The sequence below is a fragment of the Epinephelus fuscoguttatus genome, linkage group LG20 (assembly GCF_011397635.1).
Source record: "Epinephelus fuscoguttatus linkage group LG20, E.fuscoguttatus.final_Chr_v1".
Classification (NCBI taxonomy): Eukaryota; Metazoa; Chordata; class Actinopteri; order Perciformes; family Serranidae; genus Epinephelus; species Epinephelus fuscoguttatus.
The window spans coordinates 22623151-22695239 of record NC_064771.1 but is presented as its reverse complement, the minus strand read 5'-3'; the positions used below and the strand labels follow the sequence as shown (position 1 = coordinate 22695239).

General features: G+C 42.0%; 3 protein-coding genes across 4 annotated transcripts in view; 2 read left to right on the top strand and 1 right to left on the bottom strand.

The window, feature by feature from the left end:
• LOC125880422 (protein phosphatase 1 regulatory subunit 1B-like) overlaps window positions 1–6575 on the bottom strand; it is a 21797-nt gene extending 15222 nt beyond the window's left edge. The window contains exon 1 of one of the 2 annotated variants that reach the window (XM_049562855.1): window positions 6192–6575. In XM_049562855.1, the coding sequence (XP_049418812.1) occupies window positions 6192–6332 (141 nt within the window). In that variant the 5' untranslated portion in view covers window positions 6333–6575. The remainder of the gene's footprint in view (window positions 1–6191) is intronic. The other variant, XM_049562857.1, reaches the window with a different exon arrangement.
• Window positions 6576–17714: 11139 nt separating this feature from the next.
• Window positions 17715–21547, top strand: LOC125880421 (neurogenic differentiation factor 2-like). Its single transcript, XM_049562854.1, has 3 exons — window positions 17715–17792; window positions 18105–18530; window positions 20223–21547. Exon 3 carries the CDS (start codon window positions 20236–20238, stop codon window positions 21307–21309), a length of 1074 nt encoding a protein of 357 aa, XP_049418811.1. The 5' UTR covers window positions 17715–17792; window positions 18105–18530; window positions 20223–20235; the 3' UTR covers window positions 21310–21547.
• A 31299-nt stretch (window positions 21548–52846) lies between these two features.
• On the top strand, window positions 52847–68121 carry med1 (mediator complex subunit 1). The gene is made up of 16 exons (XM_049562853.1): window positions 52847–53006; window positions 54606–54712; window positions 55624–55702; window positions 56006–56060; window positions 57004–57136; window positions 57232–57260; window positions 57417–57488; window positions 57649–57723; window positions 58766–58929; window positions 59440–59551; window positions 59794–59918; window positions 60014–60141; window positions 60365–60566; window positions 60661–60756; window positions 60922–61027; window positions 61538–68121. Exons 1-16 carry the CDS (start codon window positions 52886–52888, stop codon window positions 65436–65438), a joined length of 5505 nt encoding a protein of 1834 aa, XP_049418810.1. The 5' UTR covers window positions 52847–52885; the 3' UTR covers window positions 65439–68121.
• Window positions 68122–72089: the final 3968 nt, after the last annotated feature.

The following is a 72089-nucleotide window of genomic DNA, read 5'->3' as shown; positions in this document are numbered from 1 at the left end:
GAAACATGGTGCCCTCTACCAACCCTGCAGTCTCCACTGGTTAGCTAGCCACTGTGCACTGTCAGGAGCTAGCTAGCTGTGCCAATCATTGTGCTTTAACCGCTGGTAATGCTGTCCTGAGCCATAGTGGCGGGATTGCAATGCTTCAGAAACATGGTGGCCACCCTCCAGCCTCCCCTCAGGTTGCCCCATTAGGTAAGTGGCATAATTTTGAGCCACAAATCCAATTTAGCATTCTTAACTAAGGAAGCACCACTCGCCGCATTGATGCCGTTAACAGTGCTAACAGAACTACGAGTGATAACATAGTTAACAATGCTAAAGGGCTTATGTGGCTTAAAATTAAGATGCTTAGTTAACGGGGCGACCTTGGGGAAGAAAGGAGGCTTGGCACAATCTTTCCGCAGCAATACCGCCATGGTTCAGGGCAGCGTTACCAAGAGTAATCACCGAAATGAGCTGCGCCACTAGTTAGCGTTGGTGCTCTAATGTCCAAGAGGAAAGAAAACCTGTTTCAGGTCTATTTTATGGTTCAGACAATGCCAATAATTACATTCTCCTAAAAATGCTGTTCTGCGGTCTTCTGCTAAAAACTTTTATCATGTCATGATAGCCTACAACATACTGTCCTCACCTGTCTTACTGTATCTTACTGTTTAATGATGTCCAATAATGTTTTATTTATTTCATTCTATTGTCAGTTATTTTGTTGTTGTGATGTACGCCTTAATTTCCTTGCTTTGGGGATCAAGTAAGTACCTGCTCTTACTGTAACCTCCTCTAATTCCCTGTCACTCATCTTTCCTCTACTCCGCCACCAACTCACTTCTGCTGCTCAATGTTTTCTTCACCTTACTTTCACTCTTATCTCATCCTACATCGGCCTAATCAAGATCATGATCCTGGGTTTTTGTTAATATTATGTTATCCTATGGACTTTGTTTTGGGGTTTTCTGTTTGTGTTCTTCCTTGTTTTGTTATTCATTTATGTTCAATCTGTTTTAACCTGCTTCATTTTGTAGATTCTCTCCTCATGTGTCGTGACTGTCTTTTACTTCCTGTCTTTGTGTGTTTTCCCGCCTGTTTTATGTCACACCTGTCTCGTTGGTCCTTCCCTGTTCCTGTTTGTCCTTCCCTTCACACCTGTTATTAGTCTGCTCCACCCTAGTGTTCCCCTCCACACTCTTATTGTTAGCCAGTCCCCATTTCCCTCCTTTTGCCCGTGTCCTCTTACTCCAGCTGTGTCTCGTTCATGTGATTCGTTTTCTGTGTACCTGTGTGTTTCCCTTTGTCCTTTGTGAGTTCTCCTGTGTCAATTCCTGTGCTCATCCCTGTATTCTTGGTCTCGTTCCCTGCCCCGTTTCCTGCCTGGTGTCCTGTTGGTTTTTTTTGGTTCTTATGGCATTAAGACTTCTTGTTACCTGCCTGTTCTGGATGGTTTTATCGGCTTCATTAAAGCTCACTTTTTTAACCTCAAACTTGCCTGATGCTCTGCATTTGGATCCTGCACAATACTTACATGTTTCTCTCATGATCAGCACTAATCATAGGTCTTTTCAGATCCACTCAGTGTTACACATAATGATTAACAAACCCAGGACCAACAGTACTAGAATGGGACCCAACCCAACCCTGGTTGACCATAATATACCATGGACCTGAACCTATATGGGTTTCTGGGTCAGGTTTCGGGTACCCGTCCTACTTTAAGCCAGAGTTAAGTTTGTTCATTCAGAGCTGCGCCCTATGTAGCTATTAAAGGCTCATTCTAAGCTACTGAAAACACAATGACTCTTAGTTTCAGGTGATTATACACTAATCAAAACAGAATTATAAACATAATATTCAATTTCTGCCAATAGATCCCTCTAAATCCTACACACTGGTCCCTTAAAGTAGCCTTGATGAAAAGCAACTATGCAGACTCGAGCAGTCAAGCTTGAGTAAATAATTAATCAACCAAATCCTCAGAATGTTGGCCCAGCGGCGGTAGATTACAGGACAGGTGGCAGGTGACAAGTGCATGTGTTAAAGTTTAACATCTCTAGTGTGGTTTGGGGGGAAAAGTGAACAAAAAAAGGCTCCAGATCAGCTACTGTCAAAGTCCTTTGAATGAGAACCATTTCCCAGAAGCAAATGCAACACGCTGGGGTCAGTTATCAAGGAGAGAAGTGGCTTGCAGCACTCAGACACATCTCGAATACAGTTGAGGCTCATTCGACATGACATCACCATTAGGCCATTTTTCTAATCAGCAGAGTGGCAGCCTGTACTGCAATGGTGGACTGGGAAATAAGAAAGAGAAATAATAAAGGGAGGATGCCTACATTATGCATTATAGAACTTATTTGCAGCTGAATTACAGTTTATCCCCCTCAGCTGGATTGCTGCTGGTATGTTAAGCTTTGAGGAAATTCCCCATATTCACAGCTGATTTTCCTCCAGTGGGAATGTCAGCAACAGGTGATCCTATAAGGAGAACCAGAGTTGCTTTGGTGGCTTTATGAAGACGTATTATGACATAAGACCCCTCTGCGTGCTATACCAGTGAATGCTGCTGCTTTTGCTCCCATTAGATCCATGGCAGAAGATTTGCGGTAATCTCACTAGGTCCTGAGACGGCAAACTGCCAAAGCGTCTTATAGGAGAAACTGACTCAGCTCACATGATGCTGTCAAAGAGCACTGGTTGAAATGTATGTCGGCAGGGTCTTAATAATTGAAGACTATGGATGGAATGAGCAGCACCGGTAATGTGAACCTTTCCTGGATAGTTTGTTTCAGTACAGTAACAAATTACCATAAGAAAGTAATTAAATTAACATATCAGTACGAGTTGGTTCAACCCAAATAGTGTTCAGAAGTGACACATGGGAGTTCTTAAAAAAAACAAATAAAGGAATAAAGGGGGAAAGAAAGTAGTCCAAAGCCTGAGAGACTGCGCGTTGGGCTGCAAACAGCAGATGTGTGAGAAATATTTGAGTGCCTAGTTGCTATTATTGATTTATTCGTTTAATTTTACATTCCAGCCTGAATCGAGCTCTCCAAGCAGATGCCCCATGAAATCTCAAAATCTTGTACTGGCAGGAAATGATGATTTTGCACCTGGTTTACAATGAGATCTCCCTCTAGGGAGCCCTCAGTCATTCAGACGTGAACCTCTTTTAGACGCTCTATATGATGTTCCGAGTTTAACTATGATTCAGAGATTGTCTACACACAGCTCTCAACATGGAGGTGTGCGGTGTCCATTTTAGGACATCCTTGGGTGTCAGAGTTTGGTGTCAGACCTTAGATGAAAAAGCATCAGGTCTCAGGAAAACTTATCGTGGACTTCAGATGAAGCGACCTCAGATGGAACGGCCTCAAAAAAAAAAAAAAAAAAATCGGTCTCACAAAAAACAGCTTCAGAAGGGCAAACAATGACGTCATCATGTTGCGACCTCAACGATCCTGGCAGGCGCCTGGCAGCAAGCAAACACGATAGTAACTTTTAGACGTTCTTTTTCTTTTCCCTTTGTTACTCCTGCAACTCTCATGATATATTAATTCATGGTTAGATTTGTAACTGTAGATTATGAGGAATTGTAGGACGAGAGCTATCTTTATTCTATGTTTTTAAAAATTACGTAACTGATGTTTCCAGCATTATGTTACCAATATTTTCTTGTCCTTAATTGATAACCATTTAGTTCAAACTATGAGTTCATCAAAGCATTTTAAAAGTGTCTCCACTGTGCTGTAAACTGTATTAAATTTAATTTTATTTTGGATTTTCGTTTGATATTCAACCAGTCAAACAGTCTATCTGTAACTTATAACTCACAAACTAATCTGTGGGTGATATGCTTAGGTGAATGACGCCATCCTGATATCAGCAGTAACAGCTGTAAGAGTGCAGTGCAGAGCAGCGGCCATTAGCTAAACAATGTAGAGCTTTGATCTGGTCCAAAAAAATCAGGTCCGACCCTACATGAACCCACACAGTTTCTGTCCAAGCACAACCTGATCCCAAACCATGGCAGCAGTTTTGGGCCCGAGTCCAATTAAAAAACCTTAATTTCTACTGTAAAAAAAATAAATCACCATGTTCTACAGTAGCCCAGAATGGACAAACCAGTCACAGGCTCCAGATAGGGCCATTTGCATTTTCATGTCGGTAACCATAGTTAAAAGCCCAATTGCACAAGTAGCATTGGAAAAACACCAATTTGTAACTTTAAACTGCTTTATTCAGTGTTTTTACTGGTTTAGCAAGGGTCTAATTTATAAAAATTGCGTATGCACGAAACAAGGCTTGAGAGAGGCGTTCGCCACTTCCCATGGAAAAGTGTTGTATAAAAACAAACTTGATGGAAGAAACTTTGACTTATGCTTACGAACATTTTGCGACGCAAATGGTGAGATGGAAGCCTGATTGTAGACATTGTTGAATATTTTTGGAGCACGCCATTTTTGCTTTTGTTTGTCCTTACATTTTCAGTATGGATCCTATGCACTGTTTTATAAATGAGACCCCTGGTCTGTTTGTTTAGGAAAGGAAAAGACCTCTGTGGATGATTCAGCCCCTGGTAAAAACCTCCTGAACGTCTGGATCAGATAAATGGTAAGCACTCATTAGCATGTGGTGGGCAAGCTTCCCATCTCCCAAGGACAGTCTCACTCCAAAGTCATCGAAATCCGGTGCTTGGGCAGTGACTTGCAGCATCAGAAACCAACCAAAAAAGCCTTCCTTTAATGTCAGGATGATATGTGACAGGTTGCTGTTATAGTTTAATGGTGCCCAGCAGCGTCAGGAAGAAACGCAGCAAGACAAGGATGAAAGTTAAGGTGGCAAAAGTTCGAGTGAGGCGGGCAGGAGGGGTGGTGGATGGGTCCAACAAACACCGACTATCACCCGAGAGAGCGGTGTTGGCGTCCTGTAAGATTCTAAAGCCAATCCCTGTTCTTTTTTCCTAAACCTAACCAGGTTCTTTTGTTTTTGAAGGAAAAAAAACAGGAAATGTCTGGTTTACATCTCTCACTCCTGCCCGCTATGTCCACGAACATCGACAACCAACGCACCCAGGGAACCTTGCACGTCGTATGTGGAGGTGAATGTCCATGACCAAAACATCAATATGTGACGAGGTCAGCGTTGATATGTTTCAACTGGCTTTAATCACCTAATCTGTGTGTTTTGGAGAGGAAGAGACCTCTTTGGGTAAGCTCCCGGTAAAAACCTCCTGAACAATGAATATTGAAGGAATTCTAACCAGGAGAAGTTTCAGCTTGTTGCAATCTGAAATCCTCACCACAAGCTGACCCCCTAAATCTCACACACCCGACCTTTAAAAGCAGCATAAATCAATTGTTAGACCTAATGCATCATTTGGCTGTAATTTGCTGGAGGAATTGTATCCTCACTGACCTTTATGGGCTGTCATTGCCAGACTAAGTGCTGGTCTGCATCCATACTGCACAGGCCAACATTATTCCTGTTCACACTGCACTATTTCACCAACATAATTTCTGTCTGACCATGTCAGCACGTTTCACCTGCGACTGCTTTATTTATCTTTACATAATGCACTCACCACCTCCTTCTAATGCATGACTAACAAAGTGACCTTCTATATTTTGTTTCACAGATGTGAGTAGAGGCATTATTACTCAGGGACATAATCTGGCGCTTTATCCCTCACTTCCTCCTCCTCCTCTTCCTCCTCCACTCCTTTTGAAGGGCAGCGATGCCTCATCACTTTTAAGGGCTCCAAAAACTGTGGCTGCACAGCTCAGCTTAATCCCAGTGCTGTCCATACCCTGCTGCCCACAGAGTAATACCCAACATCAAAATACAGAGTTCTGCAAAGTCGTGCTAGACTGGTTATGTAACTGTCTGTCAGCGCCAAGGCCGGATGCTTTAGATGCTACAGAAGAGCGCGACACTCACTTTTGTGTACTTAGAAGTCAGGATGAAAGTTAGGAGCAAGCATGTTTAAGGTTTCTTTTACCAGTTTTCCAGGGTAACTTGAACGCAACACTCTAAAAGTGGCTCATGTTTTATGATTTTATATTTTAAGCTGCACAAAAATGACACAAATAAACTGAAACAGGTTTTATATGACCCGGGTTTGACCTCATTGTTGCACACACACCACAACAACCGCTATCATCATTATATATGTAGGCACACACACAGTCTCTACACACCCTCGCGCTCACCATCTCCACCTGTCGCGGGTCCAGCTGGGTGGGCACGGAGGAAGGCACGGAGAACTGGATCTTCCTCCTCGCATCCTTGTCCGCATCTCGCTCCATCACCTCGGTGTCCACGGGCAGCAGCGGGTCCATGGCAACCAGCCCGTCAGGTGTCCCCCCAAAAAAATGTCCACTTCAGATAAAACTGTCTCCCAAAATGTCAAAACTGTCCCACCAGTCGTGTTTTGGACTCTGGAGTTGCGTCTGCCTGCGTCCTCCTCTCTCGCGCGCCTCTTTCTGTCTCCCTCCCTGTCCCTCCCTACATACACACATACACTCACACACACACAGTCTGTTTACGTCTCTCGCTCTCACCGTGTGTGTGCGAACCTGACTGTGTCGTGTGCTGAGGAGAGGAGAGGAGAGGAGAGGAGTGAGGGCGCGTGCAGCAGAGCGTGCTCAAGCGTTATGATGCTTTCAGATGCCGTCGGAAAAAAAATCAAAAATGGCCCAGAAATCACGTTCCCTGGAGACTGGCTGAAAATAAGACATTTCTAAAAACAGCAGGGATGCCTTCAATGTCAAGTTCAAAACCTCTTGTTTCACAATTTATTTTAAAGTGAATGTTAAAAAATGTAAAACAAAGTCCACAAGGGTCTGCCATGTAAAATAAATAAACTAAATAATACTTAAAGTAAGTGCAACACATTGTCACTCCGACTTTGTCAGATTTTGATGTTTGTTCATGAACCCTCTACATCCAGATATGATGGGAAAGGTACGCTGGGTGCTTTGGTTGAAGTTCTGGGACATCGTGTCAAGTTCTGCCTGTTACTTGCATTTTCTTCTTTCAGAATACACTTCCGTTTTCACAGGAAATGTAACATTTACACACTGTCTCTTTCAAAATAAACGCACTAGGTCAGTACAAGAATGCAAATTAAGGTTTTTTGGTTCTTACACTAACTTTCCCATGTAATCAATCTACTATTTTTTCCCCCAGTAATAAGTAGCTAGTTCCTAAAATGTTGAGGCAGAGTGTACTTGCTGTAGCTCTGGTTGAGGGTGAGAGGCTGTCAGTAAATAGTTTCTTTGGCACAGGGAAATGGAGATCTGTGTGGGCACATGAGACCCTAAAACAGATGGTGGATCATGGGGAGTACCACCAGTTGGTCCAGGAGCTTCTCCTCCATGAAGGCTGTTTCCAGGCATATTTTAGGATGACTCAGGGGCAGTTTGACAACCTGCTGTCTATCGTTGGGACGTATAGCTCTGGGTATGCAGCAACGGCTACCACCGGTTTCTCCTCCATTGTTTACCAACTGTAAACTTGTTGTTGTGACCATGACAACAACTTTTTTTTTTCAACTTGAGGGCAAAAATGCCAGGCGTCTAGAGTGTAGAAATGCCAGGTGTATTGCAACACAGAAACTGCTATCAAAAAGCTTCATTCTCATTAAAATCGATTACAAAAAGGTGTCTCCAGCTGCTAAAAAGCCTCCTGTGTGATCGGGGCCTTAACTTTCGTTCTTGTCCTGCTGCTTTTTCCCCTTACGCTGCCAAGCACCATTTAACTATAACCGGGACTGGCTGCGTATCATGTCGACATTTAAGTATGGCTTTTTTGTCAGTGTCGGACTCCACAAGTCACTGCCCAAGCACTGGATTTCAACGATTTTGGAGTGACACCGGGCTGAAAATAAGTGTTAGCAATAGCATTGACTTCATTCAGTTATACAAAAAAAGGACTGCTACCATTGCTGTTCTTTACATGAGCGCAGTGTTGGTGCTCTCAAGGTATGCATCAGAAAATAACCAGCTCCATCCCCAAGGCTGTGTCACATAAAAACAACTACATTATCAAGTTTTCTGATGCTACAGTCATGCGCAGTATACTGACAAAAGATTCAGACCATGTGGGGCAAACAGAACTCCACCACTGTCCCAAAATAACCTCATAAGACACCTTTAAAACACTCAAATTCATCGGATTTACTAACAAAAATCATGCAAACAAGACAATAAAATCCCAGGCTGAGTGGCAGCAGGAGCAGCAGTCCCCACAGCAGAAGTCTCTCACCCCTGCTGCTGGCTCAGATGCTCCTGAGCACCTCCTCCCCATGCCAGGTGCAATGCACCTCGTTAGGCAATGCAGCACACCTGAGTAGATCTACAGAGGGAAGAGGGACAACCGCACAGAACACATACGGCCTAAACACATAGGGGTAGATTATAGGGGATGCAGGAGACACGTTCAATGTTTGGAACTCGTACATTTGCCGCCTTAAATAATAAAAAACATGAGAATAGCAGACTTTTATGTTGACGAACTGCTAGAACATGACTCATAGAAACAACAATGCCTCCCTTAAAGTAGCTGATGGCAGTGTGCCACCTCAGAGGAGATGATTGCTATCTGCCATGAGACAGAAAGAAGATGACACAGCTATGCACAGTTGAAGCAGGAAGCAGACATTTCCACCATAGATTGATGCAGAAAACACATAAATTGGTGCATAAAAATTCACCAGAGCGCAGGAAATGAAGGGTTTGACGCTTCTTGGGAGACCCCCAGACCCCTTACGTAATATGTGTCCCCCCATGTGTTGAAACAAAATCCACACCTCTAGACATTGCTATATATAAGTCAGAGACAGGAGTTGTGGGTAGTAGGGTGGTCAGCTGGCTGGCAGTTTTTCTCCAGGTTCTCCAGTTTCCTTTCGCAGTCTAAAGACAAGCAGGTCAGGTGAACTGGGGACTATAAATTGTCCATAGATGTAAATGGGTATCTGATTGTCCGTCGACCTGTCAAGGGTGTACCCCACCTTTCACCAATGTCATTCAGGATAGGCTTCAGGCCCTGTGCAACTCTGAATAGAATAAGCGGTTACAAATCAAATGGATGAGAAGAAGTTGTGCAATGGTGTGAGGGGCCCAACCTAAAGTTAAATGTTCAAAAAACGAAATAAATAGACATCAATCTGAGGTCTGTTGGTGACCCCAGTCTTGTAAGAATCAACAGGTATTAACTTTGATTTTCAGTGACAGTGGACGCACCAAGTGAAGTATGTATGCTCAAGGTACAGTAGATGGAGTGGATAAAAACCATTATGTTATCGTTGTACAAGGCAACCACTGAATCTATTATTCCTTATGGCATCATAACATGTTGAGAGAAATCAAATCACAACTAGAAAACCTGATCAGAAGGGCTGGAGAAAATAGTTGACATGTTGCTTCCAACGTCTCTCCAGGAGACATGGATGAAGCAGGGCTTTAAAATCGCCTGTGACCATGTATCTCTTACAGATGGATAGAAATGTCACAGCTGAAATGGGTTTTGCCTGTTTTCGCTGTCTAGTCTTATAGACATGTATGGAGGATTATTAAGAAGAAGAAAAAACGGACCAATAATGTATGGCGACAAATAAGTGAGGAGGCTAGCCCGCCAGGTGTGTAGCCAGTTTTGTGAAATAATTTGTTAAAAGCCATATGAACCACTTTGCATGCACTCTATATGTTACACAGCTAGCATGCTACCAACGTTAGCTAAATATACCATCGAACTTTTCACTTCACTTAAAATGACAGAATGAACTGAATGACATAAAGTCTGTTTGCTTATTCATTTTTATGCTAACTTCCTGTGGCACACAGTGCATACAGTCTGTTTGAAATCGTCTGCAAAAGTTCAAAATTGTCAACATACTCGAGGCAAATGCTGGACCAAAGAAAAAATCTTTAATAACTCTTTGTGTTAAACAGCTAGCATGCTGCCAAACTTTCCATTGAGAAAAAATGTAGCCAAGATATAGAATTAGTTCAAAGAAATAGCCTGTTTGCTAATTTGTTTTTTATGCTAACTTCACGTGGCACACAGCGTATACAGTCTGTTTGAAATCGCCTGCAAGAGTTCACATTTTTCAACATATTCAAGGCAAATTCTGGAACAAAGAAAAAAAAACATGGAAGGAGAAGTTTCGTAAACACATCAGAGATCACAGTGGTACGGAGCTATGTGGAAACAAAGCATTAGGGTTAGGGTAAGTCTCCAGGGAAATGAGTGTAAGTCAATGGAGCGTCCTCTAAAGTGATGATGATACTTATCATGCTCAGGCCATAAGAATTCTTTCACACCCTGCCTTTCCCTCCTTGCATGCATGCTCACTCTTGTTCTCTAGCTGTCATTTTCTGGGTCTGTCAATTGAGTCATCAGCTGATTTTACAATCAACCAATAGCACAGCAACACACGTTCTGTCAGCCTATCATCTTACTGCTCCTCGTTTTAAATATGGTTCTTTCTCTGCTGTAGTTCTTTCTTGCTGCCATCATGCACGCCCTCCACCTCCCCACCACCACCTAGTCTTTACGAACTCATCAGCCCCATCTGCCTCAGCAGCCATCATCCTCAGAGTCATCAGCCACCACCACCAGTGTCTAAACTCCATGGGGGGATTTATCCTGCCACAGCTCAGATGTTCTTCGGTCACAAAATATCTCCCCCTGGTTTCCAGTCCAAGACTTCTGTTAATCTGTACACACATATTCCATATTAAATATTATCTTGACTTCATTCTTCTGTCTCTCCTGATTGAAATATTCTTGGTGTGAATTTTCTGGTGTATATTGATGAGTGTGTGTGTTACTGAACGTTAATTGTATATGTATACAGATATATTGTGTCTATATAAAGAGGCTGTGTGCTGTTATGTCACCTGTCTCATAAGACAACTTTCTCCTAAGGGAGACAATAAAGGCTAATCTTATCTTATGTACTGTAAATATATAAGAGGTAGTCAGTTGGGAAATTCATTGCCATGGCAACAAGTTTCTCTTCACAGTGTTGGCAGTCAGTAAGCATAGTGTGCATGCATGTGTTGGTGTGTATGAGTGCTGAAGTTCGAGGAGAGGCAGTTGAGGTAAGAGTACGAATTCATATGCAAATGTACAACAAAAAGAGACAGAGGGAGAGATGATGTTTGCTGCGTGTAGGTTAGCAGTGATGTACTGCTCTGATAAAGGGTATCAAATGATATCTGCTTTTAGTTTAGTATCAATATAACAGCAGATAATATGATGGAGGTGTCTGACCACATGTAGACACAAATAACTGCTTCATACTGTTGTAAGGAAAGTGTTGCATGGAGAGAGGAGGAAGAGGTGGTGCGAGGATGGAGAGAGGAAAAGGAGGGGTAAAAACAGGCAAGTCCTCGTGGCTTAGTAAACACTTCCTCTCAGCTCTCATGTGGTTCGATAAGAGAAGCAACACACCCTTCTGTACCCAGTGGGTCCCGTGTTTTGAGCCGCCCACAGGTTCACCCTGTACTGAAGTGAACTTGAAAAAGGCTCTGGATGTCTGCCAGCTCCCAGGAGAGTTGCTGCTGACAGCACACTCAGACCTGCTGTGGGAGGTCTTTGGATGAAAAGTAAAACTTCCACCTTGGAGAAATTAAAAAAACACACAGCGTGTCTGTGGCTCGGTTCACTTTCAGTTCAACTGTTGTCCTTGAAAAAAAAAACAAAACATATGGCCTGTTTATGAGCATTTGCAGCAGTATGTATCACACCTGGCGGCACAGTGGTGTGGTGGTTAGCGCTGTCGCCTCACAGTAAGAGGGTTGCAGGTTTGATCCTGGGTGTGGGAGCCCTTCTGTGTGGAGATTGCATGTTCTCTGATTTAATTTGGGTATAAAAAAGGAAACAAACATTCTGTGGGTCCACAAGTTTGAGACTTAGTTCTTTGGTTTCTGGCAGCGTGGGTTCTCTCCGGGCACTCCAGCTTCCTCCAACAGTCCACAGACATGTAGATTGGGGACTAGGTTAATTGATAACTCTAAATTGTCCATAGGTGTGAATGTGAGCGTGAATGGTTGTCTGTGTCTATGTGTCAGCCCTGTGATAGTCTGGCGACCTGTCCAGGGTGTACCCTGCCTCTCGCCCGATGTCAGCTGGGATAGGCTCCAGCCCCCCCGCGACCCTCAAGAGGATGAAGCGGTTAGAAGATGAATGAATGTATCTCACCTGAAACAAGGTGCAACATGGAGGTTGAATGAGTGCACATAAATGCACAACATCCCATGTCACAATCAATCACTCAGACAGCATTACATAATCTATAGGATTACAGTATTATCATCACAAAAGATGACTGTGAAGTGTAATCCATCAGTAATGTGGTGAGCAATGCAGTCTGCCATGTGTCTTTTTTAACTCCACCACTAGGAGGCGACAACCTTTTCACAAAAGACCCTTATGACTGACTGCTGTATAAACAGTGGTGGAAGAAGTATTCAGATATTTCATTTAAAGGGCAACACACCCATTTTCAAAAATTCAAACATGTTATTCCCATGGTCTAAGACAGTCCAAAAATATATGTAAACATGTACAACTCTATCCTAAATCCTAAAACTAGAGAATGAAACTCAAATTTGTGACGTCATCAAATATAAAGTCTGGAGCTGCTCCATAGACAATGAATGGTGAAAGATATTCTAGATGACACCGAGAGCACCAGGGGGAATGTTCTGAGTATATGGGTACATTTTCTGTTTCATGACTGAGAACACGACGATAGGAAAAAGGAAACAAACATTCTGTGGGTCCACAAGTTTGAGACTTAGTTCTTTGGTTTCTGGCTTTGAGAGAGTAGCTCATGTTCACAAATATTGATTGAACTTTCCTAGGCCATGGAAATAACATATTGGCATTCTTAATTGAGGTAGTAGTAAAGTAGTGATACCACGGTGTAAAAAATACTCAATTACAAGTCCTGCATTCAAAATAGTGTTTGTGTCGAAATAGTAAAAGTGCTCATCATGTCATAGTCTGTGCCTTTCCTTCATTCCTCATGTATCACCTGTTTTCCCCCTTCCCTTCTGTTTCTTGTGGTTTCTTGTTTGTCTCTCTCTGGGTGTTTCTCAGAGTAAAGGAAGGATCCTCAAACAGCCAAATTTCAAGGCTACGTCATCGACCCCCGCGGAAAGACTGATCCAATGTCAAGATCCTTCTGGATCTCACAGAGGCAGGGTTAGCAGGGCAGTATCGTGTACAATCAGCCCTGTTTCAGATGATACATACTTGACCCACACATAAAATAAGGCATCACAGCATGACTTCAACAACATTACAGAGTGCCAAAATCATCACAGTACTCTGAAACCTCCCCAGTTCGCTGAGAGTGACGTCCACCTGGGGACACTTGTTAGTCTGTTCCAGTGTGTGCTCACTGAATGCTGGGGAGGACTCTTGCCTTGCCTCTGCAGGAGCCTATCTTGAAGGGACTCATCCTACCAAGGAAGGATCCTATATTGATCTTTGTCTGGGTGTTGCTCTCATCAGTCATGCTGCCAACCTGCCAGCTCACCTGAAGGCCATCCACTAATCAACCCCAGCAGTACAAATACCTCTGCTCTGTAGTCCAGTTTCTGCCATATTGTTCACTCTACCTTGTGGTACGAACTACAGCCTGCTTGTTGCTTATTGCTATTTTTCCTTGTTTTTCTTTTTTGCCTAAACCTCGTTCCTCTGTGCCTCAGATCCACACTCACCGATCACCAGCCTGCCAGCCTCTCTCCAGCCCTGCTCAGTCTGCCAGCCCTGTTTCTCCAGAGAACCTAACACATTTTGTATTATTAGTGTAAATTGGCAAAGTAACTAGTAACTAAAGTTTTCAAATTAGTACCATTAAATGGAAATACTCAAGTAGTGTACTCGAGTAAATGTACTGAGTTTCCACACTTGATATTAAACAGTATTTTAAAAAAAACAAATCAAAAGCAATGAAACAACAAGTATATAGACTCTGTAAAAGTTCATGATCAGAATATACACAGGATGAGCAAGTCTAAATATTACTGAGGATATATCAGACAAGTCTCATTTTATTTATTTATTTTATTTTATTTTTATTTTTTTCATAACACATTTGGTCCTGAGTTAAAACGTGAACAATTCAGATAATTCAAACCAGTAAGAAAAATGTATAATAATGATAATAATAGAAAATACGCACTAGCATTTAGTAAACATTCTCATTTTGCATTTAATTGAGACAGGTCTAACAGTTCAGATAGAAATATATATTATTACTCTCAAAGGTCTACAGATAATCCATTTAACAGATACAGGCACTGAGCTTAAAACAACTTTGGAAGATGAACCTATTTATCCATTGTTGTCACACACTCATTATTACCTCCGCCAAGGAGGTTATGTTTTCGCCAGTGTTGGTCTGTTTGTCTGTTTGTTTGTCTGCAAAATAACTCAAAAAGTTATGAATGGGTTTTGATGAAATTTTCAGGAAAGGTGGATAATGGGACAAGGAACAGATGATAAAATTTTGGTGGTGATCGGTTGAAGCAAAGTGAATAAAATAATAAATAAAGTCTGTCGTCTGACAGCCTCAGCAGCAATTCCAATTTCTAAAGATGGTGAAAATAGCGCCATCTTGTGGCCGGAAAGCACGTCTTGTTCTACTTGCTAAATATTGTTGTAATTCTAAAGTTGAAATTAATGTTCTGTGTTGGAAAAAAATGAAAGTGAAAAATACAAAAAACACATTATATTCTGTGTACAAAATAAAAACTAAACTAGAAAAGCACTCAGAGAGTGCAGACCTCCGCCAAGTAGGTGATATTCCCATCAATTAGGTTATTTGCATCACTATCACTATTAGGTTATATATGCCTTCACCATGGAGACACTGTGGTGTATTTATTTCGTTTTATTTTGTACCAACACAAAATATAATTTTTTTTTTGGTATTTTTCACTTTCTTTTTTCCAACACAGAACATTAATTTCTACGGAAGACGAGAATGGCCATGTATAATTAGAAGTGTGACAAATGATAACAGCAGCAGCAGGATACATCTAGCAGGACCACAGCAGCTCTTGTAGGCTGAAATCAAGACAATCACATTAACCAGTGGGCAATCATCAGACTTACAGATAACAGTGCAAAAAAAAAAAAAAAAAATACATGGCCGTTCTCGTCTTCCATAAATTTCAACTTTAGAATTACAACAATATTTAGCAAGTAGAACAAGATGTGCTTTCCGGTCACCAGATGGCGCTATTTTCACCATCTTAATTGCTGTGGCGGCTGTCAGACCATAGAATTTATTTATTATTTTATCCACTTTGCTTCAGCCGATCACCACCAAAATTTTATCATCTGCTCCTTGTCCCATTATCCACCTTTCCTGAAAAAGTTCAGAACTTTTTGAGTTATTTTGCAGACAAACAAACAAACAAACAAACAAACAAACAGACAAACAAACAGACCAACGCCGGCGAAAACATAACCTCCTTGGCGGAGGTAATGAATACACCACAGTGTCTCCATGGTGAAGGCATATATAACCTAATAATGATAGTGATGCAAATAACCTAATTGTGATGCAGGCTGCAAAAATCTGATGCAGAGGGGGAGGGAATATCACCTACTTGGCGGAGGTCTGCACTCTCTGAGTGCTTTTGTAATTACTAGAAAGTTATCATTATATTATTGGCAAAACAATATCTACATCACATTTCTGGGGAACAGTGAGCTATATAGTTTAACTACATTTTGTAGCTTGCTACTACATTCACACTTGCATAGAAGTAGTTAGATTACTTTTTTGCCGTTTTGTGTGTGTGTGTATGTAGTTATCTACTGTAACTGCAAACATATATGGCCCATCAAAGACAAGGAATGATTTTCTTTTTCTACTCTACCATTGCATCTCAACTGTAATTGAACGCCCTTTGACCACAATTAGCCATAACTACTGATTATTGCTGTTTATTGACAAATGTTCAGACAAGTTATTGCATGCTATTTTAGAAGTTACCTGCTTTGGTGCAATACCCCCACTTGGAAGGCAGGTGTCTCACTAATGGACATTATATACAAAACCAAAGTTTCAAACAAAATTTTCCCATGAACAGTGGGGTATTGCATTGTTTTGGTTTGTGTCTTGTGAACAAGTGGGCATTTCTTTCAATAAACTCAAGTAAGAGGCATTTTTTGCTGTTGTGTGACTTTTTTTTAATTAATTTGATTTTTTTTTAACAAAGTAGTTTGAACTACTTTTTCTAAGTAGCTTTATACATTTTTTAATTTCTTTTTGTGAAAATTCTATGTAAAAGTCCACATTTCTAAAGTCACAAATCCTCAACAGACTATATTACATTTTACTTCATACTTGTGCTTACCTGTTGGCACAATATCGATCAACCTTACTCACTATAATAACCATATTCCTACATAACACCTACCACTGCACAAGACCACGAGATTTGTCCAAAAATCTGTCGTAAATTTGGTTAAAATTTGCCTTTAAAGGGTCTTAAAAAGCGTTAAATCTAACTGTCTGATACCTGTAGACACCCTGGTGTAGTTCACTCCATATCCACTTACACACTGAGCAAAAGAGTGACATCACTCTCCATCATTTTTCCCCAAGACCCGCACTAACCTCTTATCGCCACTAGATGTCACCCACACTTAGTTTGAGAAAGCCCATAAACCAGAGCTCTGCTCCTGTGAGAGCTCAACCATACACCTCACTCACAATGTACAGGGCACAGTATTATTATCTCAGTGTTACATATGGAATCAAAGACGAAGCAAGTATGACATACATTTTAAATTTCATACTTGATTTGCACCTTAAAACTCATCTTGACCTCAACATGCTTTGCTTTAAATTAAGCCAATCAAATCCAATCTGGGTAAAACAATACAACAAACCAGACTCTCATATAGGCCCTGGTTTTAATCTTAATTAATCTTTCATCAGTGGTTGGTATTAATAATACAGAATATACAACATGATAAAGAAAGCATCAAAATGACAAAACTAAATCATTATAATCAAATCATTTTATTGGGGAACAGATTCACATCTTCAGCCCCTTATTTGACGGGTATATTTTTTAGTAATTACATACTGTATGAAATAAAGTGCCAGCTTTTCTGGTTAGTATGTGTTTATATTATATTAGACTTAGAATTGAAGACATGCCTCTCTAGAAATAGATGAATAAAGATGAAGCTTTATCAAATCAGAATTTGTTTTGTTGAACAAATAAGCTGAATTAATCATATTTAATGTTCATTCTTTATATTTGTGTGCCTCAGGCTGCTGACACATGAGCACCATGTTGGGCTCTGACCCTATAAATCTCCACCTGGACAACTATGACCATAAATACATAGATCTAATAATCAATCAAACAGTTTGGGTTGTTTCAGTGAAAATGTAACAGGGGCCAATAAACATACTCCGCCAACATCATGGTGATGATAAGCCTACCCCCTTTCTCCTTTTTCTCCATTCTTATTTCCTCCCTCTCTTGTCCTGCCCCATCTTCTGGCCCCTCTGCGCAATCTGTGCCTCTGCCACCTTTGGCACCAGCCCGCCCACCGGCACCTGTGCCAAGCCTGGCAACCCAAACCAAGACGCTCTGCTTGGCTCAGTTCAATTGACTCGTTTAGGCAATTGCACCCTGACTCTGATCTTTATGGCGGGTCCCTTATTTATCCCAGGCCTTTGTGTGAAGGCAGTTCTCTGAAAACTCTGCTTATGATATTTCTATAGGGATCTAATTGTTCCTATTGGGGTGATTATTATAATTGTATCATTAAAATATTCAATACATTTCCCCACAGGGCTCATGCGGATTATTTGTAGCATTTCCTTATCCAGCAAAATCATTAATAATCCTCCAACAATCCAATATTATTTAATGATATCAGTGTAAAATTGGTCGTAATAGGATTGCTATAATTATTTCTCGTAAGGGGATTGTTTTCCTAAACCTCCTATATGAGATTAACCCCGTTTTCTCCCAAAGATGGAGGCTAACAGAAGCTGTTTGAATCCAGTGCGTTTTTTTTGTGCCATTCACTCCTTATTCCATTTTCTCTTTCAGCTCAGTGACAGATGGCGAGTCCCTCTCCCCCAGGGGAAGCCAGTCTCTGTGAATGCGGCCGCATGTCAATCACCGGCTCTCATGTGATGGCTCTTGCCAATGACGTGCCAGCCATATGGGCCTGGCATCAGAGCTGGTATGTAACCCACCCAGTCCTGCCTCTGAGGTGCCACACGGATCCCTCCACGCGTTTGGGCTGGGGATAGCAGCAGCAGCAGCAGCAGCAGTGAGCAGCAGTGAGCAGTGAGCAGCAGCATCAGCAGCAGACAGAGAGACGGCAAGGAGAGAGGAGAGAGAGGTGTGAGAGCTGAACACAGCGCGTCGCCTGCACAAGCATCCGTGCAGGGCGTGTGGATGTGATGCCCACCCGGAGAGAGATGGTGTAAACAAACCCGCTTTGCCCCGTCACTGAGCTCCACCACGGAGGTAGGTTGCACATTTCTGAGCAGATATGAAGCCATCAGATATGGATAAAGATTTGTCTTTGTGTGTTAATGCATTGTGAGTGAGGAATTACAGTGGGAGAGTATTTATCCAAATATTTTCGCGTCTTTTTTTACGCATGCGACGTGATCAGGCAGCTTTTAATCTCTTCCTCGGGCTCTTATCTCTGCTATTATCGAAGATTTTGCTCTAACTAGGTTTAATTTGATAGATTTTGTTTAAATAAATGTGCAAATTCACATTTATCCTAAAGCAATAAGCAACTTAGGCACCTTTGCTTTCATAATTTGCGTTATATTACGTTAGAAAGTGCGCACTGGAGAGTGTATTCTAATATATTTCATTAAAAAATCGTAGAATAGAAACCCTAACGCTGTGTGTGTGTGTGTGTGTGTGTGTGTGTGTGTGTGTGTGTGTTCGTTCCCGCACGACGCGCGTCAGAGCACTGTGGGGGTAGAATTCTCTATAGAGATGCACAGGCTAATTGACAAGGTATTGGTTGGCATTAATTACATTGTGCTTACAAGATTAGGAAAAAAATAACGTCCTTCGGCTCCACGCGCACAGCTGAGCTCAGAGTCCGTGAAGATTTGGGGATGTTGCAGCTTTTTATTAAATCATGCTTTAATAAATAACTTGTCTGTTTAGGCTGAATTATTGGTCAGTGTGAAACCATGGAAAATGTCTCCATAAAGTAAGAATTCAAACGGATTATGATGATCAGATATGACATTTAAAACAGCTTTGATTAATATGGAACTCGCTTTTTGAATTACAGAAAAGAAAAGCGTCTGTGAAATAAAAAAGACAGTCTAGATTATTGTCTAAATCTCATTACATCGCTTTTCTTCCAGGCATGACGGACTAAAATTAACCAAAAAAAATGTCAGATACTGTTTTTTTATGTGGCCTCCTGTGCTGCCTCATGACCCTGCATAGTCTCAGCTCTTGAAGGCGCATTTAAATATCATTATTATAATTTAACTTTATGGAAAATCTCCGAATATTTACGCAGAATTGTGCGTATTTTTCAATCTCAGAAATCTTCTCATGTTGGTCTCTTTTTGGACCGGATTGTATAAAAACCTGTTAATTCACAGACATGACATTTTTGGGGACCCTGCGGTCCGGTGTGGCCCCTACTGTGCTGGAATTCCTCCAGGTTGGTAATTTATAGGATGGAGGAGGGACCCGCACCCTTAATGCGTCCCTGGGGTGCTGCTGGAGCAGGCCAGCACCGCTCCCTGTGCCGGGCTGCTGGAGGGCACAGACCGAGGCATGTGTGGAGGCCGAGGGGGCGGCCCGCACTGTTGCTTTGTGCCACTAAAATCATAGGATTATATATATAAAAAATAAAGTGTATTCATTAATTTGTGGGATATTGCTTAACAAAATAAAATCAGACAGATGATTGGTGTTTCAAGGCCCAGTTTTCCCAGCTAAGCCTCACAGGCTGTTAACTGGATTCATGTCAGAATAAACATGCAAACTGCATTTATAAAGCACACACCGTTTCATTTGTGTATGAAATATTCACGGAGTATTAATGGCAGTGTATTTAGCCCTGGGTGAGGGACGTATGCAGCCTACGGGCTTGTAGGGGCTCACTGAATCTGTGACAGCTCTGACAAGGTGCAAAGAGTCCAGGTAAAGTGTCCACTGTGTCTCCTGCAGGTTGTTTGCCACGATGTTGAGCCGCCTGTTCAGTGAGGTCCTGCCGGACGTCCAGAGGCTCGCGGCTGACTGGGTGGAGGACAACGAGAACGACGACTGCAAGGACAAGGCCGAAGAGCACGAGCCCTGTCACCTCGGGGACGACGACCTGGACGAGCCGCTGGAAGGCAGCAGCCGAGCTGAGTCCGAGATGGCCGGCGACGACGATGAGGATGATGAGGCCGAGGAGGAGGAGGGCGACGACGAGAACAGCGGAGACAAACCCAAGAAGCGCGGCCCAAAGAAGCGCAAGATGACGGCGGCGCGCGTGGAGCGCTCCAAGGTGCGTCGGATGAAGGCGAACGCGCGGGAGCGCACGCGCATGCACGACTTGAATTCCGCGCTGGACAATCTGCGCAAAGTCGTGCCGTGCTACTCCAAAACCCAAAAACTCTCCAAGATAGAGACGCTGAGGCTGGCCAAGAATTACATACTGGCCCTTGGGGAGATTTTACGCAACGGGAAGCGGCCAGATGTGGTGACCTACGTGCAGATGTTGTGTAAAGGCCTGTCCCAGCCCACTACCAACCTGGTGGCAGGCTGCCTGCAGCTCAACACCAGGAACTTCCTGACTGAACCGTGCTCAGATGGAGCCCGCTTCCACATGCCCAGCTCTCCTTTCTCCGTCCATCCCTACTCCTACCGGTGTTCCCGCATCTCCAGCCCGCACTACCAGCCCGGCAGCGGGGCGCTTAACTTGCGGGGCCACTCCTACGGTTCTGGGTACGAAGCCGTGTACCAGCCGGGCGGGACGTCCCCTGACTATAGCAGCCCGGACTACGAGGCCGCGCACAGCCCGCCTGTCTGCCTGAACGGCGGACTGTCCGGGAGACAGCAGGAGTCCTCAGAGACAGACAGGAACTATCATTACTCTATGCATTACTCCGGACTGACCACGTCTCGGCCCGGCCACAGCATACCCTTTGGGCCCTCGGGAGCGCGCAGTGGCGGTGCGCACTCGGAAAACATTCCACCTTTCCACGACGTGCACTTGCACCACGACAGGGCGCCTCCATACGAGGACCTCAATGCTTTTTTCCACAACTGAGCCCTTACAATCAGTGACCCTTTAAAGACAATCCTATGACGTGTAATATTGTTTGGGAACCAAGAGAAGCTTCTGGAAGGATGCGGCAGAAAGAGTCCTCTGATTACCTTCTGTATTCTACTGATGTCATCCCTATACTGTTGTACATCCTATCGAAGTGTGTCCAGTAATATCCTGTATGCAGAATGAGTGCAATTGACATAAAAGATGTATAGGCCTAAACATGTTATGACACAAACAACAGAAATAAAAAAAAATGTTTTATAACTGTCTGACATGATCCAACAGCTCTTCTTCTCAGCATCAGGGGGTGTGTGGATGTGGAGGCCTGCAGCCGTGGCTCTGGCGTCTTCAATAAATAAACTTAGATTAAATAATATATACATATAAAAATAAAACCTGGGTTTGAAAAACGCGTCCACACAAATTTTAAAAACGTGACTGAAATAATGTGATTTGGATTTTTTTTAAAGGCATGTCAAAATAATCTTAAGATTTTCCTTTTAAAAAAAAAACAACATTTAATCGTTTTCAAAGGGTTTAGCTTTTAAGGTTGTGCAGGCTTTAGTATTAATATGACATAAATGTATATAAAAGTGATTTTGCTGAGCTTGGTTTTCTGATAAAGATATTTAAATTAAATCTAAAATGTACCACATAACATAAATGTGAAATCCTGACCTTAATTCTAGCACTGCACATTAAACATTTATAGGCTTAAACTATATAAAATTAAAAGGTCACAGTCATGGATGCCAGGTGGAGGCACAATACACACAATATTATATCATTTTAAATATATATATTTGGGTGTAAATTAGCCTTTGGTATTTAAAATCTCTGAATAATAGGACAAATAAACACTGGTGGACAAAAATATAACAGTGTAGGCCTGCTGTGTCATCCAAAAACTGGAGTTATTAATTAAATAAATCAAGGAAACACTTGATATTGATACAGAAATCAATTAAATATGTTAAAGAAATTGACATACCTGGCAAAAAGGACACAAAAAAATGAAATCAAAGCCTGTGATGAAAAAAACAGTGTATTTTTAGATGACGTTTTGTTTGCATCTCACTGAGGTGGACTTTATCATAACAAATGTGCAAAATATTTCTTTCCTCTGGCATCACTTTGGCGTGAAAGTACTGAAATAGTGAGATTTAGATGCAGATTATTCAACTGTTGGTCATGCACAGCAACGTGGGAATACATACACATGCTTTTTAATAAAGAACAAACTATGGTCATGTTAAGTATATTTGTAGATCTGTTTGTGAGTGAGCTGCTACAAAGGAAGTGAAATATTTTATGTTTAGTTTTCTAGTTTAACAGAATGTATCAGAGCCACTCACACACTCAAGAAAACAACTGAATGTAGCAGCTGACCAGCTCATCACATGATTTCAGACTCTTTAAATCCAGTTAAGACGTAGAAAGACATAAAAGCAATTAGACATTTTCCCAATTTGTTTCCTTTGACGCTCAGCTTTCAGTACATTCAGTAGAGTATTAGGTGTGTTACGGGAGCAAAGGGCCTCAGCCACCAACAATACACACTTGACACACACAGGACATTTGTGTAGCTGCTCTGCACAGTGAGAGTGGATGTGGGCCTGTCACAGCAGCATCAAACCAGGCACCTGTCAGACTTCCCAGGTGAGTGTAAATAATACAGTTATCTTGTCAATAAAATATTAGCAAATGAAGGATTGCTTTATAAATATTCTAGTTTCCTCCTGCTTAAATGTTTTAGTTTAAAAAAAGCTGTGTCTATATTTAATATTTTAGATACAAAAGAATCTATTTTAATTTCAATATTTGCCACTTTGAGTTTACACTGGTGAGGCCACATTACTGGTGATTTCTCAGATCACTAGTGGGAGCAGGCTCCATCTTTGGACCGCTGCCCTGGGTCCCATATGTTGCTGCGGACGTCCAGGGGAAATCAGCACCGGGCACCGCGGGGTGGAAACTGTCCCATCCAGCACTGACCCCGGCACAAAACAGGAACAGAGGAGATGTAAGCAGATTCTGCTGCTTCTGCCACACTGATACAAATATCTATTTATTACACCCGTAATATTTTCATTTATTTATTCTTTAAACATTTTTAATTTGACTTCATTGTTGCCTAAAAGGCCCATCTGACTCACCACATCAGTGGAAGTGTTGGGCAGGTGCAAAATCAGGTGAGTCAATGGCCCGTTGGTTTGAAATGAAGAAGCCCAGGGATGGCATCATGCACACACACACTCACACACACACACACACACACACACACACACACACACACACACACACACACACACACACACACACCTCACAGTCCAAATGGTTATCAGCAAAAATAAATAAACAGACAAATAAACAAATTTGAAAGCCTGGTGTAATAATTGGAGAGGCTGCGAGTGTAGTGTTCAAGGGCACGCAAGCAAAAAATATATATTCTATCAGCTCATATTTTTAACTGATCTCAAAAATAATAGGTTTGCTTTCTCTAACATCAACAGGATGTCCTTCAACTGTTTAATCTTGGAAGGGTAAATTAAATCAAAAGGTTTCAAGTGCAAAAATTGACATCTTGACTATGCTAATTTAATTTGAACAATAATTTAGAGGGAATTAATAATTTATTTACACCACCAGTTTTTAAAATGTGATTTTTTTCTAGTTATGGAGGCCACAGGTTGGTAAAATTAAAGTTTTGAAAATAAACTTAAGTTTGCATTTCTTTCCTCAGATGGTGGGCATGCATTTACTTAAAAAAATGACATCATCCATTTACCAAAAACAGCATGACTCATAAAAAGCAAACGAAAAATCCACTTGTATGAGTGGCTGGTGCAGATATTTGAATATTTAAACCTCTTGGTGCATTGTATAGATTAAAATGAGGTCCCTATATGATCTGTATCAATACAGCAGCTTCTCTTTTTTTCCCAGCATCCCCTCTGTTTCATGTTCAGTCCAGTATTTCCAGTGCTGTGTGAAGGGCAGGCCTCGGAGGACAAGGTGAGAGACACCTTTCTGATTTGACTTTCCGCTCTAAACCTCTCAGTTAGTTTTTTTTTTTTTTGTTTGTTTTTTTTTTTTGGTTGCTGGTGATGATGAGGGGCGGCGGCTGGCAGAGGATTTGATGGCGGCGCGCGGTGCCAAGTCGCTAAATGTCTGAGCACCAGTAAAGCCAGAGACCAGTAAAGCCCACCATCACCAACCTCCGGTGCCAGCTGCGCCACGTGGCAGCCAGGCGGCCCCTGCCAAAGTGGCCCTTGTGGGAGGGACCCAGTATTTCTTTCCTAATTCACTCAGCATCTGTTCATTATTCTCCGCCGTTAAAGGAGGCTGAGTGTCCACGCGCGGCCCCGGACAAAAAGAGGAGGATTTTTTTTTCTTTTTTTTTTTCTGGTCACGCACTTTTGCACGAGACTGCAGAGAAACTAATGGCATACTTCCGCGTGTTAAACTCACCTGTGGGTCCAGACTCAGCTAGAGAATCCAATTTAACCCAATTAATTATGCGTAAAAGTCACTATTGCTTTTAATATTGTTATTATTACATGAATAAAAAACGCAAAAACATGCATTAAAGTGAATTAACACTGCGTGAATCTCTGGCTTAACGAATTATTTTATTAATTTCTTACACACCTCCCAAGTGGGCGCACAGCATCATAATATAACACTTATTCTAAATATCTATGGCAAATTGGGTTTAACTGATGTAACCAAAGCCCATAAAATCAATTAATTGGGATCCCATTCAAGCGTAATTGTCCGAGTGAGTGTTTATAAAATACCGTGCAATTACTGTAATTAAATAATCTCCGTTCAACTGCTTTAAAAAGCATCAACTGATCCGCTGAAATCGCAGCAGCAACACTGGAAACACACGACACACACAGTAGGCCCAGGCCTCAGTGCACACAAATCTCCATCTGGAGAGTTTGACTCCCATTTATCAGATTAGGTTAACATTTATCGGATTAATTATTTTGGGATTAATCTGGAGAAGAAAAAAAAATATTTCACGGGACTAATCAGAGTCATAATTATAACACAGAGGGGGAGGAAGGAACCGGAAATAAAGCAGAATGAAAACAGCAATTTGGATATTAGAGGATGATGACACAGTCCTAGCAGGGTGTGTGTGTGGGTGTGTGTGGGTGTGTGCAGGCAAGGGTTGTAGGTTTCATTTCAACATTAGATTTGAAGTAAAATTTTGAGCATGCAACACTTTATTTTCTGCATTCTGCTGAATTTTTATCCAATTTATAGATTAGATATCTTTAATTCTGTCAAAATAAAAGCCCTCTACTACTTTAATACTTTTATTTGATGACACACATGTGCCCATTTTCAACACTGAAGTGTGTGTGTGTTCCCTGCACCCTCCCTTAAATCAGCACTTATGTGTGTGTGTGTGACAGGAGAAACCTCCATGATGTATATGCAACATGTTTTAGGTGTCACACACTCCCCTGTTTCCCCCCACACACACCAGTTGAAGAGAGGTCAGTAAAAACAAAAACCACCACTTAGACGAGCTTGTCTGGGGTGCACGGGAGGCTAAATCTGGGAGTCACCTCCACGGCAATGGACATCGGGTGCCACTGCATCATGCTCACCCACCCTCCCGCCATCGCTGCCACCCTGCCAGCCTGAGCGCCACGCCCCGGCTCTGTGAGGAGAGATGGAGCTGGCATAGGGCGAAATTCCACTGCATCTGTGGAACAATGGTAGTGTGTGTGTGTGTGTGTGTGTGTGTGTGTGTGTGTGTGTACTCCCTCAATGCCTGTCCCTTCTTGTGGCTCTTTGTGTGTTACAAGGGGATAAAAAAACATGCAGAAGGTGTGAAAGTATCAGACCTCACTCTGGGTTTTTGCACGCACACACACACACACACACACACATGCTGAAACACACTGAAACCACTCACTTGCTGTCGAGTATAAAAGCACACATGAGCCCATGAGTGAGGATTTGTCATGTTTGATGTGTGTGTTTGCCCCAAGTGTGTGTGTGCAGTGTACAGTCTGTGTTGTGCATGGTAGGGTATAGAGGTTGTTGTCACTCTGCACAGATGGTGGGAGTGTTTTTTATTTATTTATTTTTTTGGGGAGGTGGGGGGGGGGAGTGTGAGGAAACGAGGAGGGGAGGGAGGTGGAGGAAAAGGGAAAGGAGAGGCGAGGCGAGGAGGAGGGTTGCATCTCTGATGCTGCCATGCCACGGTCACGCGGGCAGCAGTAATTGGCCTCCATATTGAGGGGTTTTGCGGTGCTGCGGGGTGGGCAAACTCCCAGCTGGACCTGTCAGATGGTATTCAATCCAGCTCATTGCCCTCGCTCCTCTGCTCCTTTCTCCTCTCTTTCCCTCTGTCTCCTCTCCTTCTCTGGCATGTTCGCTTCTTTTTGTTCCCCTGCAACCCCCCCTTCATCCTTACACTCTCTGCTTCATCCCACACAGAAACTTACTCCCTCTTTCTTCCATCACACACACCCATCACTTATCTCTCTTCTCACACAGCACTTCTTCTTCTTCTAGTTTTTTTTTTTTTACAATCCCAGCATATCACTTTTTTTCCTCACCTTTCTCTTCTCTTTACTTTCTTCTCTCCAGTTTTTCTCACTCATGGCACATGGTCACTTTCTATCTAACACGTTCAACTTCTTAAAGTACATCACACCCTCGCCTGGCTCCGCCATCGCCGGTCACCCACATGCACACACATACACACACATACACACACTCTGTCTTCACATAAACACACCCCGGAGACACACAGAACATTCCCACCCCTGCAATTGTGTGTGTGTGTGTGTGTGTGTGTGTGTGTGTGTGTGTGTGTCTGCCATCTTAGAGTAAGTTTGACTGAAGTCACACTGCGGTCCAAGAACTGTTGTATAGCATAGTGTGGTAGAGACGTCTCGCCAGATGTGGATGCAGGTCAAGTTAGAGGTCAGGAGAAAGAGCTGGATGGCTCGCCAATTTTTTTTGCGTGTAAATATTTCTAACATGCTATAACTGGCATATATGTTCATGTATGTCTCTGTGACGCTGCCATCACGCTTCTCTCTGATGTAACAGTGCGAAACGGTCGCCATATACTGTATTAGTCATGTACAGTCGATTCCCAGGCTCGCTGCCAAGTGTGGTGTTATCGGGACATATGGATGATAGTACGGACGGGCTGATTCTCAAAGGTGAAGCGCAGAGATGGCAGCTGTAAGGTTAGAGAGGTGATTTGGTCACCGTGGGTTTAAATCTCCTCCCAGCTGAGAAAATGTGGGAAAGTGAAAGAGGAACATTTTCTCTGAATCCTTTAAAAGCATCAAAGTGCCCCAAAGTGTCTAGATTTGACCTCAGCTGCTCCTGCATTGAACACAGTGATGTCCAAGATATAAGACAGAACTTTATTTATCCTGAGGGAAATTGTAAGGTGCAAAAAATACAGCTAGCTAATGGTCCAGTGAATCTAACTTGCAGAAAATGCTATGGTTTCTATTGGTCCTAATACCCTCCTGTGTCATATATTAAAAGTATACCTTCGTGGATTCGGTGGAACTTTCTTATTTCAAGGTCAAAAGCAAATCAACATTTTACAGTGACATGGTCTGAGTGAAATGATGTTAATATTGGAGGGTCTGTGTATACCTATCTAACATATTTGGTGTCTTTTCCAAATTTTTTGGGGTCAGTCTTTTCAATAAAACACATTCAAAGAGGATAATCTGATGTATTGTACCTGTATTTGAAGCACTACTACCCAACAACCATTTTTGTTTGGCCAAATTTTCCACTGACAGTTCGTGCCACACTGCTCCTATGGGTGTATCTGCATCTAAAGTGGGTATAAATTATTCTGTATGTCTTTCATATCTATTACGTCATCATTCATTGTAAGTTTCAGAGTGATGTGGGGGACTGTTGTGCAGAAGGGGTGAAGGGTCTGGTGGACGTGGAGATACAGAGTGTGTGTGAGCTGACTGGTTCTATCAGCAACTATCCTATTAGCATCTTTACTCTTATTGTCATCATCTTATTTTTTTTAATTTTTTTAATTTAAATTTTTGGAAATTGCAAAAGCAATATGGAACGCTGTGTGTCATGGTGATGTACCAGAAAAAGATGTCCTGCACATCTTAGATGGGATGTAACAGGAAACACATATTTGTTACGGTCCAAAACATTATGGGAAATCAGTGGTGACTGTGTTTTACGGGTCCAGTCTGTGGTCCCAGGTCAGAACTTTAACTCTTGGTACCACCCAAGTGGCAAATTCTACTTAAGTATTATGAAAAACTCTTCATCTCTAGGTGATATCTCAACATAATAACCCTTCCCAATTGGCAGCTTAGTCAAAGATATCACCCTTCAATGGCACCAACAGTCAGACCAAAGAATGACAAAGCTGAGGCATGTTCCAGGTTTGGTCTCATTTAAGGTCTCAGTCTGAGTGCTGAGTACAAACTTGTATGTGCAGAAAACTGAATGATAATATGCTTTATAACCTAATTTCACTGACGTCTCTGACTTTGTTTGGATTCAAAAAAGGTCATTTTGGGGTATGCGTACCCCCTAAGGTCATATCTGATGGTTGTCTGTGAAAGAACATCCTAGAAAACTAATGTTTAAACATACAGTAAATTAGATTAAAATGTCATGTTCAGAAGAAGAGATATGCACCTCTTTGTGTGATGCTGTGACATAATGGCATATGCAATAAGCCATATATAATGGTATACCTTTAATATGTTATTTGGGTGTCACAAGAGATCACAAAAAGCCTTGAGTGATCACTATTGCAGTGTTCCCTGGGTCACTGGACTATTACAGACAGGTGCAAATAAGGTGCAATACAATATATACAATATATATAATGTCAAAAACAGGTAACCAGTGTGGATGATAAATAAAGAGAGGGTGCTTATTAGTATTTTTTACAGTGTAAAAACTGAGTTAGTTGGTGTGAGAGGCTTCATGTGTCAGTTGTATGGTTATATGTAGCAGCAGAGCTCACCAAGATTAGTCCAGACTGACGTGAAGCACTTGGAGACAAACCCCAAACAATAATTTCAAATTTAATATCCACAATTTACAGTGAGACTAACAAAATTATTACTGGATGTTAGGCCTGGGCCATATGTTGAAAATAGAACATCACAATATTTTGACCACAAACCTCAAAATTGCTATCACAACCATATTGTAAGGTTGGTGCTTTCACAAAATATTTACACAATGAGTTTTTTGATAATTATGGTAATAAATAATGTGGATATAATGACTAAGTGGGTAAAAGCAAATAAAAGATTAGCTAGAACTTGAAAGATTTGCTCCCACTGTCGTCCCTGGGCCAACGAGTTGAAATCATTATCTTATTTGAACAACTTTAAAACATTTATTTTCCAGAACAGGTTAATCTGTGATATGCAGGAGATTATTAGAGAGATGTTTCGCATGTTTAGAGAAAAACAATTTGTTGATATTTGGTATAAACCAAAACTACAAACTTATTGTCTCATTAGAAACAGCTACAGTGTGTAACCTTACATGAAGTATAATCTAAACAAAAGACAAAGATCCCTGTGTGCACAGTGGCACTCAGGAATGTTACCATCAGCTTTAGAGACTGGAAGGTTTAACACCACCACAGAGAAAGACAGAGTATGAGGTTCACTTCTTGTTTTACTGTCCTGTATATGAAAACATAAGGGATGTACTTCTCAGTAAAATGACCTCTTTCTATGTTGAACTGTTTTGGCTGGATGATCGTGAAAAAATTGAGTTTAGTTTCAGGAGGGGAAGTTGTAATATTGCCTCAAATGACCAAAAAGGCTTTCAATAATTTACACCATATATGACTTTTCTTTAAATTATCTCCACTGATTATGATGAAAGTCATGATCAGTCTGCTGCTGTTAGCTGTAAACAAATAGTTACTTTTTCACACGAAGGTAAAATGCCTTACACACACAGTAGAAGCACTGCGTTCACAGGTTTTGTGTCTTTATGCTCTGACTCCCAGATGAGTTTCCTCGCAGGAATTTGACGGAGGGGAGAAGTGGAGAGAAATGAAGACAGGATACAAGCTGTCTCTCAAGTCGTGTTTCTTCAACTCTAATATTCCTCTGTTTGCTCTCACTTTGTACGTGAACTCTTAAACGTTGTTACGTGTTTTCTGGGTTGAACATTTCCACGCAATGAGACATTATAGTTACTTAATTTAATTTTTTTTTCACTCAATGTAGTTAAAGTAGAACATTTCAATGTATGGAAATATTTAAGCCTGACTACAAAAACACATCATCAGCCCCTACAGGGATGTGAATATATACAGTGCACTGGGGTCCGTGGGGACAGTGGGCCCTTGCAAGTGATTCAGGAAATATGCCTGCGTTCAAAGAGGAGTGATAAAAAAGAATGTAAGTAAGTTAAAAATGATGCAGTTTGCAATATAACCTCAAAAACGCAACCCAATCTCCATCATGGTTTCCTTTATTTTATTTTTAGTTAATTTTACTTTTTAAAATTTAATTTAATTCTATTTTTTAATTTAATTTAATTTATTTTTATAAATAGTCCATAGCAATCTGTAACAAAATTATCTGCTTATTCATAAAAACTTTAAACTCACTATTCAATAATATTTTCTTTCTTCCTTTGAAATAGTGTCAGAAATACAACAAGGATTGCTAGGTAATGTGCATGTTGTTGTTTTCCAGTGTCGAGTCTTCATTTAATCATGTGATGAGACGATACGTGCATGATAGCGTGCACTAGGTCTGTCATAATAGCATACAGTGAGATACATTGCAACTACCCCTACGCCACTGCTCAGGCCTGTACTGTAAGTACAGTACGACAGGTATGTGCCAGGTGTGAATATTTAATTTAAAGTTCAGTGGAATAGACCCACGCTGGTCACTGTCCATATGTTTCCATAATGTCCCACTCACACACAACAGACAGCCCCCAGATGCACACACTGCACAGCAGATACAACAGTGAATATAACAGTATCAGGAGAAAAGGGTCAGGAAAACCTCCAATTATTTTAATTCCCACTAGATTGCATACAATGACATTTTGTCTTCTTCATAATAATCTGTATAAGAATGAGAATCTGTAGCATAAAGACAAACAAAACAAGTATAACTGCCAGGTTTTCCGCAGCGATGAAATGTGTCTTGTCCTTCCCGTGGAGTTCGTGCCATCGTCTCTTTCTGCTGGTGTCTGCTGCTTTGAGGAATCAGCAGTGTGGGGTTGTAATGGACTAATGAACAGCTGTCGCTGAATTTAAACACTCTCTCACACATACAGAGACTACCACGGTGTCCCTCACACAGATGCTCACAACACACACACACATACACACACATGCGCGCACACACATGCATCTCTTTAGTCGCTGGCCTTGACTTAGCAGCCACCCACAGGTTTCGACTTTGTGTGGGTCTGACCTCTAAATGTGCATTTGGCCGTGTGTTTATTTTGTGCATATGTGACATTTGTATAGTGTTTGATGTAAAAAGTGGTGAAGACTAACAACTTCAAAATGATTCATTTCTATGTGGTTATAGATCTGTTTTTATCTCACTATTAATACGAGCTTTATATTTAACATTTAGAGGGAAATGACATCATGTACACTGAGTTCAAATGCAAAGGTCTGACAGTGACTTCACACATTCACATGTTTCTTCAGCACATTTACAGTAATATGTATTACAGCTATAATTTAATTGACCATTTTTTCCCATTGACATCAGTTTTTGGTATTTCTATTTTTGTTTTAGTTGTGACTGAGTCGTATAACGTGATTTATACAGCTGATTTCTGAGAGCTTTAGCGAACGTTTTGGTCTATAGTTGTTAGAAGAGGAGCAAAAATGATAAAACAGACTGACTAATTATCCATGACAAAGAGCAGTTAAACTTAGAAAATAATGGACGTTAATAAAAAGCTTTTGGTTATTTAAGCACCATTGACAAGAGGTTTGTGAGCTCACCTGTCAAGAGAGACACACACATTTGTGTGTACTGGTGTCCACATGACAAAATTGTGCACAGGTAATAGTCAGGCTCATTTTGTAAATTCAGCTTGAAATAATCTACTGTATCTTCTTGTTCTGCACTGACTTCAAAGGGACAGTGCACCCCAAAATCAAACATACATATTTTGCTTCTTACGTGTAGTGCCATTCATCAGTGTAGATTGTTTTGTTGTGAACTGCCGAGATATCGACCGTGGAGATGTCTCCCTTCTCTCCAATATAATGGAACTAGATGGCAAAAAATACTTTTGAAAAACGCAACAGCATCTCCTGGTTACTAATGTAAGAACTATTTCCTTTCTACCGAACTACATCCACCAACCATTTTAACAGGCAGAAGGAAGCGTGCATCAGAGTCCTGTACTCGTTGATACCTGAAAGTACCTGGCAGGTGACCCACAAAAAAAGATGATTTGCTAGTGGTGTTTTGTCTTAATTTTATGTCCGGTTTAGATTCTGGGGTAAAAAAAAATTAACATGCAGGTTGCATCGCCGGTGTTGGATGACAAATATAAAATAAAATGAGAGGAATAATGATTTTATTTAATGTTTTTATCCTCTGACTGCTGACCGTTATTTTAATGTCTTTTTCTTATATACACATATGCCACCAGCCTGCCAGGGACTGCAGATGGAAATGGCACATTTACGTGAGTTAAGTGATCAAGTAAATTAATGTGCACTGTCCCTTTCTAAATAAAATAAACATAAACATAAACTTTGTGTGTGGGCCTTGTCTTCTGGGCCAGTTATGAGAGCTGCTTCAGTCAGGTGCAGGCACGTTAACTGTGGAGATGTGCAGCTCAATATTATGAGAATAACCAAAAAATGTATCCATTTAAATTGTATTTCTTGAATTACCTTTGTTTTAAAATGTATTGTCAAAGTTTGACATGTATGAAATATCACTGTCTAACCACATTATTTGAACAGCTCATCCTTATGATAGGATTTGCAGTTTCGGGAAGGGCCGCAGATCTTTTGTCAGCAGGTGAGGTCGGGCTGCAGATGTAATTGGTCATATGGGAGGGAGAGGTGTGTTATCACACGTTGCAGTTCTGGTTTGCAAGCAGGAGTTAAAAATCAGATCTGTCCATCTACTGCTAGCTTACCTATCACCACTAAGCTAGCTAACGTTACAGCTCAGCCGAGTAGGACGTGACATCTCTGTCTCTTGTCCATGAGTAGGTGCAAGCTTCCTTCTGCGTGGTGGTATGGTTGGTGGATGTAGCTCGGTAGAAGGAAAATATTTCCAACATGAAACTGCTCACAACAAGGTCTGTGGATTATCTTGAGTAACCAGGCCATCGTTTCTGGAAAGAGACATTAATGTTGAGTTTTTCAAATGTATATTTTGGCACTTTGAGCACCACAAGCTGAGTGCCATTTAGTTCCATTATACTGGAGAGGAGGCAGACATCTCTACAGCTGATGTCTCCAACACTCGGCTACTCACACCAAAACAATCAAGATTGATAACAGCGCTACAGGTAAAAGGAAAGATGTGTATTTTTGAATTGGGGGTGAACTGTCCCTTTAAAAAAATTCAATCCGTAGACATTGTAGTATCTACTCTAAAGTTGTCTGCAACAGATATACTTGAGACAGATATACTTGAGAAGTGTTGTATGTTTTGTACTGTATGTCTGAGCCTGAAACAAATGATAATCGTCTCTATCGTGGTTTTTGATTACATAATCCTGTGTACAGATATGGGGCATTGTGAGGTGATGGCTGTTAATAATCACTTTTATCCTGATTATGATGAGTTTGCCAAAGCTCGATAATTGGAGCTGTGCTGTATTATGTAAAGTAGCAACTGACGAACAACTGGCAATCATGTTCTGATAATTAGTTGGTATTAACATAACTCTCTCATGCCGTTTATCAGAAGTCAGATATATGTCACTGCCTTTCCCGTGGGTTAGTGCCCACTTTCTCTTCTACTCTTCTTTTTACATCTCTCTCTCTTTGCCTTTCTTCCTCTTCTTTTTTTTCTGTCTTGCCGATCCGTCTCCCTCGACCCCTCTTTGGATGCAGAGAAGAAGTAAACAAAATGGAGTGTGTGTCCCTGTGGCAGCCTTGAGACGAGGTATTGACATAGCAGCCCACGCCTGCTTTCTCAGATTAAAAGAGATTATGAGAAGAGGAATGAAGAGCAGAGCTCTCACTTCCCATCACCGCATGGGGGGAAGGAGAGGAAGGCAGGCGGGGGGTGGGGGGGTCAACCACTGAATTGAAGAGAGACTTGAGGGTCGTATAGAGACATGTTGGTATGGAACACATGCTCATGCATATGCACAGATGAATGCATCGATGTGTATGCGGACATAAATACTAGCAGAGGACTGGTACCACTTCAGCTGCGAGTGAAGTATCAGATTCTCATGATCCAATGAAAATACACGTTTAACGATGTTCAATCTCGGAGCCCATCAGCTATCGGTCTGACGACTATAAGCCTCTGGGAGCATGGGCCAATATTCCAGGCTGATCAGGTGTAGCCAGCAGATATCCAAGCCAAAACATCCTCTTCCATGCGTCAGTCATTTTGGCTAATGTCCATAAGCAGATATCTGCATAAGAATGCAGATTAATTAAAAATAAATAAATAGATAAATAAAAATAAATCGCTATATCATTGTCAGACGATAGTCAGTGGGTTCCAAGATTGCTTTATGGTCAGTGCGTTCCACCTTTCCACATGGACTGTTTGCCTGCTGCTCAAACGTGATGAGTCAATACCTCTTGGGCTACAAATAGAAACCAGAACACTTTCAATACCAAAATCTTGTCCCGTTGCATACCAGTTCTGCATACATTTGCTGTTTATAGAGATGAATCTATGTCATGCAATAAGTAGTGATGAAAGGTAAATGGTTATAAGTCATTTCATAAGTCAACATTTTCTCACTCCCAACTCATCAAATACTAACACTTGGTCAGTGACCCTCCACTTCAAACTATGATGCTCTACATACCCCTCTAGTGTCAGTTTTGTGTGTGTCAGTTTCCACAGTTTTATATGCATAGTGTCTTTTGAAAATAGACCTCAGTGTCCACAGGAAGTACTTGGTTAGGTTTAGGAAATGATTATGATTTAGGTGAAAATAAGGATGTCATGGAAAGTATGTAATGTAAGTTAAGTACATTATGTTAGTCAACTTAGATACGTAAGTTAAAATGGGTTAACGCTAACTTTTGGTTTCATACGGGGCATGAACCAAGGTCTCTTAGGTGAAAGTCATATGTTTGTTTTCACCCACCACAACCTCCTCCTTACGCAGACTCTGTTGCTCTTCACACTACAGCTACTACTAGAGCAACAAAGTCTGCATAGGAGGAAGTTAAATGGATCGATCAAACAAACACAGGACTTTCACCCAGGAGACCGCCGTTTGTGTCCCCTGTGAAAATAAAACTCTACATAATGTACCTAACTGATGTTACTTACATAACAGTTAACTTATGCACATAATTTAAGTTGCGTAACAAACATACTTACTAGTCCATGATCTTTTCCTAAAACTACCTGAGAAGTTTTGTTGCTTAAATCTAACCTACTACAACTGTTTCATAATAACCATGTGTTGAAAACATTTTGTTTTATGTGATATGCACCTTCTGGCCTACTGGTTGGTGCAGTTTGCCCCATCTGAAGGTCCAAACACATGAAACTGGCATCAAAAAACTAGTGGTAACGAAGGTGGACTATTATGTCGCCTCACGTCCCCCGTGTCTCAGCCAAAATGTTGCACTTGAACACACTGCAAAGACTACAGCCAATGATCAACTAGCACGTACATTCTGTGCCTGTGTGAGAGGAAATAACTCTCCATACCAGCTGGCAACGGTATTCGTCATTCAAAAAGGGAAACTGGAAGGCCAACAGGACTGATTCAAGATGCTAGTTAGCCAGTTAGCACATTAACAACACAACCTGATGTTGAAAGAACAAATGATATTCACCGTATGCTAGCTAACAATAACACAAACAGTTACAAATTGTTTCTGTCAAAGAGTTTAATGGCTAAGGCTATAGGCTAATCTTACCTAGTATAAAAAGGCTGTTTTGATATCAAGTCCTCTTGACTTATTCCATTTGTTTACTTTCCTCATTTCCGTTTCTCTTGTCATGTGCTGAACTGGTGGTGGCAGTGGAATTTTTCTGACAGATGGGTTCATCAACTCCAATGCTGATTCAGCATGCTACTGCCAATGGTGCAGGACACACCACAAAAACTACGGCGACAGACACTCACCGACAGTTGACAGGGAGTACATTTACATACACAGTTAAGTCAAGCTACGGTTATAGTTTGACCAGGCCATTTAATTAGACTACTGTCCTTGTCCCAGTATACAAATGGGGAATCAATTTATTGACCGAAGTATGTCTGACTCTGCTATGATAGGTGGTGATATCACCACTTTCAACTCATTAGTATTGGACCTGTTTCTGGTTGACTTATTATGCCACAGACTAAACAATCTACAAACAAGTTAGCTACAGTTAGCTAGCGGCAAACTAGTACTTTGGTGGACAACTTTACAGCTCTGTACATTTTGTCTGTCCAAAAATGCATGGCTGTGGATGTAGATTTCACCATGTTGTTACCGGCTTCTTCTTCTGTTACACATTTAATAGTATTCAACTTCTGGGTCAAAGCCTGGGGCAAAAACTCTGGAGGGCACCCAGGCCGTTTGGGTGCCATTGACTGTATACATGCAGGACTAATTCGACTCCCAGTCCCATTATCCCTCACTGGTAGTGTTAGTCTGACTTTCAGAAATTTAATTTAGCACGATTTCAGTCGGACTAACACAATAAATCGATTTCCTCTAATGATGTGTGTACTGTTTGTACGGAGTGACCAACAGCTGACTATTGGTTTAGTGTGTCAGTCCTGAAGCATTATAATGGTAGTAATAACAACTGATAACGCCCATTTAATGGGCTGATAACATTTGAAATGTGTGACGTGTTATAGCAGCAGGATGGTGTATGCCGGATTGACTCACTACTCACTACAATGCCAGTTTTCCTTGTGATGAAGAAACATGTCATCATCTAGTGCAATACTGTGGCTCATTTATGTACTTTTAATCGTTTCTGGACGATAATGCTGCTCAGTGGCAAGAAGGAATAACTTCTATCTGACATTTCATAATTCATTATTTGGTTGTATTTTTTCATGGGATTCAGTGATGATGAGAAAAAAAACAGAAAACATCACTAGACTTACCCTTTAACATACCCTGTGATGAAAATAGAAAAGCACAGCGGCAGCCCCAGCAGCAGCCACATTTCAACAGTGACACGGTTTGAAAAATGAAAACCAGTCAGCGAATGGGCAGCCATCGCAGTCAAACATCAGAGCGAATGAGGAAGTGCATCAGCATCCACCAGGATGAATAAATCAACACTTTCCCCTGAATTAATCTCTCTCAAGTTGAAATTTTATTACAGATGAGCTTGGACATCTCCATGGTAACAGGAATTCCACCGCCATTCCCAAGTGGATTCACAGCCAGCGTGTACGGACTGACAGTGTGACACGCCGCATACACCATACACCTGCACAGACATACAGGAGGTACACACACATATTCTCATCTTCCACCTAAACACGCTGGACATTTTAGTCATTTTTAATGCTGCTGAATAAAATGTCACATTCTCCTCTTCTTCTGTTCTTCACAAGGAACAGTCACACAGATTGACAGCTCAAGTTTTACAGTGTTGTGCTTATTCAGGTGCACACACACACTTCCAGACACACAAAGAAACAGTCCACTTTGAGTCTGCTGTTTTCTTGGTCTTTCCAGTTGGCGGCGGCCAGACGCGGCAGAGTTGGCACAGCCAGAGTCGAAGTGCCAGGGGGAATGGAGCGCCACATGGCACGTTCATGGCAGGGCCAGCTGGGGGGGAGGGAGACAGTGAGGGTTTGTGTGTGTATGTGTGTGTGTGTGTGTGTGTGTGTGTGTATATGTATATATGTGTGTGTGTATTGGATAGGGTGGTGGTGGAGGGGTGCTTTTGCATCTTAAATTCCACAACATCTGTTCAATAGGCAGCATCATATATACCACTGAAGCTGGTGTGTTTACAGGCAGCCACTGTAATTGGGGGTTGGTGTGTGTGTTAATGTGCATGTGTGTGAGCATGTGTGCCGTCTGTGCATGCATAGGTGTTGTCGAAAGAGCGGAGACAAGAGGAAGGGGGGGAGCAGTTCACCACAACAACTGGGTTACGAGCAATTTCAGAATCATCCTCATACAGACTCATTGCCTGTGAACTAGCTGTGTACTGGTGCGTGGGGAGTCATCACTCTGTTCTCTCTTCTCTGGAAGTCCGCAGACAGACACTGAGTGGGCATGAAGCACCGGGGCAAAGGCTTCTCACCTCACTCGACGAGAAACTCAAGTCTGAATATGGCTCTTCCTTCACACATGGAGATGCAGGCACGCTCGTGCAAACACGCAAACACACACACTGATGCAGCCAGTCCCCCTCCTCGTCATCCCTGCTGGCACTTTGGGGAAAAGTACCCCCTCCCACCCCCATTTATCTGCCCCCACACCACACCCCCCCCCCCCCCCCCCCCCCACCCGTGGCAGCCGACGTCCCTCGCAGCGTGGCGTACCATCTGTTGCCCCCCCTCCCACCGCCCCACACCATTCCACCCTTCTCCCCCGAACCTCCTCCGCCTTCCTGCGCCATCCTTCCATCCTACACCTCTCTAGGCCGGCTCCACCAAACACGAGGATTTTAAGCCTCACTTTTAATGAAATTACACACACATATACACCACTTCAATATGCTATATTTCGCAAACAGCTCACTCATGCTTCAGTACAGGAAATTACAGTAAAAATAAAATGCAAGTGCACCACTCAACGCGTAAACCTACACGAACGTGACGCTACATGCAAAGCTCAGATGAAGTTGTACAGCAGGAGAGGACACATAGGGTCTGCTGATTGCTCTCATGAATGTTTAATCTGCGAGGCTCTAAAAAGGGATGAAGTCTGTAAAACCTCCTCCAACACCTCCAGGCTAAAAGTGAAGCCATGCCAAAAGCCTAATTAAATGTTTTTTAAACCTTCCCCCTTGGAGAGGACACAGAGTAGTTTCACCCCAAAGTGTGTGTGTGTGTGCCACTGAGAGGTTGGTTATTATGGACTGTGTGTATCCAGCCAGCTTCAGAGGGGCAGTTCATGATATTGTTGTGTACCTGGGTATGCTAAATGTGTTAATGCTCCCTTCACTACATGATCTTTATCAGCGATTTTTGAAGCAGGAGCAAAAATAAAGTGAGTATTTGATTTTCTTTGCTGGATGCAGAGCTCATTATTATTCACAACATAATTGTTTATGGGCTCTTTTGTGGTTGCTTTTTTTTAAGAGAACGTAGTAAACACAATATGTTAAATGCATGAACTTAAGCTTAACTTTTTAATGATTTCTTATATTGTGATATCCTTTCAAATCCACATAAAATGTCAAGCTGATTAAAAACTTTTCCAGGGTTTTAGCAGCTAATTCACCACAGTAGAACTCAAGCATCGATAAAGCCATGCCTGAATACTGAGTGCCGCCGCTTGGTTGTGATTTCCGAAGAGTCACGGCCTGAACAATATGCCAAAAAACACTGAAGTCTGCGGAAAGACGCTGGCAATCAGGCGCAGGGTCATTCCAGTTGATTCAACTGATTAAAGCGACAAATTAAAATTTATACGCCGCATTTGCCAAATTAAAAAAGTGGAGAGACTCCTGACCTTCGTGAACAGTCTTCCCTGTCTCTGACACATGGTTTGAAAAGAGCTGGAAATACGGACTGGGAGAGTTGACATTCAAATGTGCATGTTTGGGCGTCAAATTTAGACTGACATATTGATTTGGCACTGAGCAGATATTGGCCTCTCATCAGTTATTGCCCAGTCTGTGCAATCTACCTGCATTATAATGCAGATTCCTCCTGTCGTCACGGTTTAATAATAATAATGATGACAATTTGTACGACTCAATTCTACTTTTGAAGTCCTTATTTGTGTTTTTATTATTGAACGTACAGTCGGTTATCCCACTGCCAAGCTACATCTCATTGGTTTCCCATGTTGTAAATGATTTTTTTTAAAATCATTCCAGCAACAATACAAATCCTGGGAAACACTGAATCCTCGCCAGGTTTTTGGCATTAAATGGTCAAATCAAAAATACAGCTAATGCTGGCACAAAATGCTGGCGACTGGCAACTTGAGTCTAAAAATAACGGTATTAGTCTTTAAAAACTCATATCTGACAAGCCCCTTGTGTGTGTGTGGGCGGCGGACGAGTGTGGACAGCAGAATGTATCTAAACAGAGGAAGATGGATAGACAGCGAGAGGGCCACTGCTGTTTGTCCATTCATCTCAGGTGTACGTGGAAGAGCTCAACAATGACAGCTCATCCATCAGCCACAGGGGTACTACTGAGCCTCCTGGAACACTCCCAAAAACCATCTTTATCCATCATGCATCACTTCTCCTCTTCTCTTCGGTCTCATGTTTTTGTCTACACGTTTTGTAGAATATTTAATGTTTTGGAAAGGGGGGTTAGTTTTGGGTTTGCTTTTGTGTCTTTGTGTGTTGCTGACAAGTGGTCAAAGCTCAGCTCTAATGTGTGGAAGGGGAAAAAGATTGGATATAGACAGAGAGGAGAGGCCCAGGAAATGGTTAAAGTAGACGGAGAAACAAAAGTGAGAACCCAGGGGAGCGACAAAGACAAAAGTGAAGGGTCAAGGAGTGAAACGAGGAGGAGAATGACAATAAGAGTGTGTGAAGAACACGTGTGTGTGTGTGAGGGAAGGAACGGAGCGAGTGAGAGCAAGGTAAGCAGCGACACAGCAGCTGTCGACCTAATTCCTTCTTAACGCAGTGCTTGTGCTCTGATTAAGAAAGCGATCTGGCCTTTAATTTCCTCCCGACACCGGCTAATGCTCTGTATCTCAATCGCCTTTCCTGGCCCTTCCTCTCAAGACTGCTACACAACAGCCTGCATCAGCCTGCGTTCAGCCAATCAGTGTAAGAGACACAAAAAAGGAACTTTGCAAAAATGTAAAATTATGATACACATATTTCCAAAACATAGAAAGACATAACATGGATGGAAGTCAAAACAGAAGTCCTCCGTTAAAGGGTGAAATATTGTTATGTAACGACAAATTTTAACCCTGATAACTAAAGGTGTCAAAGCCACAGCAGTGTGATAGCAAGACAGATAACATCTTAACTATCTTCTGGAGGGAGAACCCATTGAGCCTGGTAATATCTGGTATTAACGTGTGTCTTGGGTGGTCCAATTACAAGTGGCTACATCAACTACGACCTCATCACATATTGATATTTTGGTCATGAACTTTCCATGTCCAGATACAACGTGCAAGGTACCCTGGGTGTGTTGGCTGTTGATGTTCTGGGACACCATGTCAAGTTCTCTTCTTTCAAGATACACGTCCGTTTTCACAGGAAATTTACCGTTGACATACAGTCTCTTTCAAAATAAACACACTACATCGGTACAACACCGCAAATTTACGCCTTTTTTTCCTTCATGAATAAAAACACGTGGTTAGGTTTAGGAAAGAAGAACAGGGTTTGGCTTTAAAATCTTACGGGACACGAATACTGATCTCTCAGGTGAAGGTCGTTGTCTGTTGGACCCATTCACCATCTCTCCTACCCACCCTACTCAGACTTTCGCCGCCTTAACTTTCGTCTTTGTCCTGCTGCGTTTCCCCCTAACGCCACCGGACGCTGTTACGCTATAACAGCAACTGGATGCGTATCATGCCGACGTTAAAGGACGCCTTTTTTCGTTGGTTTCTGACGCTGCAAGTAACTGCCCAAATGCCGGATTTCAACGACTTCGGAGTGAGACCGTGCTCACTAAATACAAGTGTTAACGAGATCAAGATGCATTCGGATACGATCACTCAAACCACTTGCTGAGATGGTCTGGGACACATTTAACCACATATGTTTTGTAGCGTAAATGCTAATGTGTTCTGATGTGTCACCCACAAGAACTATGTCATCAGAGCAGGATGTAGTGATTGTTTTGGTCACTATAACTCAGCCATTTTACAACAAGTTGAATGAAGTTTTTCATGACCTTTTGTCGTTTTGCTCTGTGGAAAATGGACGTAATTACTGGGACCCTTCAGCCCTCAAGCTTAAGTGATGTTGGCAGTAACGAAATCTGAACACAAGTGGTCAGGGGAGATGCATGACAGACAATGGCGAGCCTGTTTATACCAGGTATAAACAGGCTCACACTCTCTTCCATGTAAACACAATCAGTGTCTCCAAAAGTGTAAGAGTTGAAACTTTCTCTTTGGCATGAGTAAAACTAAACAAAACTCAAGAAAGACCTTCGAATTTCAAAGTCATCACATGGTTATCAGTGTCAGACCATTAGCTGGTACCCTCTTGCACCAGTCGAGTTACACAGTCACATTAAATCATAGTGTGGGTGGGCGCAGAGAAAATTATTTAGTCCAGACTCATCTAGGACCTTTAGATTGTCAAATGCTTGCAAAAAGTAGTTACACAACATGCTTGCACCACAATTTACTCATACAACTATTCACCGACTAGATGACCTTGTTTTGACCCCACATGTGTTGAATACTTGTGATTGGGCGGGCCTGATTTTTCAAGTTGGATTGCCCAACCTTCAACCTTAACCTACACAGCAATGCATGAATCTGCAAGACATGATGCTCCAATGCAAGTGCAAATGTAGCAGATACTATCAGCATCACCAGACAAAAACAGGAAGGCAAAATACACATTTGGAAGTCTATGGAAGACAAAAGGATTGCGCAGCTTTTGCAGTTTATTATGTAAGGCATCAGCACCAGTAACCTGGTCACTTTATAAGGTAGCTACTGTGCTTTTTATATTGTATTTTGTACTATGCAGTGTGTACATACTACCTCTATTATGCTAGGCACATTGATTTACTGTAGTCTGACATTGCACCTTGAATTTTATTCTCATTTATTGCGTCTACTTGCTATGTGTAGGACTACAGATGTAAGTGATTAATGTCATTGCACATTGTCCGCTTATAGATTAAGTGAACTAAACCTGCACAAATAAGACAAAAAGAAACTGTGTAATTCTCATAGCCTCTACCAAGGGTGAAATGCACCCATAACTGCGTTGCCAAGTACATAGCATCTCGGGGTGCCTGCACTATTTACACGTATTTAATTAATATGTGTACATTTGGCACAAAATTAGCCCCGTTTTATGCAAATGAGTCTCACTGCAAAACCAGTGCAACTCACAAAGATCAGCGCTCACAGGCATTTATGGTGAAATTCTTAGTGTTTTCAGAGAGTTGGTGGTAACTGAGGCGCAAATCATGCCATGTTCTTCTATAGTTTGACGGTGTGCGTTTGAAAACACCAACAGCACTGACAGACTGGGATATGAAATCCCAAATACAGTTTTTCTGTTATGTCCTGAAATTTTGAAAAATGCTTCAGCAGCTCATCGGTCAGGACCTGTTGATCATTGTCTAAAACATTTTTTTTTTCTCTCTGTGTCATTGTTCTGCTGTAGTATATTGCTGAACTCCTCTGCCCCTACTCCAACTCTCAATCTCTTAGAGCCTCGGAACATTGTCATTTAACTGTCCCGCGATCAAGGCTGGTGGGTAAGGGAGATCACGCCCTTGCTGTAGCTGCTCCAATGCTTTGAAATAGTCTTCCACTCTCAATCAAATCCTTTCCCTCAAATCTTAAAACGTACATGTTCTCAATGGCCTTTGGTTGTGTAGAGTGGTTTTAATATCTTAGTACTAATCATCTTTTTTATGTACAGTATGTAATTGTTCTTACTGGTGTTATTTTGTTTTGTTTTAAATTTGTGTACATTTTATATTGCTATACTTGATTTGATTTGATTGTTCAGTCTACTTTGTACTGTGTTCACAAAGACAACATTTGAACCTTGATACATGGAAAAGTGTAATCAGACGCAAAAAAAGGGCAAATTGCACTCAGTTGCAAAATTTTATGAGCATGTTTGTGCTGTAATATCATTAGATTAATATATTTTACTAATCAGACCTTAACAGGTAGCGGTAGCAAGTGATGTGCAATTCATGGTGCTATAAGCAGCCGCAATCCAGTCTTTGTGATTTCATCCTATTTTGTATAAAGTAACCAACTCCTACAACACTCTGACTATGTGGCCAGCATGTGATATCAAATTTAAACAGGCTTAAGACGCCACAGCTGAAGAAGAAACACTCACCACACGACAGAGAGACATTCAGCTCGGTTAGCCAAAATCCAAAGAGGTGTTAAACTTGTGCTTCTCACCACTGGAACTGAAGAACATTGTTTGAAATACAAGAAAATCCATGCAGCACACACACATTCAGAGAGGAAATGTCTACACCCGAGTCATGAGTATGATGAAAAGCAAGTTAGGGCAAGAAACATGTCGGCCTGTGTGTGACACAGCACAATGAGTGAAAAATGACAGGAGAGTTTGCTCGATGAGACTCACGTATCCATGCTACTCCCTAAATATAAAGAGAAAAAGTGTGGTTGAGTGGACAGCCCAAAGAGTGGAAAGATAGAGAGGGTTACTATTAAATACAACAAAACAAAGGGACACTTCCACTCTTCATGCAACACAACATTGTGTTGCCTAATCACAGACAGGGAGGTCTCACTCTGTTCAGACAGAGGAAGAAACTTGCAGCCCATCAAGCTAATCCCTCATGCCGCAGAGCACTTTCTCAGTTTATGTTCCTGCACAGTTTTGCATCCTTACATGAATGCTAAGGACAGAAGACAGAAAAGATGCTTCAATGTAAGAATCAAATCCTGACTTGGCCGGCAATGAAAAAATGGAAAGTCCACAAATTTACCAGAGAAACAGCGTATCGTCCAATTCTACGCAGGGCTGCACATTAGGGGGCAAAAGGGGAAAGCTTTCAGGGACCCAGATGCAAGGAGGGGCCCATGGAGATTGGTCATAATCATGTTCATCCTAAAGATAAACAATGATAACCAAATTTTATTTTGATCCAAAATATTCACCACCACTTTTTAAGCAACAAAAATAAACACTGTATTTATTTGCATCTGTTTGTGGAAAAATGTAGGCAGAGAAATTTACTGTTAATCGATAAACTAAGTGAATTTCCTTGCTGTGCAAGGTCCTGCACATAAATCAGGATGCCAGAAAAAAAGATGGAGCTGGATAGATTGTCCAAAACTGTAAAACATTTTTAGAGAATATTAAAAATGAGATAACAGTCATTTTAGATGTTGATTTACCTATGAATCCACTGAATTATATGTTCACTATAGGGGTAATTTGTAAGGGTGCTATACTACTATTTTCAGTTGCAAGGTAGATTATAACTAGTTCTCAGATGCAAAATCAACTTGTGGACACTGTGGACTAAGAGACTGAGACAGGTGTACATAATGGAAAAAATGACTGCACAACTGCAAATGCAAAAGGACATTTTTGTATGGAGTTGGATGCCTGTAATTCAGTATCTGACTGAATCGAGGAATACATCTGCCCTTTTTTCAATTTCTGTTCTCTCCTTTTTGCTAGTGCTATTTTCTTGAAATCGTGTTTTTTTTCCCTCTTTAGAACTTTGAATTGAACATGTTGAATGAGCTTTGTTGCCAAGGAACATCTGAGATTGTATGTGATCAGTGTCATCTCTTGGCACTACATGAAATAAGTTTAAAAAATAAAAAGAGGAAGCTGGAAGGGGCTTTAAAACTAAATAATAATGTAATGACCAACTTATGTCAGTCAGCTCAGAAAGCTGCCCATAGCCAGGCTAACGAGGTGAACGATAGCAAGGAGGCTAATGCTACAGCTAACGTTACTAGCAAAGAGGTAGCTAGCGTCATGTGTGTGTTTCATAGGAGAGACAGAGTATGCACATTTATTGATATGAGTAGAGCAGAACTGGGGAGGGCCCATTCATTGGACAAGGTCCAGTAAATCCAGTCATTTCTGTGGGCAGGCCTGAGACTATAGCATGGCTTGATCGTGAAATATGTTTAAGTCTTGAGGCATCAGTGTATTACTGAACAGGGACCCAAAGTGTCAAGAGCCCCCTTCTGGCCTGCGAATTGTCACTTGAATTAACACATGCCAACCAGGACGAGACTCAAAATGACCACAAACAGATGTGAAGGAACATTAAATAACTACAAAGACACACAAAACCACAAAAAAGAGGTAAAACCACCACAAAATCTATGTCTTGCTACTCTACAGAAGAGGTGGTGGGGCCTTTTGCGTATCTGTGCACAGAGGCTCACTGTCTCATAATCTGCCCTTGTCTTAAGGTGTATGTTTCTTGTCATCTACATACAAAGAGAGAGTATAACTTCTAGGTGATATAAAAGAATCATTTCTCCTATGTGTTAGCATGGAAAATCAGCTGCTTTAGATGCTTTGGACTGTGAGTCCTCCATGGAAATGTTCACAAATGTCTCTCTGATGAAGGAACATTGTGAACACCTTGCAAACATGTAGCCTACTTTCTGTGTGTACGAAGCATTGTCTTATGACAAGATTTTAAGATAGGATTCTTAAATACACAAAGCAACATCCCAATAAGTGACAGCTAAATTGTAAAACAGGATGGGAACATTTTGGGACAAGACTTTTGAGACATTTTCGTACATGTGTAATAAAACTACAGACCCAGAGCTGCAGCTGGCAATATATGGTGTCTCTCCCGAACCCAGATCCCTACTTTCGCCTTTTTTTTTAATCACTGCTAGCAAGACGTCTCTTTCTGTACAGCTGGAGGTCTGACCTGCCCCCTCTGTTTGGATGCTGGGTCAATGATGTCATGGCTCACTTTAAGTTGGAAAAGCTCAGAATTACCACTCCAGGATCAGTCATTGAATTATATTCCTGGACTATTATAATGTCTATACTTCAGTGTGATTTAATGCCTATGTGTGCCTATTCTAGTATTCTTCACTTGTTCGGGTCCATTCTGTTGCTGTTAATTCACTTGCAATACCTGATTACTATCATTAGACAATCTTGACTCTGTATATTTTGTATATTCATGTGAATTAAGTGTATTTAGCTGTGTTCATTTGGGTTTAGAGTATATATGCACCATCTTTCTTGTGCCTTGGTTGTTCTAAAAAAAAAAACAATAAAAATAATTGAATAATAATAATGAAATTGTAAAACAGCAAAAACAAATGGAAGGATAATAAAAATGTGACAATTTTAGGAGCTTAAGCATAAAGGAAATGCAGAAAAGTCATTTGAAATGCACCTGTTTAATTCATAAAGCAATATTCCGAACAATAATAAGAGTAATAAAGGGGATAGAGTGTAATATAATTGCCTCTCTTAGCCTAGACATTATTTTGTTCTGCTTAACGCTCTGAGACCCACAGTAGACCCATTGTTGTCCTTTTTTTTGGGGAGGACAGGTAATCTTTAGAGGGAGATAGCAGATCAACAGTGTCTGCCATGTAGAAGTGTTATACATCACCTGAGGGCCGGGAACCTGAAGATTCATTTGAGCTGCATCTCAAGTTTTTATAGTACAGGGGCTTAGAACATTATGATGGAAGTATATGATGGCCGTTCCCATGTTTAATTATGTCTCACAAGTTGTTGCAGCAATTGACACCATTTGTTACACAGATCTGGTGTGAAGTTGAAGCGTTTCTGACCACTCGAGAGTTGATAAAAACTGTCAAAAATCCCTCCAAAACACCACATTAAAACAAGAGGTGTATTGTATTGAGACTCAAACTGGAACAGAGTGGTATCGAGAGCTTACACGGTTATTGAATTTGTCATTTTTCTTTTGTTTCCTCTCAAAGTGGCAGAATAAACATTCAGCTTATACGCTGTGGACCAAGGATTTATCTCAGCACAGACACAAATATAAGAGTGGCGATAAAGCTTCGGTAAACACGAGGTGTGTGTGTTCAGTACACACACACACACACACACGCATGCACACGCGGCATTCGGCCGGCCATGTGGAGTGTATGTGAGAGAGGTGGCGTTGCTAGGAGCACCAGGTTGTGTGCAGACAGTGGTAACAGAGTAGAGACGGCAGCAGCAGCCTGGCAGTGGAGAAGAAAGGAGTGGAGCAATGCCAAGAAGATTCCCCCTGAGAGACTGTAGGATGGGGAGAAAGAGACAGACAGACAGAGAGGGAGAGAAACACAGAGAGGGCACGCTGATATGATCATCCACTGAGTGGTATAAGAACAATTTACCAAGGCAAACATCTGATGGGTGATATCCCTGCACTCTGACTTGGATATAACTCTAAAACGGTCATTAAAAAGCCAAAAAAACCCCACTTATTATGGCATGGATGCGAGGAAATGGTGATGGCGGAACAGCAGGAGGGGGAAGATGGCTTACAAGGTTGACTGGAGGGATGAGAAAGAGAAAGAGAGAGATGGAGTCAATCTGTTGGGGCTCATGTTCGCCGTCCCTCCTCGTGTCACCCATCCGTCAGATAAACTGTTAGCCTATTTCCAACCATGCCCACGTCACTTCCTCACCTCTGCGTGTCACCCCGCTGCGCCTCTCCCTTGTTTTCTATTTGTTGTCTCCTTTTCCAATTTCTCTCTTCCTTCTTCCTCCTGTGCTCTTCCTTCCCTTATTTTGTCTTTAAATGGGGAGTCGTGTGAACAGGCTATGCAAATGAGATGGTTATTACCCCACTGCTCATCAAGCCGCGCAGAGGAGACATTAATAGGCTGATGAATATGCATGTGAATTTGTTAATTAAGTTAATTATTCTGCTGAAAATGCATTCGTCTTCCAAGGACATCTTCCCCAGGATTTCAACCTGCTCCACTCATTAGTCATGCGATATTTCATACACAGAGTGAGAAAGAGAGAGGGAGGGAGACAGTGGGAGGGAGAATGAAGGGGAGAGGAGACAATGCTGTTTTTGGAAAGTGGGTGCCATGAACAGTTGGGGTTGTAAAAGTATGGGGTAAAAATAATGTATCTTAATGTCATCAGCGCTCACAATGGGATGTGCAGTAACTACCCATAATAGCAAACCACATCCCGCTTTCCAGATATGGCACATTATTCCCAAACGCTGGAGTTTATACTTTCAGAGTTTTCAGCATCTTTTTTTGCGGCTGCTTCTACCTCACTGGTTACTTCTCCCTAATTGCTTATTAAAACCCTCTTAAATGAACTTTTTGTGCCAACTTTCCAACACATTAATTAATTGTTGTAGCCAATTAAGTGCCGTTGTGCAAATGAGCCTCATCACAAATGGTCCTATAGGGCCGACCCCTCCTTTCCCTCTCCCGCTCCCTCTGTCTCTTGCACTTCCCTCCCTCTACCACCCTCCCAGCTAGTCTTCCCAGCTGCCCTTGCACTTCAAGGCACTCGGTGCCAAAGAAGCAGAAACTGTGTCCTGATAATGCTTCACTGTTTTCTGGACCGTTTCCAGCCTTCAGGGCTCACTGATCTCCAAACTTGTATGATAGGTGAAAAGCAAAAAAGGCTCAGTGTATTCTTTCTGTTTGGCACGTTCACACAAGAATCAGCTCAATAAAAAAACTGCTTGTAAACCCAAACCGGCAAACCATATCTGTTATTTTCATTGTCTGGTTAATTTATCTGCCATCCATGCATCGTCCAGGAGGCATGTATGCATCAAATAGCCTGTTTTTTTTTGTTTATTCACATCAGGTAAAATGTGAGTTCACCTAGAGAGATGGTGGAAAAAGGAGGGTAGTCGACTTCAAAGCGCTCAATAAGGTTGCCAAGCTGTTCACACGTCTCCATCCCCTGTGTTAAAACTGGAAACATGCAGAGGAAATCAAATACATGTGTTTATAGAGATGTTACACAGCCGTCTCCTTCAGCACCATACGATTTGACAATATGAGGAAGTCAGGAACAAAGGACGATCAGATCTGTTTGTCCATCTATGCACAATATGTAGGTGTATGTATATTCACCAGCACATATTGTTCACATGTAAGTGTATGTGTGCATGGATTAATTCACCGTTTTGCAACCGGGCCTCTTGTGTTGTGGTATGATCAGCCATTTTTATCTGGAGTAAATTCACAATAGAAAACAATGTAAAAATGAGCTATATGTTAGAAAATGCGGTCATGCAAAGGCTCAAAGTAGCAATCAGCGTAATCACAGAATTCAGACAGCATATGGTGCAAAATGTGACGAACAGATCGGCCTAATTCTGTTGAATTATTTCCAAAGCTATAAACAAGAGAGCACTAAGAATGTCCAGGTGATAGAGTTGGAAAGACACCAGGTTTGGTCAGTCAACATTCCTTAACTTCTTTTTTTTTTTAATGAGAAGCTGTGGCGTTATTAATCCGTAGTTAGGTAATATTACAAAGCTGTAGCCATTGGAGTCAACACCCAACCCCACCTACTATATGATATTATTCATCAAAAGCACGCACAGCTATACAGTATATTATAAATTACTCATACGGCGCAACATAAATGACACTTTGCGCAGACTTCATGTCAGCTATCTGACAAATATCAAGTCATAAAGGCATTAATGTTAGTGGAATACGCCTGTTTGCTGTGTTTTGCTGGGGTACGACAACACCACTCTGGCAGAATTGCAGCACACTGTAAAACCCCACCAGTATTAATAATAATGGCAATTTGTTAAGTTTATTTATGATTATGATTACATTTGCTAATGATTATTTCTGACAGTGGTGCGTGGTGCCTGCTGCAGAACAGTTTCTTTTGTTTGTATGTTTTATCAATATCTTGGGAGGGTGTTTGAATATCTGGGGGGATTTGTCTCTACATATATATATATTATAATTACTGCCTTGTGATGAGGGTTGCAGAAATTCATTGAAATATGACTCAAATATTACTCATATTCATATACAATCATATTCCAGGTGTAAGGGAACATGTTTGTTTGGTGCAGAGCCCAGCAAAAATCACATCATCATCATTTTTTCAGTGAAAATAAAAAGCAAATATTACAATTTTCCCCTAAAATTGCAGCTCATGTCAAAATATATGTTTAAGTAGTCTCAATATGATTTTTCTTTGCATATCGTGCAGCCCTACTTCACATTTCTACATCATGATGTTAACAACATGAAGTGACACCTCTCTCAGAATAGGGGCTGAACTTTCTTTTCTTTCCCCTCCATGTCTGGCTCTGCCCACTCCACTGCCATTCGGACGTGGCACTGATACACCCACCAGGAGGATTAGGGAAGGTTTAGCGATGGTGCCAGCCTCGCTCCCTGTGCCACCCCTTCCCTCGGCACAGAAGGGGGTCCCGCTTGGCATGGCAAGGTGAACTAGCCTCTGATTGATGGGCACGGTTTCAGCCCGCTACTGTGCTCCCCAAGGCCCGTGCCTCCCTTTCCTTTCTCCTACTGCTGTCTTGGCAGCGGTGCCCACCTCCTCTTCCATGCCAGGCAGCCAGCTAAAGCTCCTGGTGGGCACATCAATTACATAGCGGCACCTCCCCTCTTTTCTCATGTCTATCTGTGGGTCTGTCTACTGTCTCAGACGATGCCAATCTGGTCCCTCTCCATCTCCACTGCTGTCTATAGCTATCTCCTGTATGTGTGTGTGTGTGGTTTTATACCCATGTTCACAAATATATCTTTGCATATGCGCAAATGCACATGTATTCATGCACACACTCGTGCTCCCTCTCTCAGGCAGGTCATAATGGTTGGTGGGAAAATCCTCCCCAGAGAGCACTCATTGCCACAGGCTCAGCTGTACAATAGGCTCAGGTGTGTGCATGTATGTGCGTGTGTGTGTGGTTGCCTGTGCATGGCTGCTTCTTGCTGTTTGAAAATTTCTTTATCTGCTACTTCATTATCTAATGCCTGTGATTTATAAATGAGGGTATGAAAAGTACAAATTGTAGAGGAAAAAGACAATCATCATGTTCAGACTCTGCATTATTCTGATTCTGGAGTCGATTAGCATGAATATTTCAACCTTCCTTTGGATTTTGGCGGCTAGTTGCTCTTGGCATATCATGAATCATTTACTCGCGGCGATCGTACGCCATCTGGAGTCTTCATCAGATCATTGTATTTTATTTTAAGCAGTGAAGTCAAGGGATTTGATTTGGTTTTAAAGGCATAAAGGCAAACGCATGTTTCTCTTTAAAGTATATTGATTAATAATCAGAATTAATTGCAGAAACGCTGCAATTCGGCAAATAAAACCTGCATTAACACATTTTTTCTTATAATAATGTTCGGCTAAATTAGTATATTAATTAAATAAACATATATAGTGAAGCTAAAGACACAGTTATTGACAAATTAGATGGACTTTAGTGGAAACACATTAGCAAGAGAAACGCGTTTGTCACTCACCCGTTTAGGAGTATGGTACAGTACGGAAGCCCGGACGGGGAATCTGGGAATCCGAAGCGGGGAAACTGAAACAGCTAGCGGGGCACAATGGCGGCGGGGCCTGGTGTTTCTATGCAGAGCGGCAGCCCGGCGAGAGAGCTTTCTCTGTCGGTGCAGCAAGCAGGGAACCAGACTCATGGAGAGCGGGTCAAACCTGAAGATATAACAGGTAAGAGGGTGCTTTTATTTTGTTTGTCTGACTCATTTTAGTCGCAACAATCTAACTTGTTGGATTCGGCGACTTAAGCTAACGGCGGCTAACAGCTAACGTAGCCGAATCTTTAACGTTAACGTTTCCTGTTACGTGTGTTTTTGACATATAAATTAGGTGACTTTACATCACTCTGTGTAACTTACATATTGGAAACGCTATATCAGTGAAACAAAAGACGACAGCTCTGGACGGGGTGTCATAATTTGGTAAAGTGGCAGCTAGCTTTTTGTAGTTAGCAAGTAGTTAGCAGCTTGCTAACATCAACTTTGCAAGACACTAATATTAGAAACCTAATAAAGGTCTCTTAAAGTAATTTGTTGACACCACACACGTTTGCCGTACTTCAACTAGAGACTAGTTAGTGTTGGACTAAGAATACAAGTCGGCTAACCTACCCAGTTTGAGCTAACAAAGCTGTAGCAATGTAAATCAGTAGCAGCTCACTATGACAGATCATGATAAACAAAACATTAGCCTCTGGTTTCTTAACACCTTTTGTAGTTTTCAGTGATGAGTGGTTAAGTGTTGCTGTTTCGGAATGTCACGTGACTTGATTGATACATTTATTTATGTTTAGCTTTGATTTTCGGGTTGTACTCGTTGCAAGAAGTGCTATTAATGCCCCCGATAATCACAGTTAACGGACACATAATTATGAACACACATGTGTGAACTGTACTGAGAGAAACGGTGGTGCCTTCGTTTTGGTTTGTGGAGTAACCAGTCATGTTTAACTGCTGATAGCCACCCTTCATTTACGTTACTTACTACCTAATAATGTGTAGTTTGGATTCACTCAGCTGGGATTCCTGCACTCAGTTCTGTTGCTGTCTTAATTAAATTCTATAATCATAAATAAAAACATACAAGCTAGAAACTGCATTTCCTGAGTTGACTGTCCATGTAGCACATTATACACTTAGTTGCCAGTTTATATGATACACCTAGCTAAACTTCATGCAGTCTAGCAATCCTGCAATAAATCCAACTTTCACGAAGGTAGTAGTGTTTTTGACAGGTGGTGATATAACTTGATGATCATTGTGGAAGGGATGTAGTTTGTGGTGTACCTATTAAACTAGCAACTGAGTGTATTTTGTCTACAGCTGATTAAAAATAAAAGTACTTTTTCGTATACACATATTGTATAGGGTATATATGTAATGAGATGGTTGGTTGCATCCTGTATACTTGGTTATGTTTGTTACAATAACATCTTAGAAAAAAAGTGCTGTGGATGAAGAGTGGCTGTCAGTCTGTTACAGTTATGTCGTTATAGCATGATTAGATTTTCTGTAGAGATGTTTAAAAGAAGTTTGAAACTTGTGATCAACAATGATTAATAGTTCATTTGAAAAGCAAAGTGAAATTAACATTAAGAGAACCTGCATTTAGCTCTGAGCGTAGATCATCCCCCGATGTATTTAGTTTAAAAGGACTGAGATGGAGTGGTATTTTGGCGCTTGCTGTGAATATCCTTAAAATTTAGCACAATCAATGTGTCAACTTGGGTTTTTGTGTACCACGTATCTTGTGCATTGCATCTGCTTTCAGAGGCGGAGAGGCAGAGTCGCATGGCTGCTTTGCTGGAGAGGCTTCATGCCAAACACAACGCTTCACGACCATGGCAAGAGACCTGCAAGGTCGTGCGTCAGGCCATGGTGAGACAGAAGCATCTTTCAGTGAGAGAATGATCTGTTTGAGTCACAAAGCTCGTCTTTAAGACTATGACATGTTTCAGTGTTGAACATTGCCTTAGGATCTGTATGCTTCTCAGATGGTCAGACCTGAAATGACAATGTGAACTTTAACAAACAGCAAGCAGGGCGGGGGACAAGGTCAGCAGGGTTGCAAGATCAAGCTGCTAAAGGTGGCTTGCTTCTTACATTCTTTCATCATGAAAAGGCAACAACCAAAACTTGATAAACAAGAAGTCTCCCCCACACATTCTCACTCGGATATTAGAAATCAGATTAGCTCTACATAAGGTGAAATGTACAGTATCTATTCACGGTAGTATAGAAATGCTGTGTCTCCCCTTCATTGACATAGATGGGGACTGATTCAACCTAAGTTTTATTGGGAACATAGTGGCAGGTACAACAGGTAGGCCACAAACTTAAAGAAAAAGGTTTTTGTTATTCCCTTGGGGGGGGGTTACTTTTGCTGCACCAAAAATAATAAATCACTTATGTTTCTTCTTAGGTGAGTAAAAACATTCAAACAAGCACTTTCTAAAGACCCCGAAAATGCCATGAACACACATATAATATCCATAATTAATCTTTAAAAGGTGTATTTGACAGTCCCTCATCAGTACCCACATGAGAGACTCACCACCAACCTGTTCAATAGACATTAATATCAATTTATCACTTAAATGCACAAACAAGTTTTTACTTTAATAACTTAGCTGCTGGGCCTCTGAAACTAAAGTAATGACATTTAAATCCCTGAACTATAGTGCTGAGTAAGGCAGTGAACAAAACCTGAACATCATCTTGTTGATAAAGCACTTTTGTTTTGTCTCAGCTATTATCTTACGCCTCTGTTTTTCCTCACGGTGTCTCAGGAGAAGCGCGGTGCGATGAATGCTGCAGGTCACCAGCTCCTGCTCACCTGCTTGGAGACCCTGCAGAGGGCGCTGAAAGGTGAGGCTGTCAACTCAGAAACATAAAGGAGAGCGGGGCAACATTTTCCGTTAGAGTGTGTGTCACAGCTGTATTGAGACTGAGATTAAGTGTTGAACATTGTCATCAAACTAACAATGTAAAAGTAATTTCTTATAACAAATTACTGTTAAATTAATGTAGCACGTTGTGTTTGACTTTTGCGTCAAATGTTATGCATGCAGGCATGTCGTGTCTTTAGACACAAGGAAAATAAGGCAACAATTTTATGACAGTCTTATTACATGTCTAGAAATTATCGTTCTTCCCTGCCTTCTTTTTCAGTCTCATCTCTGCCCTCCATGACAGATCGTCTAGAATCCATCGCTCGGCAAAACATGTGAGTTCTTTCACTTTTGATGATGTCGAGTCATCCTCTCCCCCTGGTCTCTTCTATGAAATAATAGCCCTTTTTACACAGCAATCATGCGATAGAGCTGCTGTGAAGTCCCTTTTTTTTACACTACCATTGCTTTTTTTTTGGTTAAACACAGAATCAATCAATGGTGGCATCATGCCGCCCTAGTGTGTGATATAGATAGTGTGCTGGTGACACAACAGTGTCAGCCTCTACTGTGACATATGACACACGTGTTGGCAATGCGTTCTAATCATTAAAAATAGCATAACATAGCTATAATAATCACTTACCATCCCTGTTATATGGTGGTTAATCTCATCCTCTGCTCGAAGGGTAGGAGGAGCTCCTGGACCTTATTATCACCCCAGTTTTCTGACATATTTTGCTGCTGTTCTTCGTCTTTAAGTTAATTGCTAACTGCTGTTTGCTGCACACACATAACATGTCGTCACAACCTCACCCTCGTCCCATCCTGCTCTCTATCCCTTTTACACAGATGTCGATTCGGCACTGTTACTACCTCCACTGCCAGCTTAAAGGCGAGACAACTCTGTTCCCTATTCTGCGATCATTTCTTATATAAATAACAGTGAGGCAGAATAACAGTGTAACACGCAGTGTAAAGGGGCCTTGTGACTGAGTCAGGAGGTAACCCTAAGTACAGGAAATAGAGGCAGATGGAGGATGGAAGGGTGTTTGAGTTCATTTTTTGGTCGAAATTCAAATTAAAATGGAAATAAAACACCTTACTGAGGATCCTCATAAAACATTGTAGCTTGTTGATGTTGTCATTTGTTCTATTGTCCTTGTAATTATCCATTTCGTGGACTCAGTCAGCAAGAATAATTACTGGCATGTTAGATACAACGAAACCTACTCTATCTCTGTCGTTTTCTAATTTTTTTTTGTCTTGTGTGAACAGGCTTGGCTCTCACCTCAGTCCATCAGGAACAGAGTGTTACATCACATCAGACATGTTTTATGTGGAGGTGCAGCTGGACAGCACTGGCCAGCTGGTGGACGTCAAGGTGGCTCATCAGGGAGAAAACCCGACGGTCAGTTTACTGTAAATTCCATATGGCTCTGTGAACCTGAGAAGAAGTTCTCAAATGTGTGTTACATTATTCTTTTCTTGATTTGTTGGTCACAGAGTTGTTCTGAGCTGATTCAGCATCTAAGGTGAGTAGAAACTACACACTTGACTTAACGCTCCCATGTGATAAACAACACAAACTGTAGTGTTTTGTGCAGTAATACAGGCACCCATGGGGTGGGTGTATTACTTAAATTTGTCTGAAAGCTGTCTAAACCACCTTTTCTCCTGGTTCTCATCAGGGAGAAAAACTTTGAAGAGTTTTCCAAACATCTGAAGGGACTGGTTGAACTATACAAGCTCCCCGGGGACAAGTAAGTGGACTTGTAGGCTGTAAGGATTTCTGATTGAAGCTAAACTAAACCCTATTTAAAGACAGCTGTTTAATAAGACACTGATGCCACATGTCTTTTTGATTATTAATGTTTTCATGTTGGTTGTGTTTGATGATTTTACTTAATTTCTGTGTTGCAGTAAGCTGAAAACAAAGATGTATATTGCACTGCAGTCTTTGGAGCTTGATCTCACCAAGATGATGCACATGTTTAGGTACGTTCACAAAATCAGTTTGTTGTTGTACATTATCCTTAGCATATTTGGGCTTCTAGTGTTAGGCATATCTATTACACAGGGGTTAAAGTTCTCCGGCACAGCGCCGGATTTCCGGCGTGGCGAAGTTTCTGTCCAGCATGGGCAGAAGTGCTCTACTGTGCGAGCATTTCACTCGTATTTGCTCCTAAAAAAAAATATATATATATATATATATATATGCGAACCAGGAAAATGATTTATGATAATTTTGAAGGTAAGGTAACAGAAACCAGACAGAAACGAAAGTTGCAATAAAAATCCTCTATGCTAAAGTTTTAAAGTCACCACCACAACATTATATGATCCATTTCAATGATGACATGCTTGCCCAGAGGCGAAATTTCGACGTAACTGCCTGTTTAATTCACATCAAGCACAATACAATTTTGCAAATAGCCTAAATGATTTAGCTTCTAAAAATAAATAGCACCAAGGCAAAAAAAGAGATGTAGGAGCTATAAGTCAGTGATGCGTTGGAGCACAGTTGGAGTTTGTGTTGAGTTGAGGTATCAGTCAAAATAATCAACAATTAGATATTTATTCAAAATCATGCAGCCCTAATTAAAATCCTACTACCAGCTAAATTTACTTAAGGTATTAAAAAAGTGCTTTTTTGTAGAAAATGGGGTGGTGACTGATATGTTAAATAACTCAGTACCAAGTACATTATTAATATTGGTAAGTCAGTGCATAAAAGCAGCATTTTATTATTCTATTTCTTCATTTTGTGACCGCAACACCAAGCCCCCTGCTCCGGAAAAGATTTCAGATTTCAGGCACACAAATCTTCCTTGCTCCACATTTCAGGCACAAATTTTTTCTTGCTTTAACCCCTGTATGACATATATGTTTAATATTATTAATGGGCATGATTGCTGATTTTGGAGTGTGTACTGTTAACAGAATGTAGGCTAACCAATGTAATACATTTTGGAGTGAAAAGCGTTTTTTTTTTGTTTGTTTGTTTGTTTTTAACGTAATATTGATGTGTGTTTTCTAGGTTAGCAACCAATGCTAATGCAGTGGAGACTATTCTCCATGGCAGTGTGGGCTTGCTGACAGCCAGGAGTGGTGGCCATCTTGTTACTCTTCAGTGTTACGTGTCCCCGTATGACATATTTGAGGAGGGACCAGGCATGCAGCTCAACTTACAAGATGGCAATAGTAAGTACATAGATAAGGTGGATTAATTCATAAATATGCACGACACTAGCGATGTGATTCACTGAAGGATCCTTTTGTGACCTCTGTAACTTGTCTTTTTGTCTGGACTCAGTGTGAAGTGTAAAAAGAATGAGTTTCAGACCTGTATCAGGAAGTCAGAGCTAGTTAAAGGCTAAAGTGAACAGATACGTTTTTAGCTTTCTTTTAAATATATTTAGCGAGCTAGCTTCCCTGATATCTATAGGTAGTGTGTTCCATACCTTTGGGGCGTAATTGACAAAGGCTGCATCCCCAATCTTTTTCCGGCTGTTGCTGGAAACCTCCAACAAACTAGCAGCAGATGATTGCAGTGTTCTGGGTGGCAAATGGTCAACAAGGGAGTTAGCAATGTAGCATGGACTCTTTGTATATAAGGAGGAGGGCCTTAAAATCAATTCTAAATGTAACAGGAAGCCAGTGCAGAGCAGCTGAGACTGGCCTGATGTGCTCTCTCTTTGATTGTCCTTGCAGTTCCACGCTCTCTTGGTGTCAGTGTTTCTGTGACAATCGAGGGAACCTCCGCCGTCTACAAGCTCCCAATTGCTCCGCTCATCACCGGATCCCACCCAGTGGACAACAAGGGGTAAGACAGTGTATCTTTCTTTATCAGGGAACTTATAAAATCCTGCAGTGAGCAATGTCTAAATCTGTGGAAGAACTATTGTTATGCAAGAGAAAATAGAGATTTATAAACCATACATAAATGCACCACTCTTTGACATAATGAGGTAATCATCTCATCATCTCGACAGTTTTAGTGTCCCAGTACAGATCTTGTACAGAACACAGAGAGACAGCTGATGAATTCATTGTGGTGTATTTCAGGACACCTTCCTTTTCCACTGTAACCAACTCCAACTGTGTGGACCTACCAGCCTGTTTTTTCCTCAAGATGAACCGCCCCATGCCTTTCTCTCTGTCCTTTATTCAGAGGCTGGGAAATGCTACTTGTGCGTATTTTTAAGTTATCTATAGACACTTAAAGGGCAGTGCTTGTTTCGTTTGTGATAATGCTGACTTCAGTGTTTCTCCACTTCTTTCACAGCGATCCCAGTGTTTGAGAGCTCCCCCAGCCTCTCGCCTCTCTACCAGTTAATTGTCCAGAGTCAGCTCCAGCTCCTTGAGGAGGGCGGCTCCACGCCACCGCCCCCACACAACATGCACTTCTACTCTGTGAGCAGAAGCACACATTACTGCCACGCACGTCATTAATATGATCTCTTTGTATTCATTTTTTACAACATCCACATCTTGGTTGCTCGTGATTATTGTGCCCTTTTGGAATTTAGGCCATTAAGTAAAAAAGCTAGACACAGCCAGAACACCACTTTATAGATTGTTAATTCACAAAAATCATTGTTTACTCAAGAAAACTGCTGTCTTTATGCTTTTACAGGTGTTGCCAGATCAGCAGCATTGTTACTTCCTGAATGGTGACGCCCCAGTGCAAGACGGTCGTTCTCTTCAAGGAGCATTGGTGTCTAAGATTCCCTTTCGCCACCCAGCACAAGTGCCGCTGCTGTTGGATATCATCCGGCACCAGGCAGCCTGTAACAACTTGATTGGGAGCTGTGTGAGACGAACTACCATCAAAGAAGGTCAGTGTCTTTCCTCTGGTTTACTGTATTTGGTCAATCAACAGCATGGATTCTGTCATTACAGTAATTATTGTATTTGCTGTTGTTCCCTCAGACACTGCAGGCCTGCTGCAGTTTGAAGTATGTCCTCTCACCGATTCAAGTTTCAGCGTCTCTTTCCAGCATCCCGTCAATGAGTCATTAGTCTGTGGTGAGCACTCACTTTTACTAAATCTCAGTTATCTATCATGTTGCTGTTACTTAAACTATATCCTTGGATGATGGTGATATTACAATGTGTAAATTGTGGAATGTGTTGCAGTATCGATCTTTTGCTTGTCTGAGTCCTGTGTCCTATCTGACCTTTTTCCTTTAGTGGTAATGGAGGTGATTGACTCCAGACAGGTATCCTGCAAGCTCTATAAAGGACTGTCAGACGCTCTGATCTGCACTGATGAATTCATCACCAAAGTCGTCCAGAGGTGAGTTTGTTAATTCCTCCTCAATGCATAAATGTGGATAGTTTTTTTTTTTTTTTTTGCGTATTCAAATTTTCCAGGCCTCGAGGAGTCATAGAATTAGTTAAAATCATTAAAAGTTGTGGAAACATTGTGGAATTTTGTTGTGTATAATGAAATTGATACAGTAATCCACCATGCATAACTTTCCACATAATGTAACGTAACACAAAATTTATTTCGTTAGCTGACAGGGTAATGTGGCTGTAATGCGCGTCGATGTGACAGCATTTTGTTAACCATCGCATACATTTCCTCATTGTCTCCTCACATTTCGTGTCCCTCTTCATGTATGCCTGTTAGATGAAGTTATATTTAAATAGTTGGAATCTGATATGTTTGAAAAAACGTTGAGTGAGTAGAACAAAAAAAAATTATTAGGGTCCTTGAAAAGTCATGGAAAAGTTATGAAATTTTGTCATTGGAAAATGTGTGGGAACCCTGTTTATAGTCATTGTCTTCTTTCCACCGTAGATGCATGTCCATTCCTGTAACAATGCGGGCCATTCGGAGGAAAGCAGAGACCATCCAGGCAGACACTCCAGCCCTCTCACTGATTGCACAGACAGTGGAGATCATGGTGAAGAATAACCTGCCGCCCTCTGGTAGTCCCTCCTACACCATGGCAGCAGGCGACGCAAGTAACCCTATGGGACTGCCTGGGCTTACAGGGGGCAACACACCTACTGGAGGAGGACCCCCTGGGGGGCCTAATTTTGCAGGTCCAATTACTTCTCTGTTTGGGGTTTCCCGAACAGAAAGGCAAGTCCAAGGAGGAGACTGTCTAACCCAAGGAGGGGTGGCTGGCCAGCAACAGTTGCAGCAACAGCAACAGGCCGGTCAAGGCCATTCAGATGACTACAACAAAGTCACCCAGAATCCCATACTGACTAGTCTGTTACAGATAACTGGAAGTGTGGGTTCTAGTCCCAGCTCCCAGAATGCCCCACCACCCCACCAAACTCCACCCCCGACATCCTCCCCTGCCAGCAACACCAAGAATCATCCTATGTTGATGAACTTGTTAAAAGACAACCCCACACAAGATTTTGCCACTCTTTATGGTTCTAGTCCATTAGAGAGGCAGAATTCTTCATCTGGCTCCCCACGGACTGAGAGCATGGGTGGAACCTGCCCTGGCGGTAGCACAAAAGGGAAGAAGAAGCGCCCACGGGGTACAGAAAAGGGTGCTGCGATGCCTGGAACTGCCGCAGGTGGTGGAGGTGGTGGTTTAGGCATGAAAGCACAACAGGGATCTTCCATACCGCAGCACCACCAGCACCATCAAGTCTCACATGAAGATGACTTCCATCGTGAGCTCCTCTCTATGGATGTGGACGCATCTCAAAATTCTATTTTCGATGTCAACCTGACTGGTGATGGCCTAGACACGCCCCATAGCATCACTCCGGCACCTAGCCAATGTGGAACACCACCCTCTGGCCCTGGCATGCCTTATTCACAGTCTCATGTCCAGTCTCAGCAACAGCAACCACCAGGTGCTGTACCTCCCCGTATGGTGCGCCTCTCTAGCTCTGATAGTATCGGACCGGATATCACAGAAATCTTGTCAGATTTACCCGAGCAGACAGGCAAAGGAAGCGGTGGAAGCCATGGGCAACACCCCATGGGTAGTGGCGGGGAGGATGGAGGCCCCCTTGGGACCCCCATCCGAGACTCCTCCAGCTCGGGTCAGGGCAGCGCAGTGTTTGACTCAGCAGACATTTTCAACACCAACAGCAATGAGAATCCTTTTACTGATGCTGCTGACCTGATAGCCGAAGCAGCTGCAACTGCCGCCACGCCCACCAGCGATTCCTCCTCCACCAACTTCTTCCCTGATGCTGCTGACTTCAACCCTGACCTCCTGACCTCAGGCCATGGCTTCTCCCAGAACTACTTTGATGATAGCTCTCCAAGTGCAGATGGAGACATGGATCTGGTCAAGGGCTTTGGGGGAAGTAGCCAGCAGAATACCCCGTCAGGAACACCTCAGAATCCCACTCCACATGGGCAGAGCACCCCGGAGCCCTCACTGAAGGACCCTTTTGATATGGGGATAGTTTTTGGAGGCAATAGCGGTGGTGGTAAGCCGCTTCTGGGGCAAGCTCCTGATTTGGGAGATACACATGGCGGAGGGTCCCAGAGCCCCCTCATAATGGGCCTCTCATCAGCGTGTGCTGACTTTAAAAGTGCAGAACCCAAAGTGAAACAGCAGCAGGGACTCATGCGACCAAAGGATGAAAATGGGGGTAGCGGTGGAAGCAGTTCTGGGATGGGGATGGGGAGTAGTTCAACAGAGGGCAAACAAGTGAAACGTAGTAGAACCCCATCCAGTGAGGGAAAGTCTAAAGAGAAGCCTCCCAAACGAAAAAAGTTGGACCCTGATGGGAAGTCCCCCTCTCACAGCTCAGGGGGACGGCCATACACACCTCCTAGTGGTGGCTCAGGCTCTGGGGGAAGCATAAGTGGAGGAGGCTCCAAGTCTCCTGGTAGTTCAGGACGCTCGCAAACTCCTCCCGGTGGTGCCACACCTCCAATTCTCAAAATCACAATTCAGATCCCAAAAGGGACCATAACTGGTGGGAAAACATCATCCCATAGTGGCTACACCTCCAGCAGCTCAGCCACAAGTAGCACAGGTGGAACAGGGGGAACCAGCAGCAGCAAAAGCCATCATTCTCACTCATCATCTTCTGGGAAGATCAAGTCCAAAGATGGCTCCACAACACAAGGCAATAGCTCCAAACCAGGGAGTGCAGGAATGGGGACTGGTGGTGGGTCATCTCAGTCTAAAGGCTCCTCCCAAGGAATGGGTGTTGGCAAACCGGGATCATCCCCAATTACCAAACATGGGCTGTCTGGGCCTGGAGGTAGTGGCAGTGGAATTGGAAGTGGTAATAAAATGAAGCCTCAGGGAGGCAAGCCCTCTGGGTCTCTTATGAATCCCAACATAAAGCCCAACATCTCCCCTTCTCACTCCCGCTCCAGTAGCTCTGGTGACAAATTGTCCTCCCCTATGAAAATGCAGCAGTCCCAGGTTCCAGGAACACCTCCTTCTTCGAAGGCAAAATCGCCAATGGGCTCTGGAGGTGGTAGCTCCGGAGGGTCCAAGTCTTCCTCTGGTGGAGGCATGAGCTCCCAGAAGCCAATGGGTGGAGGCTCCTCCTCTGGTTCCGCATCTTCCTCATCATCCTCCAGCTCCTCCTCGTCATCTGGCTCCATGACCTTCTCAGGAGGCTCCCAGTCTCAGTATGGGAGTGGAGGAGGTGGAAGTGGAGGGGGAGGAGGGGCAGGGGGTGGAAGTGGAGGCAGTGGTGGAGGGGGAGGAGGTGGAGGAAGTGGGGGTGGAGGTGGAGGCAGTGGAGGGGCCGGTCAGAACAATGCAAACAACCCCAATGCCAAAGGGAAGTCTCCCAGTCGGAACAAGAAACCCTCTCTTACAGCAGTTATAGATAAACTGAAAAGTGTCGGTGGAGGAGGAGTCGGGGAGGATGGTTGTGAGGTAGGGCCACCAGGAGGGGGAACTGGTTCGGGATCTGCTCCTGGTAGTGGTGGTCCTGGAAATGTTCCCAGCAGTGGACCTTCAAGTATGGGTTCTTCCAAGCATGCCCCAAGTGGGGAGTATAAGCGGGAAAAATCTGATAAAGAGGCAAAAGCAAAAGTATCTGTTTCAGGGGGAAACAGTGGGGATAAAAAGTTGATGGACCCAAAATCAGGAGGGGGGAGTGCAACTGGGCTGGCCAAAATTATCATTAGCAAACCTGATGGTGGGTCACCAAGCATCAAGGCCAAAGTGACCCTACAGAAAGCAGGGGAAGGGTCTGGTGACTCTATGCGTCCCCAGATTTCTAGCCTCAAAGCTTCCCCCCTCTTCAGTGGCTCTACTCCCAAGCATGACCGCTCCTCCCCGAGCCACAGCCGCTCGCCAGGATACACCCCGCTCAACCATGACAGCGAGAGCGAGTCGGGCAGCAGCTCAGTGGCCGAGAAGTCCCACCAGAACAGCCCCAGCTCGGACGACGACCAGGCCATTCGCCCGCATCCTCCCCAAGACTACATGAGCTCCATCCCTCTCAGCTCGGGAGAGAAGCACAAGAAACACAAGAAGGAGAAAAAGAAGCAGAAAGAGAGGGAGAGAGAGAGGGACAGAGACCGAGATCGGGACAGGGACAAAGAGAAAAAGAAGTCATCTATGTCCATGGGGCCGTCCTCACATCCCATAAAAGCAGACAGTTGGTCCCGGTCCCCCATCTCAGCGTCAGATTCATCTTTGTCCATGCTGGGTTCAGAGCGTCCATCCCGGCCCAGTCCAATGTATATGAGAAATGAAGACGATGACCTCATGGACTCAGCCCTCACTGGCAACATTTAGTTTTATTTTTCTTACTCATGTTTTTAACTCATGCCTTTTAACATACAAAGTAAACCCTTATTTATTTAACTCAAGCCACAAATTGGAACTGGATACATGAATATTATGTCTCTCTGAGCGATCACTGTCTTGATCGACTTGTATTTTATTATCATATTTTACTGTTTCAGTATCAGTGTATAATATCTGGGCTTTGAGGTGACAGTTACATTAAAGTGGTTGCCACACTGTCATACAGACCTGCCCCCAGAATACCAACTCTCTTAAAGGTATTCAGATACTTTAAAGTGGGGCTGGGTGTAGAGTACTTACTATAGTCAGTGTATTTTACAGAATATGTCGGTTCGGAGAAGCAGCAGGAGTGCTGACACGGAAGCTAAGTAACGTACTGCTATGGATTGGGGACAGCAAACAAAATGTATTTTAGCCACCTAAAAAAGTCTCATCTAAGAAAAATGATAGCAGTATAAGTGAAGTCTACCTTTAGAATAATTTCACAGTTTTACCTTGAGGCAGACAGCCTGTTCAGATGAGGAAGCTGGTAACAGCTTCAGTTCACCACACCCTCATCAAAGCCAAAAAACTCCACTGACCAAAACAATAATTTTAGCCCCGTTTCCGCCAAAAACTTACGGTATGGTACCTTTGGAACCAAAAGTAACCCTTCAGACATGGTACCTAGACCCATTTAGTGTTCCCACCACAGTAGTACCCTTACATATGGGCAGGATTGTTGTCACTCACTGCTCCCTCCAGCACTCACTGTATTTCCTCCTTTGTCAGTCTGCATTTAGTCCTTCTAAGGTAAGCTCAGGGGTTTATTGTTGCTAGAGCCCACAGTAACGGCGCGCGACAACTCTTTTTTTTCCTCTGAGGAATAAAGATTGCTTAAACGTGTTAAGATTCCCTCATTACTAAAAGTCTGTGTCATCCAAGAGAGACAATAAAGACTAAAGTAATGGTCAAAGTTGTCACATTGAAATTTAAGGTGTGGCTATGGATTCTTTTAGTCAACTCACGCATGCCAGCAGTTGGCCCATGAATTAAGACAATTTTTTCTTCGTCTATAGCTGCTGCAAGAGGCCCCAAAACATCATTTCATTTTATAGTTACAGTTTACTAATAAAACTCCCCACAGTTTGAACACTGGTTACATGAGCCTCAAAACCAGCCACAACTCAGCCCTGAGCAGAGTGACCATCTACTATTGACCAATCAACAGACTGCAGTGTTCATAGCTCCACCTTTTAGTACTAGCTCTGTGTGCTAGGTACCCCAACAGAGGGGGGATCAAAAATGGGGATGGTACAGAACGGTTCTATTGGTACCATCCACAACTTTTCACAGTGGAAACGGAAAAAAAGTGCACCGAACTGAACTGTACTGTACCGCTTGGTGGAAACAGGGCTTTTGGCTTGCTGCTGTTCTACTGCTGTCTCAATCATGTTATTGTGTGACGTTTGTGACTGAGCTAATCCTTTTAAATGCTAAAGTCACACAACAGCACAAATAAAATAACTGATTGAGGCAGCTGTAGATCAGCAGCTCCTGCGTTTAGCGATGTTAAATCACTGTTTTTGTCAATGGAGTCTGGTTGTACGGCTTCAATTCCCTGTTAGGAATCACTGTCTGACAGTAAGCTAAAGCAGTGAAAATATTCTGAATAATACACACAATATATGCTTAACTGATGGTTTGTTTTTGTTTTTTTTTTGGTGGTACTTTTTTTAAGATGGCTAAAATTTCTTTTGTTGCTGCCCCCATCCACAACAGTACAGTGCTTAGCTTCCATGTCAGACTCCAGCCTGCTTCTCCAAACTGGGGGTGTGCCTACCAACATGTGCTTTATGTAACACACTGACTGTGGATAAGAACCTCATACAACTGCACATAAAATGATCTGAACTATCCCTTTAAGCTTCATTAAGAAAATGGCTTTAAATAGTATATTTTCAGACAGACATTATTTTTGTCTTTCCTGTGATGTCAGAAGGTCTTTTCTTTTCGCATGTAATACATTCGCCGCTGTTCATATGTTATTGTTGTTAAAAACATACCAGATTGCCACTAAATAAATATGTCTGTTTTAAAAAAAAGTATTGTAAAGCAAGAAGGGTACAGTGTTCAGTTGCCTTGTTTTTCAGATACAACTGGGAATTTTTAGATTTTGATATATTTTAAACTGTTGATGTGTAAGTTAGTGTCTGTAAAGAAGACAGAAACTGATGAAGATGATAATGGAGGAAAAAAAAGACATGCTGGTAATTTTCTAACTGTAGAAGTTTTGGAAGGTTGAAATAAACATTTCACTTCTGGAAAAAAATTACTGTCATGTTACTGTATTTTAAGTTTGTATCTCTTTTTGTGCATCTCATGTAGTAACCCATATATCTATATTGATTTAATGTAACAGTTATCTGATTTTTGATCATTTCACTTCTTAAATGTTGAGTGAATGGGAAGATGTGTCAATTATGTATGTTTTTGATTGTCAATGACAACCACAAAGCGACACTAGATGGCAGCAGTGTATCAGGATGCTCTGTCACTGTTAACAGTATCACATGGTGCTTTTGTGCTGAGTTGCACACTCCCAGAGGTAATGAACAGAGGTTAAGTGAATTTTCACGCCTTTGTTCACAGGTATTAGACAAGAAGATTTGTAAAATGGTGATGCAATAAGAGGGACAGAACAGAAGCAAACAGCTAGAGATGCACAAAACAAATCAGTTTGGATGGTCACAAGGAATGTTGTCATCAAATAAAATAAAAACCAAATGATTAAGCGAGCTCACTGTATCATCCAGGAGACTTTACTGTGTGGTCAGACCAAGATACAACAGGGTAGACAGTCTAGAACAGCGATGACATTTTAGTTCATGGGCCACATACAGCCCAATTTGATCTCAGATGGGCTGGACCAATAAAACCATTGCACAATAACCTTTAAGGAACATGAGCTCCAATATTTCCCCCTTTTGTGTGCAAAGAAGCTGCTCTTGATTGGTCAGAATTTCCATGTGGGAAAAATCCAGGAAGTAAACAAAACATTGAAGAAGAGTACACTTGCAAGATAAATGTGACACTTTCTAATGTCACAATGGAGGGACAACTACGCAGGTTGATTTTAGCGCTGCTCATCGTGGACTATATTGCTGTCATTGTTCATTTTAGTCAAACCATACAGTTTGAAAACGAGGCGCAGCTCCAACTAGAAAACAATGTTTTGATGCACTGGATGTGCTGAATGTGCATATTAAGGCAGTACAGGAGGAGGTGCACATTAATAATCCTCCAGGACTGTAACATGCTCATGTTTAACCCAAACAATGTGTCATGTGACTGCAGTTAGTTCAGATCCAGGTCGGAACACATTCTCACCACAAATGAACCACACCAGAGTTCATTTGTAACCGGACATAGACCACCTCTTCAAGAAGGTCTCGGTCCAGTTGTTTTGGTGTGCACCTGAGTGCGACTGCTGTGTTCACACCTGCCCAAACGAACTTGAGTTCGATTGAACTGAACTAAATTGGGTAGATGTGAAAGCACCCTTTGTCTTGTCATCTAGTGGACCAGATTGGACCTTTTGGTGGCTGGTTCTGGCCTCCAGGCCACATGTTTGATGCCCCTGGTCTAGAAAATGATTAAAAACAAATGTTTGTTGAGACAGCCCAGTAAGGATATGGTGGTTGTATTGAGTGGCGTGCAACCTAATGTTACACAGCTTTGTAGTACAATGGTGATTTGGTTGTGAAATTTAAAGTCCTTTTTTAAAGATACTTCATTTGCTCCTTGTAATGATGTAGACATAATAACCACACACATTATACTTATACCAGAAAACTGGTCACAAAACCTAACTCCTTACATAATGTCTGCTCAGGACTCGTCTTCACGTTTACCAGTTGTGTTTATCCAGAGAGTTGCATCGATCATTTTCAGTGGTAAACATAGTCTGAAAAAATAAGCAAATATTGGAGGAAAGTCTGCTTTCATATTCTGTTAATCGTCTTGGGACCCTTCAGCTTTCTTAACCTGCATGTTTAAATTAACTGGTTTAGATGGGAATGGTTGTTCCTTGTCGATACGTACAGTCAGAAGTGGAGATGAAATGCAAGCATTGCAGTGTAGTAGTAAATCAATAGAATATTGTCCTGCACAGGCAGAAAATTGACATTCTAACCTTTGTCCTTTGTCTCCCAAGTGAAACCATACGAAACCAAACGAGACTCCAAGGCTCCCAGTCAGCTGATCTCCTGACCCATCGCCTCTCTTTCCTCCAGCTCTGCTGACTGGGCTGTTTTCTCCCAGTGGCCCCGCTAAACTGCTTAGCTGGCACTAATGAACGGAGTCTCTTCATATTAAAAATAATATTTTACTACGGAGTCTTCAGAGAAATGTGACATTCAGCTCAAGTGGCACAAGTGCATCATGAACCGTGTGCACTTTAATAGGCGGCAGCTCATTTGGGGCAGCTGCTTAGTAGTTGGTTGGATTCCCAGCAGATTCCTGAAGCTCCCAGCTGAAGGGCCCCCGAGGGAGGTCCTCTAACCCTTTGTACTGTATGTGTACAAACTCGCCCCAAGGATGGATGCTGAAAAATGTCATATTCAGCTAAATACTATACAACAGCCCTGCAGGAGGTTGCTTGAATGTCACTGCCATTGTGGTTTAATGTGTCCTTGACAAAATACATCACACGTCTTCCTGCTGTTGAGCTGCAGCACAGTCTGCTCCTCGACTGTCTCAGCTTTTAAATACGTTTGTACCTTTTTACTTTACTTTAACTCGTCGCCAATTATGTTGTAGAATAAAGAGACTCAAAACACAGGATTGGACATTTGACACCTACAGCTTTCCAATGCAATTAAAAGGTGTTTCCTGTCACTTAAGCGACTGTTTTTCAATCACTTTCCTGTTATTCAGACAACCAGCTTCACCTCACATAACCAAATTTGGCCAGAATCATGTCAGATCATTTAGCTGAAGTCACATCAAGCAAGTTGCGAATAATATGTTTATGTCAGGTCATGTATACAGTATATTCACACAATAAGAGTTTATGCCAGGTCATCTACACTATAGCTTACACCTGTTTCTTGTGATTGGTATGAATTCAACTCTTGTGTTTTCTTCACATTGACTATACTTTGTCATTGTTTGGGGGATCCACAAAAATTAAGCCAAGCTTTGGCAACCAGATTTTGCCGCGAGATCGAGTGTGCGCTTTAAGGTGTGCGTTTGAGTTCATGCTAATTGGCTAAAAAAAGAGGCGTGATAATGGGAGTGGCCTATCACAAAAAGGCACATAACTTCCAAATAGATTTACAGACTTGCACAAGATTTTGTGGCAACACATGGATGCATGAGCAGATGTGGCCTCAGGCTGGGTTTGCACATTTCATCAAGGTGGCAAATTACATTTTTAAAAAATGCTCATAGCTGTGTTATTGCAGCAACAAGGGAAACGGTGCTGAACCTAGCACATTCAGCGCCCTAGGAAAGCTTCCATACAGGAAGACCAACTACTGTAAGGACATGTTTTATGTTTTATATGTTGCATGAGCTGTGCATGAACAATTATACGTTCCTTTAGCCCTGTTTCCACTGCACAAAAATCCAACAAATGCCTGGCTTTTTTATTTAATGGGAAAGGTTATGATTGACATTCACTTCCATATCAAATGACTCTGCAGTGGTCACCGTTATTTACTGACTCCAGCTCTGATCGACTTCAACTGGCAGTGATAGAAATACAGCACCAGGTTGGATGCTGTAATTGTAGCCTCTTTGCTGGTGCTGCCAGAAAAGACGTCCGTTTACACTCAAGCAGCACCCGGATATTGTTCCAAATTAGTCAGCACCAAGTTTGAAAGAGAGACTGAATAAATAAGTGGTATAAAATTAGAAGAAGCAAACCTTCCTACTCATTGAAACAAAATTTGGCTCCATTCCAACTTACAAGGTTCACCAACAAAACAACTGTCTTATACTAAACAGGTTTTTCCAAACAAATACAACATGCTAACGTTATCAGCACAAGCCTATGGCATTTTACATTGAATAAATTAGCCTAGCGACAAGCAGAGATTTTCTCTACTCATATGAAGCCAGGATAAATCACACACAAGACTTAAAATGTCATTTTGTGGAGGCTTAATTGTGAGTTTATGGTGAGTCTGCATTTCTACCACCTACCACCACATCCTCTGCTCCTCCTGACCTTAAACGTTAGAGGTTGCAATGAACAGCGAGCCCTCTACAGGGGACCACACAGTTCTAAAATGGTGCATGAAAATTATGCAACACAGCCTCTAAATTCCAAACTGAATCAATAATTCACATGAGGGTTTGACTTTGTCAGCTTCATTCAGTCACATTAGTGGAATACTGTTAGCTGAAAAGGGCTTCAGGGGAAAAAAGTACACAAGACAGGTAGAGGTGATCCCAATATTTCTCAATCCATTTGCTCTCAGTGCAAACGCTGGCGTACTGGGAAAAAAACGGCAGAAGAAAGTAACATGGAAGCCCTTAAATATTCTTGATTTTTAAGTTAGTAGGCCTTTCTGACATGATATGCCACTGCAGGAAAAGCACAAGTGTTAATAAGATAACTGTTGGCTGAATTCCGTTTAGCTGCTTCTGAAA

What these genes read in the sequence shown, in the direction of transcription:
- med1 (XM_049562853.1), top strand. Translation starts at nt 52,886, where the DNA reads ATGGCGGCGGGGCCTGGTGTTTCTATGCAGAGCGGCAGCCCGGCGAGA. An exon ending in CCTGCAGAGGGCGCTGAAAG is followed by an intron (nt 55,703 to 56,005) that starts GTGAGGCTGTCA and finishes CTTCTTTTTCAG; the next exon opens with TCTCATCTCTGCCCTCCATG. An exon ending in ACAACATGCACTTCTACTCT is followed by an intron (nt 60,142 to 60,364) that starts GTGAGCAGAAGC and finishes ATGCTTTTACAG; the next exon opens with GTGTTGCCAGATCAGCAGCA.
- LOC125880421 (XM_049562854.1), top strand. Translation starts at nt 20,236, where the DNA reads ATGTTGAGCCGCCTGTTCAGTGAGGTCCTGCCGGACGTCCAGAGGCTC.